This window comes from Cryptomeria japonica, chromosome 4, assembly GCF_030272615.1.
Source record: "Cryptomeria japonica chromosome 4, Sugi_1.0, whole genome shotgun sequence".
NCBI classification, from domain to species: Eukaryota; Viridiplantae; Streptophyta; class Pinopsida; order Cupressales; family Cupressaceae; genus Cryptomeria; species Cryptomeria japonica.
Genome location: NC_081408.1, coordinates 703123546 through 703189527, shown reverse-complemented (window position 1 = coordinate 703189527; position 65982 = coordinate 703123546). Strand labels below are relative to the sequence as shown.

General features: G+C 36.9%; 2 pseudogenes; one reads left to right on the top strand and one right to left on the bottom strand.

Moving 5' to 3' along the window:
* Positions 1-18238: 18238 nt before the first annotated feature.
* Positions 18239-19596, top strand: LOC131058370 (xyloglucan endotransglucosylase protein 1-like; annotated as a pseudogene).
* Positions 19597-47072: 27476 nt separating this feature from the next.
* LOC131043496 (multiple C2 domain and transmembrane region protein 5-like) lies at positions 47073-47946 on the bottom strand (annotated as a pseudogene).
* Positions 47947-65982: the final 18036 nt, after the last annotated feature.

The window sequence follows — 65982 nt, the reverse complement described above, 5'->3', positions numbered from 1 at the left end:
TCTCCATGGGCGTCCGTTGAAATTATTTTTATAAGTATTCATTTTAATATCCATTCATGATTTAGTTCTGATGTGGATGTTCTTTTCATCGATTTAGTAATTTATACTATTTTCTCCTATCATTGACAACCTCGTTACTTCACTAACATGGGATGAATTTTGTTTTTTGTTTTTAATGTTTAGGTTCTACACTAATATATGTCTCCCTTGATTGTTTCTATGTCCCTTCATGTTGATGTCATATTTTATGTTATTATCAATTACTTATTTAAATACAGTTTGTACCATATACCCTAAACCCTAAAACTTATACCCTTAACCATAATGTGACGGGGCTAGACTGACCTGCTGCCCAAACAAGCTTTTTCCTTCCAAAGGAGGTCCAACCTCATGTGGCACTGGAAAACCTTACTCATGACTTCCACTGCGGACAAGTCCTTTCTTGCTCCTAGACTATGCCATCCCTTTTCAAGTGTCCACCACCTAACCACCTTAACATGCACCCATGTGGAATAGAAGTGCATGCCAACCCTCTCACAGGTTTCCTTCATCCTAATGCTCCTAGCACTCCCTTCAAGTCCCTGACTCTACTCTAGCACTATCTTGTTGCACCATCCTTGCACCCTTGGTACAAGCTTACAGGTCTCCTCGATGCCTTCATCTTCTGAGTCCCCCATAAGACCCTGACTACTAACACTGACCCAACCAGAACTCCTTAAGTCCTTTGGCTCCAACTCTGCACACTCCCTCAGCATGCCTAGTACTCCCACAGCACTGGTGCCCCATGTTGGCCTCCCTCAGCTCCTTAGAACCCTCAAGCACCAAACATATCTCATGGGACGACTAGACTCCCTGAGCTAGCTTTATGTCCATCCATCTCCACACAATGAACACAACACTGGGGAAATAAGATAGCTTTATTGTTATGAAGAAACGGCCCCTGGCCCGGTCTACAAACAATTCCAACTCTGTTGTTGGTCACTACCTCGAATACTTCCCAAGCATCCAATTACAAGTTCCTGCCCCTAGATCTGCGACTACTCTTGAAGCATTGGTATAGATCGCGCTGCACCTCGCCCCTGGCTGTAGCTTCACACGTAGGCTCCAAATCCACAAAGACCCTGTCTCCTTTGGAACTCAACCTGGCGCACCACTGACTCTTCTCATGAGCCTGCGACGACTTACCCAGTACACGACTCAGACCCCCTTCTTGAATGGGGACTCCAAGTCACACTGCTTTGGGCCCCTGGCCTATGCCTACATGACTTCGCTAGTGAACCTGGTTCCCTATACATCCTGTGCACAATAACCAGCTCCATGCAAACACCCAGTCTAAGTCCCTTAGACTGACAAAACACCTTGCAATCCTACTTGGGCACCTTGTCTTCGCTCCATGATCCAATCCAATATCCTTGGTCGCTGAACTCTCCTTCAACTCGGCTGTGCTCCCCGAACAACTTGCCTATGGACCACGTCCTCTTTTCGGTCATGCAACTCATCCATCTTTGTCACCCTCTTGGACTCGCCTCATGGCTTGGCTCAACATGAGCACACTTTCGGAAACCGGTCCCTACTGCCACATTCAACCCCCACTCTAGGGCCTTGAGATCTTGGATCTCAATGCAAATCCCACTTCAGGTAACTTAGGTGCGTGCCCAACACATCACCCCACTTGTTCCACAAGACACATGGACTTCTGGCTTTGCAACTCAACCCACATAGCTCGCCCATCTCTCAAGATCCAACATTCCGACATCGATGGCCCACTGTGCGGCCATCCCCCTTACAAGATCTTGGGTACTCCACTTCCCCAACTGGGACAATCCATTGCACGATCGTCCTTCTTGCAAGGGCCTAGGTACTCCACTTCCCTAGTCCCCTGGTCATAGACAACTCCCCGGGAGTCATCCCCAACATTGGCTCAGCTACTCCACTTCACTAAGATAGTTACCTTGAGTATACATCCACCAGTAAACCTCACCATCTAATGATAAGGCGGGGTTACTCTACTTCACCCCTAATGTTCATGTAGGACCTCTATCTCCCTGAGACTAGAGGGCAGGGTTACTCTTCTTCACCCCTAGGAGGAGGTGTCTACCACAGACCACCTTGGTGCACTCCTGGCACTCGGCTATTCTTTCAACCGACCCCCATATATAAGTTTTTCGTCCAATTCTCACACAACTATAGCTTGGCATTAACCATTTGTCAATCACCACAACTTCCACCTGCTGAGAATAACAAGGGACTTACAACCCCAGAAGCCTACTGATCTCCCCGAGACAACAACCCCTTACATCCTCCCCCACTTAAAACAGGCGACGTCCTCGGTGCCAGACCATTCGACTCGAGTCTCGTCCTTCGCAACATTAGGACCTGTTAAAAGTGAACTTCGGATTCACTGTGCCCCGCACTTGTATCATTTTTTTCCCTGACATACTTGACACTTGCTAGCATACCCCATACTGGACTTTCACTTGCATGAATCCCATCGATGGCTAACTCGCTTTGGCAAACCTCTGAGTCCAACTCACTGCCTCCGCACTAATCTTCTGAAGATGCACTCTTGCCTCCAACTGATCTCTGCTGCTAGTCCCCGACTCAACAACATATTGCAAGAACCCAGTCCTTGACTTCCACTAAGCTAACTACCCTTGTTTGAACATCTGTGAAACAACTCTGTGATATTCGGTTGCACCATGCCCCACACCGGCTTCTACATCTCCAAGACTCCACCGTTTGCACCACAACACGACAGAACACCACAAACCATGCTCACTTCTCAACTCAGCCACTAGTGCCACCCTCGATGACACCCTTGTCTTCCAACTTCGACTGCTCCCGGATCCAATCCTAGCATCCACTGAAAGACACGCCTGCTACCAACCCTGTTGTGTAAGCCCCTGGTATCTGGCCACCTTGAAGACACATACTCCACTGACCACAACACCCAACTGACTTCCCAAGTCGCACATTCAACTTTTAGCTCTCAACTTCCTTTCTGTAGTGCCATCCTGATTGCTTGTTGACTGACCTTGGTGCGCCCTGCATCTTATCCTGTCCCCAACAACTCAACCAAAGAACAACAACCAACATACTCCTGTTGATCCACCTCTAGCTGCACATGATCCTCCTGGTACTTGTCAACCACTTCCACCTCATACTCTCGCAAACCCACACCTCATGAGTCCGCCTTGGTGCGCTTCCCTGAAGACACCCATCTTGCATTGCATCCCACACATTCAGTCTACCCACTTCAATCTACTATGTTACTTTGTTTGACTGATGCACTGTCCACGGAACTCCCTGCACCCTCGGTGCTGCATCCCAAAGAAACTACCAACATTATTCAGCCAACCAACCTCTTGTGCATAACGCCTCTATAATCCACATCCCATGTGGGCAAGGTACTCACTTTCCCTTGACTTTCTCTATGACTCAGTCCCATCTCTGGTTCCCAACCTTTAGACCTGATTCGCCACCAATTTCACACCTCAGATCATGTCCTAGACACAATCCTACATCTTAGGTGCACTTCCTTGAAGACACCCAACTCTTGCATTGCATCCTACACATTCAGTAAACTCGCTTCCATCCATTGTGCCACTTTGCCTGACTGATGCACTGTCCACGGAATGCCCTGCACCCTCGGTACTGCAACTCAAAGAAGCCACCAACATTTGTAAGCTAGCCAACCTCTTGTGCCCGATGCCTTTGCAAACCACATCCAATGTGGGCAAGGTACTGCCTTTTTCCCTTGACTTCCTTTGTGACTTGGTCCCTCACTGGCTCTCCACCATTGGGCCTACTTCGCCACCAAATTTACACCTCGGATCATGTCCTGGACACAACCCTACACCACAATAGGAACGACCTTATGCCATCCCACAGCCCAAAATTGTTACACCTCAGGTCTATCCCAGATAAGACCTTACACCACATTGTACCTTACAGCTCCATTTCGATTTCACCTCTGACCCGTCCTTGACAAGATCCTACCCCACACTGCTCCTCACAGCTCCTAATTCAATTTCACCTCAGATCCGTCCTTGACAAGACCCTACACCACACTACTCCTCACAACTCCTAATCCTTTGAGTGGTCTTATATGCCACTGCCATTGGACACTACCATATCAAATCTTGCAGCCCTATCGACTACTTCCAGCACTAAACCCAGTTCAATACTGACTCACACCTTGCCTACTTCGCTCCACCCGAACTACTAAGGCACTTCTCGTGCAAGATTTTCCCCACCAAGAGATCCTTTCCTGATCCCTTGTCACTCCACTAGCATAGTCCCTTTCTGATGGAACTCGGCCCTAGGCACAATCTCCAAACAGCTAACTATCACTCATGGAACTTGGCCATGGGCTTCACCATCCTTATCCCTACCTGGGTTGGCCTCACATTTTTAGTGACCACGCCCTGCTAGCCACCTTGGTCTACCTGTCCTCGATACTGCAAACCACAATTTGCCTTCGCAGTCTTCCTCAGACCGCTTGATAGCCCAGCTACCTCAGCTCATCTAACTAGCCCTGCCAATTTTTATGCTTTGATACCAACTGTCACGGGGCTAGACCGACCTGTTGCCCAAACAAGCTTTTTCCTTCCAAAGGAGGTCCAACCTCATGCAACACTAGCAAACCTTACTCACGACTTCCACTGCAGACAAGTCCTTTCTTGCTCCCAGACTACGCCATCCCTTTTCAAGTGTCCACCACCTGACCACCTTAACACGCACCCATGTGGAATAGAAGTGCATGCCAACCCTCTCATGGGTTTCCTTCATCCTGATGCTCCTAGCACTCTCTTCAAGTCCCTGACTCTACTCTAGCACTATCTTGTTGCACCATCCTTGCACCCTTGGTACAAGCTTATAGGTCTCCTCGATGCCTTCGTCTTATGAGTCCCCCATAAGACCCTGACTACTAACATTGACCCAATCGGAACTCCTTAAGTCCTTCGGCTCCAACTCTGCACACTCCCTCAGCATGCCCAGTACTCCCATAGCACTGGTGCCCCATGTTGGCCTCCCTCAGCTCCTTAGAACCCTCAAGCACCAAACATATCTCATGGGATGACTAGACTCCCTGAGCTAGCTTTATGTCCATCCATCTCCACACAATGAACACAACACTGGGGCAATAAGATAGCTTTATTGTTATGAAGAAACGGCCCCTGGCCCGGTCTACAAACAATTCCAACTCTGTCACTAGTCACTACCTCGAATACTTCCCAAGCATCCGATTACAAGTTCCTGCCCCTAGATCTGCGACTACTCTTGAAGCATTGGTACAAATTGCGCTGCACCTCGCCCTTGGCTGTAGCTTCATTCGTAGGCTCCAAATCCACAAAGACCCTGTCTCCTTTGGAACTCAACCTGGCGCACCACTGACTCTTCTCACGAGCCTGCGACGACTTACCCAGTACACGACTCAGACCCCCTTCCTGAACGGGGACTCCAAGTCATGCTACTTTGAGCCCTTGGCCTATGCCTACATGACTTCGCTAGTGAACCTGGTTCCCTGTACATCCTATGCACAATAACCAGCTCCATGCAAACACCCAGTCTAAGTCCCTTAGACTGACAAAACACCTTGCACTCCTACTTAGACACCAAGCTCTTCGCTCCATGGTCCAATCCAATATCCTTGGTCGTTGAACTCTCCTTCAACTCGGTTGTGCTCCCCGAACAACTCGCCTATGGACCACATCCTGTTTTCGGTCATGCAACTCATCCATCTTTGTCACCCTCTTGGACTCACCTCATGGCTTGGCTCAACATGAGCACACTTTTGAAACCCGGTCCCTACTACCACATTCAACCCCCACTCTAGGGCCTTGAGATCTCGGATCTCATTGCAAATCCCACTTCAGGTAACTTAGGTGCATGCCCAACACATCACCCCACTTGTTCCACAAGACACATGGACTTCTGGCTTTGCAACTCAACCCACATAGCTCGCCCATCTCTCAAGCTCCAACATTCCGACATCGATAGCCCACTGTGCGGCCATCCCCCTTACAAGATCTTGGGTACTTTGCTTTCCCAATCGAGACAATCCATTGCACAATCGTCCTTCTCGCAAGGGCCTAGGTACTCCGCTTCCCTAGTCCTCGGGTCATAGACAACTCCCTGGGAGTCATCCCCAACATTGGCTCAGCTACTCCACTTCATTGAGATAGGGACCTTGAGTATACATCCACTAGTAAACCTCACCATCTAATGATAAGGCGGGGTTACTCTACTTCACCCCTAATGTCCATGTAGGACCTCTATCTCCCTGAGACTAGAGGGCAGGGTTACTCTTCTTCACCCCTAGGAGGAGGTGTCTGCCACAGACCACCTTGGTGCACTCCTGGCACTCAACTATTCTTTCAACCGACCCCCATATATAATTTTTTCGTCCAATTCTCACACAACTGTAGCTTGGCATTAACCATTTGTCAATCACCACAACTTCCACCTGCTGAGAATAACAAGGGACTTACAACCCTAGAAGCCTACTGATCTCCCCGAGATAGTAGCCCCTTACACATAAACCATTCCCCTCAATCGTAGGCCCTAAAGCCTATACACTAAATCCTCAACTATGTACACTCAACCATAAACCCTATACCATCGACCATAAAGCCCTTTTCCCAAATCTATATCCTAAAGCCTATATGATAAACCATCAACCCTAAACCTTAGACCATCAACCCAAAAACCTTATGCCCTATGCTAAAATCTAAAAATTGACAATATTAATATAACACTAAAAGCTAATATTTTAATTTAATCCCTTAAATCTCAATAACCCTCAATCATCAATTGTAAGTACTAAAACCCAAGCCCTAAATCCTAAGCCCTACACCCTAAACCTATACCGTCAAATCTTAACCCTAAATCGTATCACTTCAACCCTAAACCCTAAATCCTATACCTTGAAACATATACCCTACTTCTTCAACCCTAAACCATGTAACATCAACCCTACACCACAAACCCTATATCGTGAACCCTCAACCATAAACCCTAGGGAAAAGAACAAACACATGCCAGACTTTTATAAAGGAAGTGGCCAACGTAGCTAAAACAGTTTAACTTCGACTGCATAAAAGTGACATTTCTAAATTGAATTTCAAAATGATGTAAACTAATGAAATGTAGAAATATTAATGAAGTTTATGTCTGCTATTTCTTAATTTTTTTAAAAAAATGGATTTTTTTAATATATTCAAAGACAAATTTTTTATTGTTGAAAAATGTTGAAAATCAAGGGTTCTAGTTTGGGTTAGCAAAAAACTGAAAGCAAACTTTTTTCATTTTAATTTTCGAAATAGATGACATATATATGCAATGCTTAAAAAAAGAAAAATTAAATTTTGATGTATATTTTTCTCGTAATAACATTTCAAAGTCCAACATAGCTGAATTTGATAGTTTTCATTTAGCATCATCTTTTTTCTATTAAATTTATCATAATCAAAAAACAAATTATACCATTTTAAGAAGATTCTCTCATCTAGTGAAAATATATTTTATAATTTTTTTTAATATAATATAATATATATATTTTAAATTTCAAATTAGCCTCTTCTCAAACTTAAAAAACCTAATTGCAATATTTAAAAAATAAAACATATTAAAATTAATCAAAACATTAAAAAATTATATGTCCAAAATCTTGACTTTGAGCTCTACAAAAGGGTATTTTTTGATTTTTGAAAAACAAGATTATACCTAAAGAAAAATATATCAGAAGTGGAAATTTTTAGAATTGCAAAGAAAATGGTGATTTGGCTACCACATCATATGACACATAGACAGTTTCGGTCGAACTTGGTTTGGCTGAAATAGGTTTAATCGAGCCAGGTTCAACCGAAACCATTTGAAATAAGGTATGAATACTTATACATGATTCATATCCATTTGAAATCATTTTGACCAAAACCTATATGCCACTAGGTGCCACGTGTGAGCCTTTGGGCACCACGCGACTGCCAAGTAGTTTTGGCCAAACCTGTTTCGGTCGAAATCTCTTCATCCAAAACTATTTGGTTGGCCTCAAGTGTGACACAAATTTATGCTTTTGCACCCCTATACCCTAAACCATACTCCCTAAAACCTAAACCCTCAACCCTAAACATTATACTCTTAACCTTAACCCTATATCCCAAACCCTCAGTCCTGAACCCTATACCCTCAACCTTAAAAATTATACTCTTAACCTTGAACCTTCTACCCTCAACCTTGAACATTATACTCTTAACCTCAAAACCTATTCCCTCAAACCTATATGCTAAACCCTAAAGAATGATATTAATAATATAAAAAAGAAACTTAAAATTTCTATTTGATCCCTAAAATATTTATGCTAAACCCTAAAGCCTCATATTTATGATTTTACACTAGAAAGCTAAAAAAATTGAATTTAGTTCCAAATCCCCAATTCTCAAACCCCCATCGTAAACTCGATAACGTCAAATCTAAATAATATACCCTCAAATGTCAATTCTAAATCCTATAACCTCAACTCTAAATCCTATACCATAAACCCTAAGGCCTATATCCTTAATGAGTTATACCCTCAACCTTAAACATTATACACTCAACCCTAAACCATATACCCTCAACCCTATACCTTATACTATATATCCTATGTACACTCAACCTTAACCCTATACCAAATACCCTTAATCATAAACCCTAGAGAGTGAGAGAGAAAGAGAGAGTAGTATAGAAGGAAGGTGGAAGAGAGTGAGGGGAGATAAAAGTAGAGAGGGAGGGAGGGAGAGGTCGATAGAGAGAAATGGAGAGGCCAGATAATGAGAGAGTGAGAGGGGAGATAGATGGATAGATAAAGAGAGGGAGAAGTGAGATAGATAGAAGTAGAGAGATGTGGATAGGTAGAGAGGGAGAGAGATGGAAAGAGGGAGTATGGAGAGGTTGAGAGGGAGAAATAGAGGAAAGATAGAAATAAGTGGAGAGGGTGGGAGAGATAGGTATGTAGAGAAATATAGGTAGGTAGGGAGTGAAGGGGAGAAATGTATGTAGAGAGAGATAAAGAGAGATAGGTATGTAGATAAATAGAGGTAGGGAGGGGGATTTGTGTAAATAGAGAGTGAGAGAATGCTGACAGGATCCTACTGACTACTAAAGTTTGACTGCCTAAACATTTATACGATCTTCTAAAACTTAGAATTTGAATTGTAACTCAGCGATTTGAAACCACTGTGAAACATCCTACCAATATATACATGAAATATAACTTAAAGTATAAGGAAGGAAAAATACATGGGTATGTGCATGATCATGGTGGGCCAAATAGACCCTTAAGTGGCAATGAAAATTCTAAAAAACAAAGTTAGACAACTTGATGTAAAAATTTGAATAACTTACCAACATTATTTCAAAAATATGTAAGAATAGAATATGTAGAAAATTGAATCTATTTTCTAAGCTTATAGTTGTTTATTGAAAAAAAATTAAAAAAATCTATTTGACAAAAAATTGAAATTTCAATGCAGTAGTATTAAAATTTCAGGAAAAACATAAGAAGCGGGTGTCTATCTGGCCACCATAACCAAAAACAAATCATAATATTTTTTTATAAGATTTTAGATATAAGTAGAAGACTCATGTATGGATGTGAAACATATTTTTTGGTATTTTTTTAAATAAATAATAATTATGAATTTTTTACTACAACTTTTTAAAAATATAAAATCTCATATGTCTGACCACCATAACTTGGTCAAAAATTTATGAAATTCTTTTTTTTAAAATTATGTAGTATGTGAAGCATAGAATGTGACACATGTTTTAGATTCAAAAAATGTGATACCATTTAAAAGTTATAGATGTTTTTCAATCAGCCTATCAATCAGGACTTTAGTCAAAATTCACTTAGAAAATGAATAATGATAATTTTTAAATGTCAAATAAGGAAAAATTTATATTGTTGGAAAGTTGAGAATCTCTTTAAAAATCCCTTTCCATTTCATCAATTTTGGCTAAAAAAAAAAGTGGTCAACCACCAAGGCAAAGTCTAGAAAAGAAAGGAAAACTCCTAAACATATTTTTTATGCCAACTTTTTAGGTTTGGCATGTCCTAGCCAAATCCAAAAGCAATCCCAAGGCAAATACAAAGGTTGTAGATTTTTGTCAGAGGTAACATATATTAAATAGTATTGAATATCCAATTTTTTTCTTTTTCATAGATATAATTGATTATATATAATATATCATAATATTAATATAAAAAATATAATAATATATCAATAATATATATTAATAATAAAAAGTATCAGATCATATAAGATAAGATTCGATATTCGATATGATCAGATATTAGATAATATCCGATATTCGATACTTTGTTTAGTATATATATATATATATATATAGAGAGAGAGAGAGAGAGAGAGAGAGAGAGAGAGAGAGAGAGAGAGAGAGAGAGAGAGAGAGAGAGAGAGAGAGAGAGAGAGAGAGAGAGAGAGAGAGAGTTGGAAATGGATAAGAGGAAAGTGATCTAGATAGGGTGAGGGAGATATAGGGAGAGGAGGGGAAAGGGATCTAGAGAGAGAGAGAGAGAGAGAGAGAGAGAGAGAGAGAGGTTGGAAAGGGATAAGAGGAAAGTGATCTAGATAGGGAGAGAAGGGGAAAGGGAGAGGGAGATATAGGGAGAGGTTGGTTGTTCTTACTCTCTTTCCGTTCCTCTACGTGACTTTCTTCTCCTCTCACAGAACTTCTCGCACTTGTTGTAGCCAATTGCACCGCATTTCATATGTCTTCCTTGAAATTTCTTCTTAACAGTTCTTGAAATCTCTCCAACACCTCCTCTATCCTTGACATTCCTCTTTGAGGCAACATCTTCAATATTATTTCAATCAATGGTTTCAATCTCTCTTTCCACCCACCAAATCTTGCGTAGGCTACCTCCCATTTGACACTCTACTTATGCCCTCAAAACCTTTGGCTCTGATGCCAAATGATGGTATCCCAACACCAAACTATTGCAATTGCAAATGACCCTTGTCTAAAATAGTAATAGGAGCTTGAACAAAGAAAGGATATGAATAGTCATTTGCCACAAAAATCTTCAATGGAAGGACAAATAATCATCCTAGGTGACAAGAAATTAGAAGACAAATATTTACAAACTACTAGAGACTCAACATGGCACTCAACCAATCTAACTGTCTTTACTACAATTCTAAGCTAGTCAAAATGATTATAGAACATAATAGAGAAAGAGGTATTCATTATTCCTACTAGAAAAAATTTACAAGATTTAGGGCCAACACTCTTACATCCTTGGATACATTTCCAAACCAAGGCATTGGTAATTTTAACAAACTACAAACAACTCAGACTTCTTCAAGTCCTTCCAACTCACACCCAATCTACTTCCATTTGTTTTCCATTCTCCTTGTCCTATTGATCCCTCTCCACCTTTGTCTTTTTCCATAGGCTCCCCCTCCTCCTGGGTGTTACCACAACCAAAAGGAAAACAATGAACTCCAAAAATTGAAACTGCTACTCTGTCAAACAGAAAACTGCCACTGTGTCTTATTTCTTGCCCATGTAGCAAAAGAAATAAAAACCACATAGAAAGAAACACACAGACATAAATAAATAAAGAAAAGTTTAAGGGGAAACGATGCCCTTGCATCTCGTTTCTTACTAAAAAAAGAGTCTTTAGGTTTTTTTTTTCTATTGATACAAGTTTAAAAAACTTGATGATCTTGTTTGATAAATGGTAATCGTTTCACCATTTGTGTCTAATAGGAGCCCATACCTCATTTTACATAACCACAACTCAACATTTAGACAATATCCAAATCCTAATTTTCTCCATATGAAAGAATAAGAGGAAAAATTATGTCTTGAAGCATACCAACCTTTGCTACAATCTACTTGCCATCATTTTGAAAATAGTAGAAAATCCCTTTTCGACAAGTTGTCCCATGTTTAATAGATTATGAAGTATCCTTGGCACATATAAATAAGATGATTGTATTAATTGTAAAATATGTGGATTTGACAACAAACATTCATGTTTTCATAACCTCAACTTATATATCATCTCAGAGTTGTACTTACATTCTAAGAAATCCATCGATCTTTACAACATATTTGTTTTATTACCTTTCATATGAGTACTTCGATTGCTAACCAAAATATCAACATTTTTTTAGAGATTTCTTTTGTAACATCACATGAAAAATATCTTATTTTCCCTCCTATTTATTAAATGAATCACCACATGTTGCTTATGTTTTTTTTTCAAAAATCATGTTCACAATGACCAAATTATTTTACAATAGCAACACTACATACTTGCGATTTTCAATGTTTTTTTATTACCTCTTTTATTATTATTGTAAATTCTTCCTTTGTTATTGTAGCATTTACCTTGTCCATTGCCCCTTTCTCTACTTTCATGTTATCTTCCTCTAAATTTTCTTGTTCCCTTATAATATGATTCATCAAATCCTTTCCCCAAGGTTATTATTTGAAATACTAGAAGCTTTGATCAAATATTGTTGAATAGACTTTTTGGTAGACCAATTCATCCTTTTCTTGAATGAGTTTGAAGAGATAATATAAGCTTATTTATTGATAACAAAGATAGATCCTTACTTTATTCAATAGATACTATGTAATGGGATCAAAATGTGAGGGTACACACCTCAATAAAAATTTTGATTTGTTAAATTATCACTATAATATCAAATTTTTATTTACTAGTCCCATCACTTGAGTATAAAATATTGCATATATTCAAACTCTAATTGAATAATTTCTTAGGCGTTGATGACAAAGAGGGATTTCAAATCATTTCCTGTACTCTTCTTAAGCCATTCGTGTTTTGCTTGAGTCCAAGTGGCAAAAACTAGATTGCATCTACAAGTTCCTAGTTACCACTTTATAATCTAAAAATGAGTCTCTAATGAGGAATTCAAGATTGGGCAAGGTGGCAAAAATTAATGTGATGCAATAAATCATAAAATCTATAGATGTATTGATCAATTTTTAAAATAAGAACACAACCCATAAGAAGATGTAAAACTGATACAATAATAAGAAAGCATAAACATGAAATCCTAAAAAATAATGGCTCGCGTATAACTCTAAGACTAAACCTTGTGGAGGTAATATAAGACATATTCATCAAAATTAATTTTAAGGGCGTAACCAATTAAATATGCTAGAAGAAGATTAGTATAAGATCATGCTTAAAATTGAATGGGGTCCTAAATTATGTACACATTAATGCAATTTGGCCTAATGAACACACCTAGGCGACAAGAAATTAAAAGACAAATATTTACAAATTACTAGAGACTCAACATGGCACTCAACCAATCTAACTGTATTTACTACAATTCTGAGCTAGTCAAAATGATTATAGAACATAATAGAGAAAGAGATATTCATTATTCCTACTAGAAAAACTTTACAAGATTTACGGCCAACACTCTTACATCCTTGGATACATTTCCAAACCAAGGCATTGGTCATTTTAACAAACTACAAACAACTCAGACTTCTTCAAGTCCTTCCAACTCACACCCACTCTACTTCCATTCATTTTTCCGTTCTCCTTGTCCTATTGATCCCTCTCCACCTTTGTCTTTTTTCATAGGCTCCCCCTCCTCCTGGGTGTTACCACAACCAAAAGGAAAACAATGAACTCCAAAAATTGAAACTACAACTGTATCTTATTTCTTGCCCATGTAGTGAAAGAAATAAAAACCACGTAGAAAGAAACACAAAGACATAAATAAATAAAGAAAATTTTAAGGGGAAATGATGCCCTTGCATCTCGTTTCTTACTAAAAAAAGAGTCTTTAGGTTTTTTTCCATTGATATGACTTTAAAAAACTTGATGATCTTGTTTGATAAATGGTAATCGTTTCACCATTTGTGTCTAATAGGAGTCCATACCTCATTTTACATAACCCCAATTCATCATTTAGACAATATCCAAATCCTAATTTTCTCCATATGAAAGAATAAGAGGAAAAATTATGTCTTGAAGCATACCAACTTTTTCTACAATCTACTTGCCATCATTTTTACCATAGAAATTTTTTTTATCATTTTGAAAAATAGTAGAAAATCCCTTTTCGACAAGTTGTCCCATGTTCAATAGATTATTAAGTATCCTTGTCACATATAAATAAGATGATTGTATTAATTATAAAATATGTGGATTTGACAATAAACATTAATGTTTTCATATTCTCAACTTATATATCATCTCAGAGTTGTACTTATATTCTAATAAATCCATCGATCTTTACAGCATATATGTTTTATTACCTTTCATATGAGTACTTCGATTGTTAACCAAGATATAAACATTTTTTTAGAGATTTCTTTTGTAACATCACATGAAATATCTTATTTTCCCTCCTCTTTATTAAAAGAATCACCACATGTTGCTTATTTTTTTTTTTTCAAAACTCATGTTCACAATGACCAAATTATTTTACAATAGCAACACTACATACTTACGATTTTCAAGGTTTTTTAATTACCTCTTTTATTATTATTATAAATTCTTCCTTTGTTATTGTAGCATTTACCTCGTCCATTGCCACTTTCTCTACTTTCATGTTATCTTCCGCTAAATTTTCTTGTTCCCTTATAATATGATTCATTAAATCCTTTCCCCAAGGTTATTATTTGAAATACTAAAAGCTTTGATCAAAGATTGTTCAATAGACTTTTTGGTAGACCAATTCATCCTTTTCTTGAATGAGTTTGAAGAGATAATATAAGCTTATTTACTGATAAAAAAGATAGATCCTTACTTTATTCAATAGATACTATGGAATGGGATCAGAATGTGAGGGTACACACCTCAATAAATATTTTGATTTGTTAAATTATCACTATAATACCAAATTTTTATTTACTAGTCCCATCACTTGAGTACATAAAATATTGCATAGATTCAAACTCTATCACAAAATTCATTGAATAATTTCTTAGGTGTTGATGACAAAGAAGGATTTCAAATCATTTCCTGTACTCTTCTTAAGCCATTGTTGTTTTTCTTGAGTCCAAGTGGAAAAAACTAGATTGCATCTACAAGTTCCTAGTTACCACTTTAAAATCTAAAAATGAGTCTCTAATGAGGAATTCAAGATTGGGCAAGGTGGTAAAATTAATGTGATGCAATAAATCATAAAATCTATAGATGTATTGATCAATTTTTAAAATAAGAACACAACTCGTAAGAAGATGTAAAACTGATACAATAATAAGAAAGCATAAACATGAAATCCTAAAAATTAATGGCTCGTGCATAACTCTAAGACTAAACCTTGTAGAGGTAATATAAGACATATTCAGCAAAATTAATTTTTAAGGCATAACCAATTAAATATACTAGAAGAAGATTAGTATAAGATCATGTTTGAAATTGAATGGGGTCCTAAATTATGTACACATTAATGCAATTTGGCCTAATGAACACACTTCAATTTTATATTAGGATTATTATAAATTTATTCAAGGAAATTACACAAGACTCCATGAATTATGTTTAGACGATTTGATAGTTCATGAGATGTTGAAAGATCATGTCCCAATATTAGGATGTCGTAGTCTCATGATTATACTCAACATAAAGATATGTACATTTTCCATCCTTTTGACACTCTACTAGGACACATTATCGATAGGTAATGATGGAAAACTATCTCAAAATAGTCATATTTTTAAATTTGCCTCCTCTCAAGAATGTAATAGAAATAAAAAAATTATTCTTAGGATACACCAACTATCACCACAAGTTCATTATGAAACATGCAACTATCTTTGGACCCATTGAAGAACTTCTAAAAGAGAACAAAAATAAGAAGTTTGAATAGATAGGCAAGTGTCAAAAATTATGGTATATACTATAGAATAAGATTGTAAAAGTTGTTATTTTGATACTTGTAGATTGGACACAACTATTTCATGTTCATTTGGATGCATCCAACATTCCAATATTGTAGTGTTAGCTCGACTAATAGGAAAAAATGGGCACCTAGTTGCATTTTATGGTCTAAAGCTTCAAGTAGATAAAAAGAACTGTATTGGAAGAGGTCATACAAAAACCTTACCAATTTCAAGTATGTAGTGTCATTGCAAAGTGGTTGGTTATTCCTTTAAGACTTTATGTAAAGATAAGGGGAGAGAATTTACTTCAAATGAATTTTAACATTTTTGCAAAAAATAATTCTCTTCAAAGGAAATTGATCATAAGTTATATCCCTCAACAAGCTGGAGTAGTTGAATATAAGGATCATACAATTCTAGAGATTATTAGAACCACACTCAAGGCCAATGGTCTTCTATGTAATTTCTCGGTTGAAATAATGACTACATTTATTCAGTTGATAAATAGACATTGAAAAAAAAAAGTGTAAACAATATGACTCCTCGAGAGCTATGGAGTGGAAGAAAACTTATTGTGGCTCATCATAAGGTATTTGGTTGCATTGATAATGCTCATATATTTCCAAGGACATTAAAGAAAATAAAATGGCAATGATGGTAAGAAATGCATTTTTATTGGCTACAATGAAGATATGATTAGTTGTAACATACAAAATCTACTAAAAAATACACACAATTTATTAAGAAATGATTTAATTTTTCGAAAAAAATGTGTGGAAATTGAGTAAAAAAGTATATCTAGAAAATCCATGAATTATGGAAACATATTAATATGTTTCATCTTATTCTACTAGCCCAAGCAACATCTTATGTTCTTCTCAAACACCTTAACCATCAATTCTTCCTTCAAGTTCACTTTCTCCTCCAATGAGGGTAAAATATCTCAAAGAAATTTATGAAAGAACTACTAATTTTGATTTCTTTACAAAGTTTTCTTTACTATTTGATTTTCAAGTAGGACCAATACAATTTAAGATGCAATAAGCCATGAAGTCTATATTAAGGCCATGGATGAGGATATCGCTTGTATTAAAATGAATGGAACAAAGGAGTTAGTAGACCCTCTAGTAAAAAAGGATCAAATTGGACAAAATGGGTTCAAAAATTAAAATATAATGCTAATGGATCCATCAAAAGACACAAAGAAAAATTGGTAGCAAAAGGCTTCTCACAAAAATGATTATAATGAAATCTATGCTCCTATGATGAGATTGGATATTTTAAGAACAAAATTTTTCGCATTGACAACACAATCTAAGTGGTTAGTACATCAATATGATGTTAGATAAGTTGTTTAAAATAGTTTCTTAAATGAAAAAATGCTTATAGAACAAATGCTATAATAGGAGGTTATAGGAAAAGGAACAAAAAAATAGGCTATTTATCTATTCAAGCAAGCACCATGAGCTTGGCTAGCAGAATGTATGAGTAGCTTTTAAAAAATTGCTTCAACAGGATCAAAAGTGAGGCTAAACTTTACATCAAATGCAAACATATTGAAAACTAGTTATGGTCTATTTATATGTTGATGATATGATTTAAATTGGCAATTCGAGAATGCTATGAAACTCATGCATTTGAAATGATATATTTGAATTCAATGTGTTATTTTCTTAGAATAAAAATAAGATGATTAAATGATAGAATTTTTATCTCACAAATAAATATGTAATTGATATACATGATAAATTTAAAATAGAAAATTACATATCCATAATCACATAATCACATTGTTGAATGCAAATTAGTTGTTGGTCAGATATGATGATAATGAAAAAAGAGATGCAACACTACATAGAAGTTTAGTTGATATTCTTATGTATCTTTCTAAGTTACTAGAGTTAAAATCATAATAAATAGACCTGTCGAGATTTATAAGTTGACGGTCTGTGACGTGTTTTTCCTGAATAAATATATTACATTATTGCGCGGTTGCTTTGAAGATCCACGCGTGGACCCGCGGCCCGCCCACAATGTTTCCCTCCAAAGCGTTTGGTTACCTGCTAAAATCCAGCTCCTGTGATTAGAAATGATGTCAACATCTGAGACAATCATTTTGAATAGCCTCCCAAATTATGAAATACAGTTGTTTTAATATGCACACAGCTAAGGCGGCCGTATGTAACAATACGCTCACACTCTTCTTCTCGCTGGAATTCCGCGTGCAATAAACCCCAACAACTAAAATATCTATCTAAATCCAAAGCGCGCTCCAACTCATCCACTCAACAACTCTGTGTGAAATTTCTTGCTACTTTCCATTCCATTCCTTACCTGTATAAAAATCCCATTGCTATTCTTCAACCATCACCATTCACCACTTCCATACTCCTACTTGTACATTTTCTACTCTTGTCCTGTGTTCCCAATGGATCTGTTATCATGTTTCCTCCTCCTAAGCCTTGTACTCTCTTCCTCCCACCTTGTTTCTGCAAATTTTTATAACGACTTTGACATCACATGGGGAAATGATCGTGCTAAGATACTGGACAATGGCCAACGCCTGCAGCTCTCTCGATCAGTCCTCAGGTGCCTGATCTCATTTGCTTGCTACACATATAATACATATATGACTTTTTTAACAGTATGCTAATTCCTCTGCCTCTTCCTGTGCTTTATTAAACCAGGTTCTGGGTTCCAATCTAAGAATGAATATCTCTTTGGCAAGATCGATATGCAAATCAAGTTGGTGGCTGGTAACTCGGCCGGCACTGTCACTGCTTACTATGTAAGTTTCTCTCTTGGTCTTCCAAACAGTCTATAGTCCCCAGATTAGTAGTGGGCTGTAGCAGGGACTTGAGTATTTATTGTCTAATAAAATGTTGATGGTTTCCAATTGCAATTGGCGCAGCTATCATCACAAGGGGATAAGCACGACGAAATAGACTTCGAGTTCCTGGGAAATCTGTCCGGAGATCCCTATATTATGCACACCAATGTTTTCTCTCAAGGCAAAGGCAATCGCGAGCAGCAATTCTACCTCTGGTTCGACCCCACAGCAGACTTCCACATTTACTCTCTGCTCTGGAATCCACAGCAAATTATGTAAGCCATGTTAATATTATCCTAGCATCATCAAGTCAATTAGTTAACATTAGCACTATAGCTATAATATATTTTCATGTTGCAGGTTTTCTGTGGATGGAACGCCGGTGAGAGTGTTCAAGAACAGCGAGGATTTGGGAGTGGCATATCCCAAGAACCAAGCGATGAGAATATACTCGAGCCTGTGGAACGCAGACGAATGGGCAACCAGAGGCGGTGCAGTGAAGATCGACTGGACCAAATCCCCCTTTGTGGCGTCTTATGGAAATTTCAAAGCAGAGACATGCTCTGCCTCTTCTGATTGCTCTGTGAATTCATGGTACGCTGCAGAGGCGTTGGAGTCGAGTGAGCAGAAGAAACATGAATGGGTGCGCAAAAACTACATGATTTATGATTACTGTTCCGACAGTAAAAGGTTTCCACAGGGCTTTCCTACTGAATGCACTCGCCAGGCGTAGGCATCAACCGTTCTCTTCAAAGGATCATCACATTATTTCATTCTTTTATTTTCAAGCTCAAAGAATCTATACTTGTAACAATTGCGATCCCACCCAAATAAAAATATATATTTTAAAAAGAGCTGTTATTCATTTCTTACCATTGAACGAGCTTCAATTTCTTTTTACTGTGGACACATATTAACAAATAGTGCAATCTTTTGTACAGCTGGGTTTATTTTTCTAGTATTCACCTATCCTATCCACACCTTATCCATGTTGTACATAGTAATAGACTCTGGTCATAGAGAATCATTTTTAGTCCATGACACAAGAAGCATCCTACTGCCTAGTAGGCAAGGTGGAATACTATCACTTTGTATACAGGTGGAGTTTGTCTATCCCTAGAAAACTTAAGTAAAAGATGATAAACAATAGAGTTTAAATAACCATGCTGATTTGCACTAGAACTAGAATCATTTAGGTACTTTGATCAAAATATTCCTAACATGATCCTTTCAAAAATGTTAATGATATTTAATGCTATCTTATGATCATCAAAGGAGTGAAACTAAATGCATTTCGATATAAATTCATTTCAATAAATTGTATACATCTTTATTAAATAAACTTATGGCAGTAAAAGAACAGAGAACCTTCAACCAATTTCTAGACTAAGGGATCGATTTTCACATTTTTCGAAATGTATTGAGACATAGTGATGGAAACAATCTTGCATACTCGTGATTTGATACCAAATGATGGAAACAATCACCAATACTCATATTCTAATACCAAATGATGACACTCTTTCACATACATACACACATAGCCACACAATCATGCTCTGATAGACTTCTTCAGCTTACTGTCAGAATAGAGAAATGGACTACAAAGGGTAACCATCTATTTCAAAACAAAGCGATAACCATTTTGAAATGCATTTCAAAACAAGGCAATCCTTTGAATATTTATTCCTACCATAAATCATTACAAGTCTCAGTCAATTAGTAGAATAGAAATGAAACTATCAAACGATATAATCTTATTTCTGCAATACATGAAAAGATGATTCCCAAAACAATTGCTTGTATTATTTACTCAAACATTCTAAAACCAAACTAAACAAGATCAATACCTTCCTTTCTCTACAACTTAGCCTTCTCTTTGTCTTTCTACAGGCCAATTCTACCTCACAATCAATGTGATTATTCCACGATCAATATGACATTTTATTTTTGATTTTTAGAGGACAAAATTTCTCCCAAGCTATCACCTCTCTGTCAGAACTCTTCCCAACCATTTTCTCTCTTTCCTCTACTTCACTCATCTTTTATTTCCCTCAAACAATTTCCATATATTGTTTCCTCATTTGATTCCTCTTAGATAGGCATAAATACTAATCTAGCACCAACGTACTTTCTTTCCACCAAACTCTTTACCCCAAACTGGCCTGCCATGCCAGATGACATTCTTCCTACTCAAACCTCCTCTTTGTCTGGTGTCTTTCACCTTCCTGTGTTGTCTGGTCTGTGTGACCTCTCCTCTCTACCCATCAGTCTCCTTTCCTGCATGTCCATGTAACTATTTCATCTTTCCATCTCCATTGATGGATCAACCCCTCTTTGCCTCTAATGTTCATAACCAATTCTTTCTATCCCTTCCTTTACCTCCAAACTATTCCACTTTATCTACTCTAACCATTAATCTTCCAGCTATCCTCATTCGTTCACTTCCTCCTATCGAAGGCAACTATATTGACTACCCAATTTCTTGCCCATGTGGTGATAGGATTTGCCTTTACCTAAATTGATTCTTGCTAATAAGATTGAAATAAAAAAAATTAAAAAAAATTAAAAATTAAAGAGAATAACCCGATGCCCCTACATCACATAGATATGGTGAAACCTGATGGATAATTGAATGTATAGGGATAGGTGCATGTATGGTGCAGCCATGGATTGGAGGATCCCCAAAGAGGAAGTCTGGTCCATGTAGCAAGATCAAAACAACACAATACAACACGAGAGAGAGAGAGAGAGAGAGAGAGAGAGAGAGAATGCCAGATCAGGTGTTGATCAATTCATTGATTCAAATGCAATTGTCGGTAACATTCGGCTTACATGCAGGAAACTGCCTTATTACAGAAATACATCCATATGCATCAATGCGGAAGAAAACATCATATTCAAATTACAATTTAATTTTCTATATCCTCCATCCTCTATCTTCTACGATCAAACACATCATTATATAACATTCGAGAACGTCTGGGTCAGCCAAGAAAGATCACATTCCCCAAAGAAAGGAAAATGAAACATGTAGATAGGTCGGCCCAAAGATGAGATGAAAATCCTCCGAAAAAGAATCACCATAAAGTGCGGACCAACAAGAGGGTTAGTTGGGCATCGAAGATAATCCCACACATGATAAGTTAGCTCCACAAATCAAGGAATGGCTCTGCAAGATCCAGGAACACCAACTAGTTATTAAGCTCAAGCATCCGGGGGAAACAAAAAATTGCCAGCCAATCCACAAGCGATAACTTGCTGGAAAGAGAGCCAAATGAAACACGTATCCAGAACAAGAAAGATGAACAAGAATGAAGTTGAAATCTAGCTCCACAAGAGAAATGATCAATGCCAAGGTATCCAGTAACTCTCAGAAACAAAACTGCTGAAAAGAACAAAGAAACTAAAAGGAAATATTTTTGGGTGATGCAAGATTGCCAAGAACCAGGGATGCTCCTGCATCAAACATCTAGGGTTAACGAAAAGTGAGTCCCTCACTTTATAGGGGCTAGAGGAAAACCAAGACGATCTACCTCAGCCTGAGAAATCCAAGAAGAATCCTCAACTGGTCTACCTTTCCACATCACAAGATACTCTCTGTACTGATTACTGCATGTGCTCTTACTGACTCTTCTATCCAAAACTTCTTCAATCTCATCTGGTTTCTTCTCAGGAAACCGCTTCAATTCCGGTTAACTGTCACTGAGTTCTGCTTCATGATATTGATAAAGATGCAATATTGAAAATAGGTGATATGTCCAGGGTGTTCGATAGATCCACTTCGCATGCATTACCCAAATCAAATTTCCTCAAGAACTTACACGGTCCAAACTTCTTCATCCTCAACTTATTATATGTTCCAACAAGAAATCTTACCTTTCTCCGATATACCATCACTTCATCTCCAACTTCAAATTCATTATGTCTTATTCTCTCATCTTCCTTCTCCTTATATTTCTGGTTCATATCTTCCAAATACCGCTTTACCTCTGAATGTAATGCCTCAATATGATCTGCAAATGTTTCTTCTTCTGCACTTCTCTTAGCTTCATGATTGATATCTTTCAATTCTTAAACTCCCTTAGGATTCTAATGCAAGAGCACCGGTCTAGTTCTAAACGGTTGAGCAATTTTTAGTGGAATTGCTTTAGATTGTGACATTTCTTCTTGTTTGAGTGTTTAGCGTTGTGGTTTTGGGTTTATTCCCTTGTGTTCGTAGTCTTTGTCATGTTCGAGTTTCATGGCATTTGGATTTAATCTCGGTTGATGTGTTCTTACAGGTTAGTTTGGCAGTGTGTTGAGCGAAGTTGGATCGGGTTGCGGTTGATCTCCATGAATTGCGGATCATTGATTTATGTTTCTTGTGCCGTGTCCGATGTTCCCAGAGGGCCACACATTGTTTTATGCATTTTGGAAGTTGCTCTTAGTGATTTGAGCCGACATGTTATATTTGCACGTTTCATGAACCGGTTGGTCTTTGGGCCGACTTTATTAAGTTGTAATTATTTGCGGGCGATATAAATGGAGGTGTGCAAATCATTTGAGAGGACATAAGTTAGAAGATTGAAGACAGAGTTTAGAGATCAAGCAAATATGTAGATCCGACAAGATTCTGATCCGGTGGACTGAGGCTGGAAGGCTGAGGTCTGGATTAGGGTAGAACCAGCAGACTGTTTCCGAAGGCTAATCTGACATGTGGATGATCTGCAGATCTTCTAATTGTGTTGTAAGCATTATTTGTATCCTAGACTGCGATCCGACATGTGGCATTTATAATTCTTTAGAGTGTAATAAGATTTATTCATATTAATTACAGGTTATGTATTATGTGTTGTTACCAGTTGTTCTTTCTGTAATTTTTGGCATTGTGTTGTCAGTTACTAGTATATCTTGAATGGTATTTTGTGTTAGGCTACAAGGATGGGTTGTCCTTCATTGGATCTCCGTACGTTGACTGCATCAGATTCACTCCGGTAACTATCTCAAATGGTGTCTTTCTTGTACTCCGGTTTACTTAATTATTATATGCAAACTCTACCTGTGCCAATAGCAAATCCCAACTTCCGAGTTTATCTCCACTCAAACATCTCAACAAATTCCCCAAATTCCATTTCGCAACCTCTGTCTATCCATCTGTTTGTGGGTGAAACGTAGAACTAAACTTCAAATATGTCTTCATCTTCTTCCAAAATGTCCTCCAAAAGTAACCAACAAACTTAGTATCTCTGTTTGAAACAATGCTCTTTGGTAACCCATGCAATCTCACAACTTCTTTGAAAAATAGATCTGCTACATGAACTCCATTTGTTGTCTTCTTACAAGGTATAAATATGCCATTTTTGAAAATCTATCCACCACCACAAATATAGAATCATTTCCTCTTTGAATCTTTGGTAATCCCAATATGAAATCCATGCTTATATCTTCCCAAGGTCTCCCCGGTACTGACAAAGGTTTATATAATCTGGTATTCTGACTACTTCCTTTTGCAACTTGACAAATTCTGCAAATCTGAACAAATTTCCTGACATCCTTACGAATCTGAGGCCAAAGTAATTCTCACTCACCAAAGAGACTGTCTTATCAATCCCGAAATGTACTGCCAATCCTCCACTATGTTTCTCCTTGATCAAATTGTCTCTCATAGAACTAAGGGGTATACACAACTGATTTCTCCTAAACAACATATCATCCTGAATGAAATAATCCAACCACTTACTCCAGTTTGCAACAACGGGTTTAGCACAAGCTCTCCAAGGTTCTACAAAATCAGGGTCTTTCGCATACAGGGTCTTCAATTCATCAAATCCCAATATTGCAACTCTCATATCTGTTATCAAATTTCATCTTCTACTCAAGAAATCAATGACCTTATTTGACTTTCCACTTCGGTGTTTTAAAACAAAGTATAACTCTGCATAAACTCAACCCATCTCATATGTCTCTGATTCAACTTACTCTGAATGATCAAATACTGCAAAGCTTGATGATCCATGTACAACACAAACTCCTTAGGCAATAAATAGTGTCTCCACTTCTTCAAGGCTTGAATTATGGCATAACACTCTTGATCATACACTAAATATCTTCTTCTTGCATCATTCAAATTCTCACTGAAATATGCTACAGGTCTTCCTTCCTGGGTTAACACAACTCCAATTGCACTTCCACTAGCATCACAATCCACCTGAAAGAGTTTACTGAAATCCGGCAAGGCTAACATAGGTTGCTCAGTCACCTTTTGCTTCAACAATTCAAACCTCTAGTTTGCTCCAGCTGTCCACTTGAAATCCTTCTGGTCTCCCCTCATTGTCTCAGTCATAGGGCTACAAATTGCACTGAAATTTCTGATTAACTTCTGGTAGAACCTAGCCATTCCATGAAGTGGTCTTACCTAGGTTAGTGCAGGATCAAGGGGGCCCAAAAAGTGGCGATGTGAAAAAAATAGCCTTCCTCACTCGCCTAAAAACGCGAAAATCCATGTTGACTTTTTGCTTGGCCTAGGTGTCAGTACACCTTGGCTTGGTAATTACCTATGCAAATTGGATATCAGATAAAATCGGATATCCGATTTTTATTTGTAATTTTAATTTAAAATATATATTATATGTTACGTATTATATAATACGTATTATATTATATATAATATAATATTATATTATATTATATATTATAAAATATTGTATAATATTATATATTATAATATAATATAATATAATATAATATTATATTATATTATATTATATTATATTATATAATATAATATTGTAATATATTATATATTATATAATATTGTATTATATTATATATAATATAATATAATATAATATAATATAATATAATATAATATAATATATAATATAATATAATATAATATAATATAATATAATATAATATAATATAATATTATATTATATTATAATATATATAATATAATACAATACGTATTATATAATATAATAATATATTATTATATTATATATGTTATTTAAAAATAATTTAAGTGTTGAAATCGGATATCCGATTTTATCAGATATCCAATTTTCTGAGACTTTTATATTTAGACAGCGACAGTCCCGTGAGTCATTTTTAACTCACGAGTCACGCGAATTTGTCAAAATCCGATATCCGCTCCATCCGATATCCGGTTTTTTGACAAAAAATTGCTAAAAAATTGATTTAGAGGTAAGAATTTTGTCGTTTTGAATTATTTTCATTCATTTTTTGTATTTTTTGTGAATGTTTATTTGATTTTTCATTGAAAATATGGGTTTTTTCATGAAAACTAGGTTTTTTTTAAATCAAATACCTAATTGTTTAAATTTGTTAACTAAATTTAATTGTTTACATTCAATAAGGTTAAAAATGGGAGATAACAATGAAAACACTGACCAACCACAACTGCAACAACCAAACCCTCATTTGCCAAACCCCCCTTCAATTCAAGATTTGATTGCACAAAATTTGAATGAATTGAGGGGGATTGCAGGAGTATATCATAGGATCCCTCATCTAAACCCATTGTTTGATCCTCTCACATCGATCGTAAAAAGTATGGAAACCATGACTGAGGAGCACGATGCCGCCCTTTTGTGGTGAGATTCTATGAAGGAAAAATAAGCAGATGGCTTGTCGTATAAGGATATCAAGGATCTTGAGATATCCAAAGCCGAAATCGCCTCATTGTTTGTCAATCCCCGTACTGGTCAGTCTGTAGATCCCAAAAAAACAAAACTTTCTATCAAATGGTGCACAAATGATGGGATTGTGAAAAACTTTTGGGATCGTTGGTGGATGGTTTTCGACAAACCACCCAACAACAATCTTGATATCCCCTTCTATTTCATAAAAAAATTGTATGCTGAGTTTGTTTTACAGAAACATGTGAACTACTTTGACATCCAACCTTTCCAGGGTGTAGGTTTAGGTATGCCCCAAAATAGACCTGGGGCAGTCAGAGTAGTCCAGGGCCCATATGTCCCCCCTCCTCCTGTTGATCCCCCACCTGCAATTCAGCATCCTGATATCATTTGTGAGGTGGCTTCACGGACCATATCGGCTATTCACTCTTTGAGTAGCCTTTTGGTTTCTCAGGCTACGTCAATAGCTCAGCCTACTTTTGATGGTAGCGGTGCATCGGGTGGTGCTGACACGTCATCCTCAGCTCCACACATATGCGTGCCACATAGTTGTGTCATGTGTGGGCACATATGCTTGGGTCCAGTTGGACAACCCTTTGATCCTGTTGTCGATAGTGCAGATTACGAGGTGCATGAGATGCATGATGCACCAGAGGTTATTACACAGACTGGAGGATACCCTGGGGAGTCCTCACATGCTAGAGGCGAGGAGGCACCGTCATCATACATTGATGATGTATTGGTAAGATTTGTGTTTTCACAGTTCATGTTATATTTTAATTAAATATTTATAAATTAGATAATATTAAGTACTAATTTTTATTTACATGGTCTATTTAATAGTTGATGACCGAGGATGAGTTGAGACAGATTCAGGAGGGCACCTTGTCAGCCATTTCATTTGGCCTTGATAGCTTGACAGTACATATATTATTGCACCAAGTCATTTGTATTTTATTGTACATACATGCTCATCATTTATATTTGTATTAATTAGATTATGCAGTAACTTGCATGTATATCTTATTTTACTCTTGTAGGGCACAAGCAACACGAGTGCGGTGCAGTGTGATCTAGGATCTAGTAGTGCAATTGGAGACAAGGGAAAGGTAATTGAATGCAAATATGATTGAATGAATAGTTTAAATAACTTATATTGATTATACATGTCTAGACATAGATTGATAGTTTCATATACTTGTTGTGTATATATACAGAGAATCCTTGGCTTCACATCCTTGATGACTACACCCAGTATACCTGAAGAAGAAGAAGAGATGCCTCGAGTAGATGTGTGTTTATTTTATTTTTTGATTAGTAGATATAATTTGTTATTATCAGTGACAATTATATGCTAACTTGTATCAATGTCATGTTTCTAAACATATGTAGGTTGTTTATGAAAATATTCAAAACATACCTCCTCTATCGAAGACATACATCAAGAGTCCTGCAAAGTTGAAGAGAAAACGTGGAGATGAGGTAAACATGAATAGTTCAATTAAATAGTTCATTTTTATGTTAACTTTTCGAATGTGAATTATATAATATAACTAATATTAATCGTGGTTTGTTTTTCTTGTGTAGGATCCTTCAGAGCCGAGCAGTGCGGCGAAGAGGATCGATTTTGATGATCCATCAACAACTTAGGATGTTATAGATAGTTTTGGGATGCTTACATGTCTAGTTGGCATGTATATTTTGTATATGGACATACATTCACATATTTAGACATACATTTTGTTTCAGTTGGTGTTTATGCCATATTTGTGTATGGACATACATTTGTAATCATTCGACATTTTTATATATACAAAAGTTGATATTCTATCACATAAATTGTTGCTCATCTGTGTGTGGTGTTATCATGGAAATCTTTAATCTTCATTCCAATAATTAACAATGGTTAATAATGGTTATTTAATGAACAATACAATTCATTTCATTTCATCGTAAGTGTTGTTTTTATAATGAACAATATAATTCATTTAATGAACAATACAATACAATTTATTTAATGAACAATACAATTCATTTAATCAACAATACAATAAAATTCATTCAATGAACAATACAATTCATAAACAATACAATTCATTTAATGAACAATACCCTATGCATGCTCCTGTTTTGCCCCCCCACTCGATCAAACGCTCGAGGTCATACCCTACCGACATCGTCCCTTGAGCGCCCTAAGTGCTCAAAATTGTCAAACTTTCACGGGCCCTAACTTGGAATCTGTGGCACCTGCAAATGATCCATTTGAACCTACGGGGCCACAAGAGGTGTCCCTACAAAAGCCTATCTCGGTTTTTCAAGTTTCCCTACGGTTTTATTAGGGCAGCAATTTTTTGGTTGGCAAAAAATCGTCAGTCTCACTCAATGGAATGTATTCGCGTGGCTAATTTCTCGTTCAGCTCATCACGATGATGAACCGTCAGCTCTGACATGTCCAGTTAGGCATAATTACCCTACGCATGCTCCTATTTTGCCCCCCCACTCGATCGAACGCTCAGGGTCATACCCTACCGGTGTCATCCCTTGAGCACCCTAAGTGCTCAAAATTGTCAAACTTTGACGGGCCCTAACTCGGAATCTGTGGCACCTGCAAACAATCCGTTTGAACCTACGGGGCCACGAGAGGGGTCCCTACAAAAGCCTATCTCGGTATTTCAAGTTGCCCTACGGTTTTATTAGGGCAGCAATTTTTTGGTTGGCGAAAAAATCGTCAGTCTCACTCAATGGAATGTTGTTGCCTGGTCAATTTCTCGTTCAGCTTGTTGCGATGATGAACCGTTGGCTCTGACATGTCCAGTTAGGCATAATTACCCTATGCATGCTCCTATTTTTCCCCCCCACTCGATCAAACGCTCGAGGTCATGCCCTACTGGCATCGTCCCTTGAGCGCCCTAAGTGCTCAAAATTGTCAAACTTTGACGGGCCTTAACTCAGAATCTGTGGCACCTGCGAACGATCCGTTTGAACCTATGGGGCCACGAGAGGGGTCCCTACAAAAGCCTATCTCGGTATTTCAAGTTACCCTATGGTTTTATTAGGGCAGCAATTTTTTGGTTGGCAAAAAAATCGTCAATCTCACTCAATGGAATGTTGTCGCCTGGTCAATTTCTCGTTCAGCTCGTCACGATGATGAACCGTCGGCTCTGACATGTCCAGTTAGGCATAATTACCATACACATGCTCCTATTTTTCCCCCCTACTCGATCGAACGCTCAGGGTCATACCCTACCGACGTCGTCCCTTGAGCGCCCTAAGTGCTCAAAATTGTCAAACTTTGACGGGCCCTAACTTGGAATCTGTGGCACCTGCGAACGATCTATTTGAACCTACGGGGCCATGAGAGGGGTCCCTACAAAAGCCTATCTCGGTATTTCAATTTGCCCTACTATTTTATTAGGGCAGCAATTTTTCGGTTGGCAAAAAAATCGTCAGTCTCACTCAATGGAATGTTGTCACCTGGTCGATTTCTCGTTCAACTTGTCACGATGATGAACCGTCAGCTCTGAAATGTCCAGTTAGGCATAATTACCATACGCATGCTCCTTTTTTGCCCCCCCACTCGATCGAACGCTTGGGGTCATACCCTACCGGCGTCGTCCCTTGAGCGCCCTAAGTGCTCAAAATTGTCAAACTTTGACGGACCCTAACTTGGAATCTGTGGCACCTGTGAACGATCCGTTTGAACCTACGGGGCCATGAGAGGGGTCCCTACAAAATCCTATCTCGGTATTTCAAGTTGCCCTATTGTTTTATTAGGGTAGCAATTTTTCGGTTGGCGAAAAAATCGTCAGTCTCACTCAATGGAATGTTGTCGCCTAGTCGATTTCTCATTCAGCTCGTTGCGATGATGAACTGTCGGCTCCGACATGTCCAGTTAGGCATAATTACCCTACGCATGCTCCTATTTTTTCCCCCCACTCGATCGAACGCTCGAGGTCATACCCTACCGATGTCGTCCCTTGAGCGCCCTAAGTGCTCAAAATTGTCAAACTTTGACGGGCCCTAACTTGGAATCTGTGGCACCCGCGAATGATCCGTTTCAACCTACAAGGCCACGAGAGGGGTCCCTACAAAATCCTATCTCGGTATTTCAAGTTTCCCTACGGTTTTATTAGGGCAGCAATTTTTCGGTTGGCGAAAAAATCGTCAGTCTCACTCAATGGAATGTTGTCGCCTGGTCGATTTCTCGTTCATCTCATCGCGATGACGAACCGTTGGCTCCAACATGTCCAATTAGGCATAATTACCCTACGCATGCTCCTGCTTTGCCCCCCCCCCACTCGATCCGACACTCGGGGTCATACCCTACGCATGTGACATCCATGAAGGGATATGAAGGGATATTTTGTAAACAATCAGAAACCTTTAATGATAATCAAGTTGAAGCTTTGAGATTTATGCAATATGGTTCAAGTCCAAAACTGTACCCTGAGAGCATTTTGATTTTACTTATGTCTTGTGTATTATAATAAAGACCAATTTGCCAATGTGACATCTTCATATAAGAGAAAAACTTCATTTTATCTCAATACAGTTGTACCTGTTTCATTATTAGAAAAAATAAATATACAAAGATCTGTTATTAGTATCCTCTAGATTATGGATTTGAATTGATGTTCTCAATTAGTTATTATCTGTTCAACTTTTCTTCATAAGGCACAACCATCTAGTGGTTATCATATGAGGACAACCATCCATGACTTTCAAAGTAATTGATATTTATTCCTACACCTCACACTCACAAGATTAATAATAAAATGACATTTATGATTCATCAAATGCTGACAAAGTCTAATCAAAGTTCAACTTCAAGATGTATACAACATATCATATTCAACTTCAAGATGCATACAACTTACCATATTCAAGCTCATGCCAACCACCACTTGGATATTGTTATATGTCGATTAAAGTACAATATATGTAATAAAACCATATAGTCTTACAAAAAAGCCATCATAGACCATCTATGTCGATTAAAGTACAATTCATTTGTAACAGGGGCATACTCACAATCTGAAGTTGCAAAGCCCTGTGGGAAGCATCAAACTAGAAATTTATTAATCTGACTCATACTACTGTCGAAAGCATTAAAGATGCTACTGCTAGAGAACACCATGCTGCATTGTGGAGAGAATATTAGGTGCATCTGATGTCAGCATCTGAAAATGAAACAATGTTATTCAATTGCCAAAATCTAACTGACTTTATTTTATAAACCATTAATGAATAAAAATAGACAAGGTTACCTGAGTGAAAGTTTGATGACCACTTTGACTAGTAGGTGTTGATGTTGAAGGCCCAACATTAACCTATTTACCTGACTATCAATGTCAAATGTTTGATTCAATAGATCATCTGTCATGACAATTTGATCCACTGCAGATGTGTCCTGGCCACATGCATTTGAATCATCTTCATGATAATAAATACAACAAGACCCACAATTTAATCTCATTAATGCACAAAGGAATATGTACCATCACCAAGAGAGGGTCTCGTCAACAACGAATGATCTAGCATGAACCTGTATTTTTAAGAATTGTTAGTCTACACATAAAATGCATGGATGAACATAACGGATTTATGATAATCACTTCAATTGGAATGCATGATAATAAATGAAAAGGTGGGATCATATACCATAAAAATACATCCCTTCAAATTATATCAACAAAACCCACTATGTTGACGCAAAAATCGTAATGTGATACTGTTGTATATCATCAAAAAATACCTTCATGAGCATAAAGGTTATGCGATAATTATATCATAAAAAATTATCAAATAGTGTTCTCTAATAACAAAAATTGTAAAGCTCATAAAATGCATGACAATAAGTCGTGTTGCAAAAATACGTCCCTTCCAATTATATCGAGTGTACTCGCTATGCGCATGCAAAAACCGTGTTGCCTAAAAAAAACGTTCATCAATAGACCTGCATTTTGAACACATCCTTAATATACACATAACAAACTTGAACATTAAGGTTTAATGATCATTTTTTGAAATGAAATGCATGATAAAAAAATAAGGCACCATTAAAGACCTACTACTCAAGTGTGCCTGAAGGGTCATCTCTTTGTTTAAGAGTATCCAGTATTGCTTCATGATCAGTAGTAGTCACTGTCCATAGCTCTTTGGTCTTCGGTTTTGCTTGATGCTTCAACAACTTGACATTTGTAGCTATAATAAGGTGTGAATACATTATAATGGTTTTGTGTCTCTCATAGTCTTCAAATCCAGGTATGCCATTCTTTCTAATCATGTATGTTCGCAACCAAGTTCCCACAACAACAACTGAACCTATAGGATATGTGAACCCATCATCATCTGTCACTGGTTGTGTTAGCTTTTCTTTTCCCTGTACACATCGTGCCAACCAATATTCTAATCTCTCTTCATTCTCTTGCGGTGCAACAACTGCAAAAACATGTCCTGGTTGTACAAGATCTGATAGATGATCATACTCAAGTGAACTTTCCATGTCATCGTTTGACAAGGATATTGTTTGAGATAAACGAGTTAGATAGTGGGGAACCCACGTATCAACCCACTCACTTGACTCGCACTGATCCCAATCACACCGAAGACAACTCTGACAAAAACAAGCCAACGCTCGTGTCCAAATGGTCCATGTACTTGCATCCGAGCTGAGAAATGAATGCATCTTTGAATAATCTTTAATTGTTTGACAATCCAATCTATCTCCCACTGTTCCCTCCTCAACCAACCAAAAGAATCTGCTCACTACTGAATCAAGAGTACCTCCATGTGACAATGCTGAACTACACCAATCAACAATAGAACGTGCATCAAAGAAATTTGCACCTGAAATCCTCAATTGCTCCTTAACTAGAGCTCTCTTCAAACATGCACCTGCTCCATCATGCTCTCCCTTCCCATGCCCCGCCTCAAAAAAACACCAACTATGAGGTATATGCCTCTCCACATGCATTCTACTCAACCAATAAAACATGCGTGCATTCTTGAATTGACCCGTACAGTTATCTGACCATATTATATGTCGGTCAATTGCAATATCTTTCTCATGCAAGAACTCAAAAAAATTCTCGAAAGAATGTTGCACATACTCGGAGGAGTGTGATCTATCGTCGCTCATATAAAAATGATACTCCCTGATTATCTTCCTGTCCTCTTCTGTACTATCAGGAGCATGTCTATATGTAATGTGAACAAAAATAGCAATCTGGACTGAATTGTAGTACTGAGACTGTACCTCATTCTGTGGTTGCAATGTATAGTTCTCTGCAAAATCAACCACCGATACAATAGTGCCAATCAGGAAAGAGTTCTTACACATCCTGAACTGTTGATCCAACCACTGAGACCTATGGGTGTGCCTTGCATACTTGTAGAAAAGATTTTCCTTAAAATCCAAAATAAAATCAGCAATACTCACTTCTCTTGAGACTAATTCGCATCTAGAACCTTCACCTCCACTCTTCACAGTATATTTCACTGTCTCGTATCTTTTTTTCTCAACATAATTATTCCAAACTCATGTTCGTTGCCCTCATGAAAACATGAAACAAACTTTGACAACCCACCGCATTCTGAGCACTTCTCATTCAAACAATAATTTCTATAGAAATAGCAGCCATCATCTCTAGGGCATAAAAATAGATCTTGCAAGTCTCTTGATGATCTCAGAAATAAAATTGCACCACACTCTTGCAACATCTCATTAGTATGCATCGTAGAACGAATATGACATAAAAGTTCATGGTACATTGAAAACTCCACATGGTACTTGCAACAACAGGTATTGGGAATCTTAAGAGGAACACAATAAAATGGTTTCAAAGATTCAAAGGCCCTTTCTGATATTTGCAAAGTTGGATGTAATTCACAAAAAATTTTGTACAACATTGTTTGGCTTGATTCCAAGAAATGTTTGGGATGCGGTGTGCGGTCTCGGTTGCCAATTCTTAATTTCAAAACGTCCTTTACATTGGGTGACACTCTAGAATTAGAGTGCCAAAATTGTTGAATCTCTTCCTTCACATTGTCAGTCAACTTTCTATCAACACGTGGAAGCCTCCCACCAAATGCGCATGTATCTTGTTGAAGTGGATTGTCAAGTCTTTGTCTTCGTGCAAGTGCTCTATCCAAAGTTTTATGGTTTATGTTAAAATCAACACAAGTTTGTCTCATTTGACGAGCCTTCCTCAATTGATGGCTTACTAAGGAGGTTGTAATCACTCTTTGAGCGGCTCTCTTATCTCTTTCTTTGGTATTCTTTCCAATAGAATTGAGAGCGTCAAATAGATTTTTTGCAATAATAGAATTTCTCTCTGTTTTCTTGTTGATACGAATCTTCAATTTGTTTAGCAATGGTCTCATCTTTATCATCTTTAGCAATTGAACAAAGAGTTGGCATTGCTCGGTCAATGTCTTATTGCTAAAATTTTGGTTGAAAAGTTTTGTAGCCCACAACCAAACGGTTCTTGTTGACCTCTTGCCTTCAAGACTCGCAATAATGTTCTCATCGATTTCAAATAACCATTTTGGGGTTCTTGAAGGTCTTGGATTTGGAATTTTTCTTTCATCCATGAGAGGCTCTTCATTTCTAAAGTAATTAGGTGTTACATATGGTTCACTTGGTGAGGCAATTCCACCTTCAATGTTAAAGTTTTCCACATTTTCACCTCCTATGTCAAAATTTTCCACATGTTGAGCATTTTCATTATCACTTTCAACATTTTCAAAATTTTCAATATTTTCACTTTCAAAATCTACATTTTCATTTTCAATAACTTGTGGCACATTTTCCACATGTTGAGCATTTTCATTATCACTTTCAACATTTTCAAAATTTTCAATATTTTCACTTTCAAAATCTACATTTTCATTTTCAATAACTTGTGGCACATTTTCCACATGTTGAGCATTTTCATTATCACTTTCAACATTTTCAACATTTTCACTTTCAAAATCTACATTTTCATTTTCATTAACTTGTGGCACATTTTCAATTTCAATTTCCTCTTCAGTTGAAGTAACATTAGCAATATTTAACATACCTTGTCTTCTCCTCCTATGACATTCTCTATCTCTTTCTCTATACACTTCAACTTGGTCATTTGAAAGTTTTCTTTTTCGTTTAGACTTTCGACGACCACTACTCCCCATTTCCCTCCACACATACGCTCCTTCGTGATTGACAATGTAAGTTTTCACTTTAAGAATCTCCCAAAAGCACTAATTTGTCTCTAGCTATCTGCAACCCCGTGATCGTCGATAGAAAACATAGGACCCAGACTGTCGGCCCTTGGAATCAACAGAATGGCCCACAAACCCTTTTTTTTTTTGGTTTTTAGTACCAAAATCGGATATCCGATTTTAGAAAAAAAATATGTGGTCCCCAAAAAAAATTCCCGTTGCCACCATTTACGAACTAAACTGCCACATGGCAGAAATCTGATATCCGATTAAATCGGATATCGGATTTTATTGGTCATATTTTAGAGAGAGAGAGGAGGAGGAGAGGAAGAGAGGGAGAGAGAGAGAGAGAGAGGAGGAGAGGGGAGAGAGAGAGAGAGAGAGAGAGAGAGAGAGAGAGAGAGAGAGAGAGAGAGGAGAGGAGAGGGAGAGAGGGAGAGAGAGAGAGAGGAGATAAGGGTATAGGACACAATATGACCCCTAACGACATGATTTGGTGTCTTAAGGGGTCCTATGGTGTCATTAGGGGTCATATGGTGTCCATAGGGGTCATATGGTGTCTTGGGACACCATAGGACCCCTTAAGACACAATATGACCCCTTAGGACACAATATGACCCAAAGTGACCCAATATGGTGTCATTAGGGGTCATATGGTGTCTTAAGGGGTCCTATGGTGTCCCAAGACACCATATGACCCCTATGGACACCATATGACCCCTAACAATGCCATAGGACCCCTTAAGACACCAAATCATATCGTTAGGGATCATATTGTGTCATACGGGGTCGTAGGACACAATATGACCCCTAACGACATGATTTGGTGTCTTAAGGGGTCCTATGGTATCATTAGGGGTCATATGGTGTCTTGGGACACCATAGGACCCCTCAAGACACAATATGACCCCTAACGACACAATATGACCCAAAGCGACCCAATATGGTGTCATTAGGGGTCATATGGTGTCTTAAGGGGTCCTATTGTGTCCCAAGACACCATATGACCCCTATGGACACCATATGACCCCTAACGACACCATAGGACCCCTTAAGACACCAAATCATATCGTTAGGGATCATATTGTGTCGTACGGGGTTGTAGGACACAATATGACCCCTAATGACATGATTTGGTGTCTTAAGGGGTCCTATGGTGTCGTTAGGGGTCATATGGTGTCCATAGGGGTCATATAGTGTCTTGGGACACCATAGGACCCCTTAAGACACCATATGACCCCTAATGGCACCATATTCGGTCGTATGACACAATATGATCCCTAATGATATTATTTGGTGTCTTAAGGGGTCCTATGGTGTCGTTAGGGGTCATATGGTGTCTTGGGACACCATAGGACCCCTTAAGGCACAATATGACCCCTAACGACACAATATGACCCAAAGCAACCCAATATGGTGTCATTAGGGGTCATATGGTGTCCTAAGAGGTCAGAAGGGTTCATGGGACACCATATGACCCCTTTGGACACCATATGACCCCTAACGACACCATCGGACCCCTTAAGACACCAAATCATGTTGTTAGGGGTCATATTGTGTCCTACGACCCCGTAAGACATAATATGACCCCTAATGTTATGATTTGGTGTCTTAAGGGGTCCTATTGTGTCGTTAGGGATCATATGGTGTCTTGTGACACCATAAGACCCCTTAAGACACCAAATTGTGTCGTTAGGAGTCATATTGTGTCCTATGACCCCGTAAGACACAATATGACCCCTAACAACATGATTTGGTGTCTTAAGGGGTCCTATGGTGTTGTTAGGGGTCATATGGTGTCCATAGGGGTCATATGGTGTCTTGGGACACCATAGGACCCCTTAGGACACAATATGACCCCTAACGACATGCTTTGGTGTCTTAAGGGGTCCGATGGTGTCGTTAGGGGTCATATGGTGTCCATAGGGGTCATATGGTGTCCCATGAACCCTTATGACCTCTTAGGACACCATATGACCCCTAATGACACCATATTGGGTCGCTTTGGGTCATATTGTGGCCTAAGGGGTCATATTGTGTCTTAAGGGGTCCTATGGTGTCCCAAGACACCATATGACCCCTATGGACACCATATTACCCCTAATGAAACCATAGGACCCCTTAAGACACCAAATCATGTCGTTAGGGGTCATATTGTGTCCTACAACCCCGTACGACACAATATGATCCCTAACGACATGATTTGGTGTCTTAAGGGGTCCTATGGTGTTGTTAGGGGTCATATGGTGTCCATAGGGGTCATATAGTGTCTTGGGACACCATAGGACCCCTTAAGACACAATATGGCCCCTAATGACACAATATGACCCAAAGCAACCCAATATGGTGTCATTAGGGGTCATATGGTGTCTTAAGGGGTCATATGGTGTCTTGGGACACCATATGACCCCTATGGACACCATATGACCCCTAACAACACCATAGGACCCCTTAAGACACCAAATCATATCGTTAGGGATCATATTGTGTTGTACGGGGTCGTAGGACACAATATGTCCCCTAACGACATGATTTGATGTCTTAAGGGGTCCTGTGGTGTTGTTAGGGGTCATATGGTGTCTTGGGACACCATAGGACCCCTCAAGACACAATATGACCCCTAACGACACAATATGACCCAAAGTGACCCAATATGGTGTCATTAGGGTTCATATGGTGTCTTAAGGGGTCCTATGGTGTCCCAAGACACCATATGACCCCTATGGACACCATATGACCCCTAACAACACCATAGGTCCCCTTAAGACACCAAATTGTGTCGTTAGGGGTCGTATGGTCTCTCTCTCTCTCTCTCTCCCCCCTCTCTTTCTCTCCCTCTCCCTCTCTCTCCCCCCTTCTCTCTCTCTCTCTCCCCCTCTCCTTCTCTCTCTCTCTCTCTCTCTCTCTCTCTCTTTCTCTCTCTCTCTCTGCCCTCTCTCTCTCCCTCTCCCTCTCTGCCCCTCTCTCTCTCTCTCTCCCTCTCCTTCTCTCTCTCTCTCTCTCTCTCTCTCTCCCTCTCTCTCTCTCTCTCATCTCTCTCTCTCTCTCTCTCTCTCTCCTCTCTCCTCTCTCTCTCCCTCTCCCTCTCCCTCTCTCTCTCTCTCTCTCTCTCTCTCTCTCTCTCTCTCTCCTCTCTCTCTCTCCTCTCCCCCCTCCTCTCCTTCTCTCCTCTCCTCTCTCTCTCTCTCTCTCTCTCTCTCTCTCCTCTCTCTCTCTCTCTCTCTCTCTCTCTCTCTCTCTCTCTCTCTCTCTCTCTAAAATATGACTAATAAAATCCGATATCTGATTTAATCGGATATCGGATTTCTGCCATGTGGCAGTTTACTTCATAAATGGCGGCAAAGGGAAATTCATCGGGGACCGCAAATTTTTGTACAAAAATCGGATATCAAATAAAATCCGATATCCGATTTTATCTGATATCCGATTTTTGTACTCAAATTTTCAAATTTCAAATTTTGGCTTGGGAATGCTTTGGTATTAGGCTTGGAAGTTACAAGCCCAGAAAGTCAACTGAAAAAATGTGTTTTTCAGTATTCCCTAGTTTTCCAGACTTTACACTGGTGGCTGATGACATTTTTTTGTAGCCAAAATTGATAAAACGAAAAGGGTTTTTTAAGGACGTTCCCAGCTTTCCAACAATATAAGGCTTGTCTTATTTTGACTTTAGTAAATAATTATTATTTATTTTCTAATTGAATTCTAACAATAGTCCTGATTGATATATTGATTGAAAAACACTCATAACTTTCAAACGGTATAACATTTTTTGAAACCAAAACATGCATCACATCCTATGCTTCATCTACTATAGGGAAAAATTAAAAAAAATTAAATTTCATAAGGTTTTGACCAAGTTAAGGTGGTCAGACGTAGGAGTTTCTGAATTTCTGAAAAGTTGTAGTAAAAAAATCATAACTAATTATTTAATTCATAAAAAATTTAAAAAAAAATATGTGTCACATCCGGACATGAGTCTTATACTTATATTATAAATATTATTAAAAAATATTAAGATTTGATTTTGATTAGAGTGGTCAGACATATGTCTACTTCTTATTTTTTTCCTAAAATTTTAGTACCACTGCATTGAAATTTGAAATTTTCATCAAATAGGATTTTTTTTTTCCAAAAAACAACTAGTAGCTTAGAAACTACATTCAATTTTCTATATATTCTCTTCTTACATATTTTAAAAATAATGTTCACAACTTATTCAAATTTTCATGTCAAGTTGCATAACTCTGATTTTTTTGAAATTTCATTGCCACTTAAGGGCCTGTTTTGGCACACCATGATCTTGCACATACCCACCACTCCAATACTCTCTAGTGTAGTCCATTCAACAATTGCTTTCACCTTCTTAGGGTCCATTCTCAGTCCATCCGTAGATACCACAAAAACCAAATATACAAGCTCTTCCTTCAAGAAACTACACTTTTTTAGATTAATCAACAACTTCTCTTCTCTCAGCCTCTACAAAACTTGTCTCACATGCAACAAATGTTCCTCTTTTGTCTTACTGAAAATCAGAATGTCATCTAAATTTACAATCACAAACTTACCCAAGAATTTCTTCAATACCTCATTCATCACTCATAAAAGTACTTGGTGCATTAGTCAATCCAAAGGGCATTACCAACCACTCATACAATCCTTCGTTTGTCTTAAATGTTGTCATCCATTCATCACCTTCTCTGATTCTAATATGATGTTATCCACTCTTCAAATCAATCTTTGTGAAATATCTAGCTCCACTTAAACAATCCATTATGTTATCCATCCTCGGCAAAGGAAATTTGTACTTTACTATAATCTGGTTTATTGCTCTTGAATTGCTACACATCCTCCATTCTCCATTCATCTTCGGTGCCAACATAGAAGGTACTACACAAGGGCTCAAACTTTCTCTGATCATACCTTTCCTCAATAACTCCCACACTTGCCTATTCAACTCTTCATTCTTTACTGGTGTCATCCGGTGAGCTGCCTTATTAAGTAGACTAGTTTCGGGAATCAAATCCATACGATGACTTATGCTTCTCACAGGGGGTAATCCATCAAGTACATTATCTAAAATGATGTCTTAATACTCCATCAACAACTCTTTTATCTCCTTCGGTTATTCTTCCTCTGGTTTCAAATCAGGTTTCTTAGGTATCAATGCATCACACACATTTTCACTCTTCAACCCATCCAGAAAATTTCTCCCATTGACCAAACAGATTTTGACACTCATGCATATCTTACTTCTCAGGGGTTCCTCTAGAGGCAACAAAGTTTGCTTCCTCCCATTTTCAACAATAGTGTAGATATTCCTTCTCCCATCATGCATAGCCTGCCTATCATACTGCCAGGGCCTTCCCAACAAAACATGGCAAACATCCATAAGCATAATATCACATAGAATTTCATCATAGTATTCTCCTATCTTCAACTTAACCAAACATTTCTCACTTACAAAGATCTTATGATCATCCTGAATCCATGTTATTTGGTAGGGTTTAGGGAGTTTCAACCTTTGCAACTTTAGCTTATTCACCATCTCCTCTGAGGCCAAATTATCTGAACTGCCACTATCAATAATAATGTTACAACACTTACCTTCCACCTTACATCTTGTCCGGAACAAATTCTTCCTCTGCAACGGTTCCTCATCTGTCTCATTCTGGCGTAGGGCTCTTCTTATCATCAAAGCTTCACCATCCTCTGGTTTGTTCAACAATTTGGTAGGTTCTTTTTATGCAAAAGCAGTTCTTCCACCATTCTCAGTCCTCTTATTCCCTTGTCTACATTCAAAATCTTGGCATCCTTCTTCACCACACTTGAAACAGGTTCCAGTAAACTTTCTCTTATCATCTCTCTTAAAACCCTCATTCCGGTAACCACCTTGTCCAACATTCCGGTAGTAATTTCCTTCATTCCTTCAGTTTGAATTTTCATCACTCTTATCTTCTGCCTTGCCTTTATTTTATTCTAAAAAGGATCTTCCACCTTCGGTAAAGGATTGACCTCTTTGAAATCTTCCTCCTCTTCCTCTTTGTCTCTTCTCATGCCTCTTATTCAATCTTTCTTTAGCTTTTAGGGCATACTAATAAGCTTCTTCTACACTCTGCAATTTTACCATACTAATCTCATCTTGTACAAACATTCTTAAACCATTAACATACCTCATAATCTACTCAACTTCATCTTCAACATGTCCGAATTAGATATTCAACTTGTAGAACTCCTCGGCGTACTCCTTCACACTAGATTCTTCCCGCTTTAGATTCTGCAATCTCCGAGACAAATTGACTTGGTAATCTGTTGGCAAAAATTTTGCCTTCAACTTACTCACCATCCGATCCCAAGATTTAATTTTGTCCTTTCCTTTCCTCTATCTCTCAATCTACAAATATTCACACCATAAGAAAGCATGTCCCTTCAACTTTGTGCAAGCAAATTTCACTTTCTTCTCTTCACCGGTACCCTTGAAATCAAAGTATTTCTCCACCTCAGTAATCCAATCTATCAACTTATCCGAATCCAACTTACCACTATACTCTGGTGGGTTAAAGTGTGGTTTATTGTTCACATTTGTCAAAGCTCTAATCAATATTTCATCATCTTGTGCCAACTCCAGTTGACCTCCATTTTCCGGTTCAACATTATGTTCTTCTTCTTCATCACTTACATCCTCAATATGTCGACCTCTTCTCTGCGCGGTCTCAGCAACATCCAAATGAGACACAATTTGTTTCAACATGTCCATCATCACCAGATCAACATCTCTCTGGTTTCCACCTCTCACATTTCCGTTGGAATGATAAATCCGCCACCCTACAATAAAATTTAATAGGACGAATCTTCGCTCTGATACCAACTGGTGCAGCCACGGATAGGAGGATCCCCAAAGAGGAAGTCCGACCTGTGCAACAAGATCAAAACAACACAATAGAACACAAGAGAGAGAGAGAATCCCGATCGAGCATGGATCAATTCATTGATTTAAATGCAATTGTCGGTAACATTCGACTTACATGCATGCAACTGCCTTATTACAGAAATACATCCATATGCATCAATCTAGAAGAAAACATCGAATTCAAATTACAATTTACTATTCTATATCCTCCATCATCTATCTGTTACGATCAAATACATCATTATATAGCATCTGGGAACATCCAAGTCAGTCAGGAAAGATCACATTCCCCAAAGAAAGGAAAATGAAATATGTAGATAGGTCGGCCCAAAGATGAGATGAAAATCCTCTGTAAAAGAATCACCACGAGGCGCAGACCAACAAGAGGGTTAGTCGGGCATCGAAGATCATCCCACATATGACAAGTCATCTCCACAAATCAAGGAATCGCTTTGCAAGATCCGAGAACACCATCTAGTCGTTAAGCTCAAGTATCCGAGGGAAAAAGAAAATTGTCTGCCAATCCGGAAGCGATAACTTTCCGGAAAGAGATCCAAATGAAACGCGGATCCAAAACAAGAAAGATGAATAAGAATGAAGTTCAAATCTAGCTCCGCAAGAGAAATGATCAATGCCAAGGTATCTGATAACTCTCACAAACAAAACTATTGAAAAGAACAAAGAAAATGAAAGGAAATATTTTTGGGTGATGCAAGATTTCCAAGAATCAGGGATGCTCCTGCATGAATGTATAAGAAAAATAAACACATAATCTAGATGAATATTTTAGGATTTTTTTATTTGGATGAGGTGGGAGATAGGTCCATAACAATGTGTGTAAATACATGGGTAAAATTATAAGGTAAGAGACCCAACTTCACACAAGATTACACCAACCATCAATATGTAAAATTTGTTAAGACATTCTCTCAAAATGGACACTGAAAGTAGATGGAAATTGGGGAGGTATACAAATTTAACCCTTAAATTTATTCCCACTTAGAGGCGCGTGTGAATCTTAGAATGATCACATATATATAAAAAAAATTACAATACAAACATGCATGTAAATTACTCCTTTTAGACATAAAAGGATATCATAAGGAACCATATGGACCTTGTCAAATTTCATCACATAGGCTAATCCTTTGGTTTGTACTCTCTTTAGAAACCTACAAAATAAATGAAAAACATACAAGTAGCTTCAACTATCGAAGTAAGAGTTACTAAAATTTGAATGTCACAAACAATGATCATATACAAAGATAGGAAAACAATTTGTAATAGGTTTTATAAAAGAATGCAAGTGTTTAGAAAGTTGTAATAGGATGATAGGGTGCTTAGGATGTTGTGTTGTCATGTGTCCATGAGGACTCCATATAGGGACCTATAACTACCTAAAAACTTGGTATGAAAGTGTAAGGATCTCTAGTTTTGTTGATGTTGAGGAACCATTTATTCCGTATTTCTCTTATGAGTGTTGTGGCAGATTTATTTTTCACCTTCTTAGGATCATCCTATCTATCACATAATCATATCACTATTTGATTCATTGTTTAGTGATAAGGAAGAGATTATCTAAGTATATCAATCCTCTATGCATGCAACTTAACACCAACTAGATCTTTTTGTAGTCATTATTGAAATTTGGTAGATTTCCCAAATATCATGTTTTAAATTCCCAATATTTGTGGTTGGTTCAAGGAATTCACCTATCATTAAATTTCTAAGAGTTTCAGTTTCTTTTCTATATTTTATATGATCCAAGTTCCAATAGGTCTTACATGAATATATTTTTAGGCATCTTGTGTATAAATGACTCCAAGAAGAATAATTGAGAAATGTACCTTTCAATTTATTCTCCATGGGCGTCCATTGATATTATTTTTATATTTTTTAAATTTTAATATCTATGATGATTTAGTTATGGCGTGGATGTGTTTTTCATAGATTTAGTCATTTACTCTATTTTCACGTCTATCATTGACAACCTCAATACTTCACTATCATGGGATGAAACATGTTTTTTGTTTTTAATGTTTAGATTCTACTCTAACCTTTGTTTCCTTTGTTTGTTTCTATGTCCCTCATGTTGATGTCATGTTTTATGTCATTATCAATTGATTATTTGAACACTTGTATTTTATTTTTAAGAGGTAAAATATTCTATACAGTAAGTAATGGATCTAATGTACTAAACTTATACAATGATATTGATAGATTCAAATTTTAATTTTCATCATATTTAAGCTTTAATTGAGCTCCACTAACATATCCTTATAGTAGCTGATTTGTAAAATTATGTAACTTTATGTTATATAAGTTGATTGTATTTGATTCATGCAGTCAGATCCTTAGTGTCATGATTTTAGTTTATCCATTTTCTTAAACTGGTTGCCATATAGTAATATTGTATCTCCCAGTTATAATTACTTAGACTTGTTTGATCATGTCATGTATTTGGTTTTAAATTTTCTTAGGTTTGGTTGTGTGTCACAAGTTATTGGTTTTCTTACTACCTAAAAATTTTTGTGCGCAGTCCTCAAATATTTTTTACCTAGAGGGATTTTGATTTATACCAATAAGAACATAAAAATGGTGTTTGTCAAAATATTAAACATGCTTAAAGGCCCAACAAAAAAGAGTAGACATGCTCTCTTTCACTCTAGGCTTGACTAGGCCTGAGGTTGTTCCTAGAGGGTATTTAATAAGATTCAACTACAATTAAAGATATTACATAATAAGTAAACTAGAGTAGTACCTAGATCTGTACACTTTGACTCCAAATCCTTTAACTAGATAAAGGACTAACTTACTACTATGACCTTTGTATATAGCTGATAAAATAGATGCAAAACATGACACTTTTAGAATAAAATATTTAAGGTTCATTATACATATTCCTTGAATGTAATAGTTAGTCATGAACTTGTAGAAAGCCACATCTTACTCCTAAATTGTTGGTGAATGATTTTGAATGATTTTGTTCCTTTTAAGCATGTGGAAAGTCATGTTTTCAAGATCAAAGCCTAATGAGGGTTGCAAACTTGCATTCAACCACATCAACATAACACCTAAAATATTCTCCCCTAAATCTTATCTTTCTTCTGCATCCCTCACCCTACTATTCATGTTTGGCAACTCTCTTGAAGGAGTCCAACATTTCTTAATGGCTAGGGATTGAGGCACTTGTGCTTTTTTCCTAGGAAATCTAGTCATAAGATATGTCGCATAAAAAAATCCCGAGTTTCATATTAGATAGATTTTTCGTCATAAGAAATTTTATAACCAAACCAATTACTACATACCACCTAAATGACCTACCAAATGAGCTCATTTAGCTAGTACACATCACAATATAATAGAATTTGATAATATTCATATTCCAAAACCACTATGTTAAAGTCACCCTTAGCTCCCTAATATTTAATTCTTTCATGACACATTTCTTCTAGTCACTATAGTGGAAACCAGTCAGTACTCACCAGTTTTGGTGAGTTTCTTAAAAATAAAAGATCAAAATCATGAGATTGTTTAGGTATGGAAAAAGAAAAGCTACTTTCTAGCATTTGAATATTTGTGTGAGAATTGTAGCAAAAATATATAGTTTTTAATGTTTTTGAACATTATAAGGACCATTGTTATTAAGGTATGGGTGGTTTCAAAGGTTTTTATTTAAATTTAGTGTTCTCAGATGCTCCACTTTTTGGTCTTATTAGAGACACTACTCTAAAACCTCTATTGAATTTATTTAGTACATTTTATAATTATATTTTTTCAAAAATTTATATTTGTTTCAGATTTTTTTTAAAATTGTAAAAAACTCAAATATATTTCCAATCAATATTTTTTGATTTACCAAGTTTGAATCAAAATCCATATTTGCAAACTATAACCTAGATGCTCAACAAAAATAAAAAGAATTCTCTAATAAAAGAAGAGAAAGAAAAAAAAAAAAAAGACTCATTCTTGAGAAATGACCCCCTTCTTGATTAATTTGAAAGGAATCCTCCTCTCAATCCTAAGGTCTTCACTATTGTGATAAAGTACTACTCTTAGAATATTTGAACCCTGTCAAAAGCCAATCTAAAAAATAAGACATGACTCATAAAAATAAGAATACTTCACAAAACTCATCAAAAATATTTGTGAATTCTATTAATGTATTAGTTTATTTGACTTCTATGTGATCACCTATGCTTCACCTTCAATGATCTTTGAACCAAAAATATCCATAACAACGAAATTCAATAATTAGTTTCCATTATAAACCAAATAAAAGATCCTTTTGAGAAGAATTGGTACCTCAATAAACCCCCAAGCAACATGAAATACTAGATGTACTTTTAAAGCAAGAGACCATATACATTTATATAAAGTAGTACATATTATATTATTTTATTTATGGATTTCAAGTTTACATCAATCTAACAAAAGGCAACCCCTCAAAACTTTGTACAGAAATTTCAGTGTGACCAACCAAGTCAAATGCTATTTAAAAACTCTCAAATCCCCTATTCCCAGACATTCACAGAGATAATGCACAAAATCACTGCTTTGACATATCAGCCTCCTAATATTTCAGGGGATCAACTGCTCAAAACATACTATCAGTTCGTGCAGGTAATCTCGTGAAGTGATTCATGGGAACAGAAGGAACATTGTGCCTGAACATTGGATGGCGAAATACATACAGACCTGTAAATAGTGCTACCACTCGGAAAGGAGTGATATAGAAAACTATTGCAGCAAACAAGCAAAAAATGAGAAATATAATAGTAGCGTGTGGGTCTATCCAACTCAAGAGAGACAGAAATCTCTCTCCTTGGGTAGCTATGTCTTCAACTGTAGTTTGTATCTGGCCTGCGACACTTCTTAACCTCTCATATCTCATCCTAACAAGTTGAGGATTAAATTCTTCATCAAGCTCATGAGGATTCACTTCTTCAGCACGAGAGAGGCGAATGCCCATATTAGATGGATGTTGGGGCCGGAAGCGGAAATTCCATATGCCAATCAAGGAAATAAACAAGAAAACGGAGGGAAGTATCAACTTTGGATAACAGATTGAAAGAAGTAACAACAGATGCACCAGGACGGTTGTGACAGGATTCTTCCAATGACATATTTCATTGAACCACTTGCCAACTGCTATCATTGGAGAGAGTACAAACATTATGTGGAAAAAGTTGGCGTTGCTCCACATGTTCGAATCCACATCTATCACGTATTCTTCATTTTGATTTCTTAGAGGGGTCTCTTCCCTGCTGGGCCTCATCGCCACAATGTTCATGGGTTGGTATCTTAGGGTTTCAACCGGAGTTACAGAAAAAGGAGTATAAGTAGGGCAAATGTTGCAGCAATGAATAGGTGTACAGGTTCATCATGTTAGCCAAAGATGAACAGATGAAACGAACAGGCAACTTACGCTCTCACATCTTTTTAACTCCAGAGGAATGTGAAAGAATGAATATTGGTATTCACTGTAGTTAATAATAGTTAGTTAATATTGATCATTTTTTGTGAATATGTACTTTAATATTATTATCTAATAGAGGTGGTCTATTCATCAAAAATAGTAGTTAGTTATCAAAAGACGTACAGATAAAAAGAAAATTAATATTTTTAATTTTTTTTTAAAATGTATCTTTCCTTCACCAATAGATCGAATGAGGATTTGGAGAGCCCTTCATAATGCATGCATTGCACACTTATTGTTAAATGGTATGAAAATTATGATAATTGTATTTATTTTTTCTTTTAGAAAACCATTATTTGGTATTAGAGTTCACTTAGTTGAGCGAAACTTGGGTTAGAAGTTTCAAGCATCTCTTAAGTGTTACAAGGGGGTTTTGGAAAATGAGCCATATTCGAACAGAAGATGGATATCTCACAAAAGAGATGGTTACTTAAGTCATAAAATGCCCCAATAGAAAATGAATGATTTTATGTTTGCCTCTTTATTGATCCATGAAAATGTAAAGTAATCTCTAGAACATATGATTAGAGCAAAGGAGAAGGATTATAAAAAAGAAAGCTATCATGAAGGATAGTATTAGAGAAAAGGAGAAGGGTTATAAAATAGATAGCAATAAGAAGATTATTGAGTGGGTGTAACCCATGTTCATTCAAACACAATGTGATAGCACAAAGAACAAGGCTCAAATCGTCAAAGATTCCACGTCAAGTAGTATTTATTTATTTTGTAGGTGATATTAGGTGCCCATCCTAGTTGTGTGAGACATCACTATAGAAATGTGCCCCTACTTTTTTCAAATTTGCAGTAAGGTTATTTGTTTTTTATTAGGATAAAATGGGTTTTGAAGGGGCCCCAAAACCCTTACAAATAGAGAACTGCCATCGAAGGATGAACTAGACAACTTGGCAGCGAACCACGAGTTTTAGCATGAACCTAAAACCTTCTGGACTTACGGGCGTCCAGATCCCAAAAATCAAAGGTTGCAAAAAACATAAACAAAGAAGCAACACAACCACAACTAGCCAAACACCAGCCAATCCTCAAGTGAAAAAGATTACTAACCAAGTTGGCCAAAACCAACGGTCTAAATTAGGAAACAATAGACCACAAAAAATAATGAATGAGGGTTAATAAGAACACTCGACCAACAAGAAGGGTTTTCCAGGCTCCCATAACATGTAACAAAATCTCCAGGCCACAAAAAGAAGTTCCTAGACCTAACCAAAAACATAAACTGGTCAAACTGGGCCTTTAAAAACTACCAACATCCATCTTATCCTTACGAGGAACAAAAAACATAGGGTTTTTCCAGGCTCCCTCAACCTTGAGAGTGGGTTTTACAAGGCTCTCACAACCTAAGAGAGTGGGATTTATAAGGCTCCCACAACCAGTCATAGCCCAGACAACAACAACTCAATCTAAAGGCACATTCTAGGACATAAGGTTTGGACAAGGCTCTCAAAACCTCCTGCAAAGAAAACCATAAGGGTTTTGACTGGCTCCCTCAACTAGCAACACAAACAATAGCCATCTAAAAAGACCCTCAACCCAAAACCCATGCAGCCACTCCACCTCCATAGGAGAGCAAAATATATCGAAAAGAGATTCATGAGAATTGGGAAGAGGAGCATAACAAACCCTTAAGGATTTTGCATAGGCACCATAACCTCAAACTTGGAAAAGACCAGAAATGAGATCAAAAGACCATCCAATAAAACCACCTCAATAGGAGCTAAAGGAGAGAAAACAACCAAAAAACCATACTCAGTACTAGGTCAACCACCATGCAAAGCATTGACAACCTCCCACCAATACCTCCCAACATCATTTGCAACATCAGGTTCCACCTCAATAGGAGAAAGGTTGTCTCCAATACCAGCCATCTCCACCTCAAAAGAAGAAAGGGCCACCTCAATAGGAAGAACTAGATATAACCAAGGATACTAAAGAAGAAGCAAAAGGGAAAGCATCCACAAGGAAAACAAGGGAAAATCCACAACAAGGTAGCCGAAGATGTCTATAGATAACAAAGCCCTCTAAAATAGTACAATGAACAACTCAAAAAAGGCATGAGAGAACATGTGCACACTCTGAGAAGACTTGGGATCACCAAAACAAATTCTCCTTCCCCTCATCAAAACCCTCAGAGAAATAACATGAAAATGCCCAAAGATGAGTAAAAGGATGAAACCGCCCCAGCCCAGAAGACGAGGCACAGAAACAAGAAGTCTGTAGCCACCCACATCCCTGAGGAGAGCCCCAAGGCATTTAACCATTGACCGCTCCCCAACACTGCTACCAAAACAATCCTCCACACCACGCCAAAGGCTACATCCCAGAGACGAATCCGAGTAGCTACCCACAAAGAAATACCCACCAGACAGTCGTGCAGGAAAAACCCTGCACACCTCCCAAACACCCTACTTGTGCCAAGAACAGGAAGAAAAGGCAACAGGCCACCCAAAAAGCCTTGAACTCCATGCTTCCCCAGGCCAAACACACCATACAGAGCACATGCATTGGTAGGGAAAAGCGGCCCCAACCTCATCATCATCATCTCCTTTGGCCTCCCCTGCGTCCATCTCTCCCACCCTCGTTCCCGTAGACTCTCCCACTTAGCTCATTTCAAAATTTATGTTCCGAAGTAAGGTTATTAGAAATGCCTATTTTAAAAGTATAATTTATATAACATATTACTTTGAAATAAGATTCTTGAATAAGGTTAGATTTTTTGTAGTGTGTATGGTTTGAATGGGCCATATGAGTTGTGTTTCTTGAAGTTTTCTTTTAACAACAACAAACAAGTGCATTGACACATTTAAAAAAGGAAAGATTATTTGTAAATATAAAGGAGCAAGGAAAGTATCTATTTTTGGAATATTGTTGTGAACTTGTCATAGAAATTTCTAATAAGGTAATTTGTAATATCTACAAAGCATTTTTAGTGTATCATATAGAGGAAGCTTCACTATTATTGATTCCAAATAGCCCTACTTGAACCTCAAAGAACTTGAGATTAGTGGGGAAGATTTAAATTACTTATAGTAAAGACTCTCATTCCATATGTAATTCATTATTTTTTAAATGCATAACATCATTCACTAAATGATTATGAAAATTATTTATTTCCTTTTCAAGTTTGTATTTGGTATATCCCTCATAAAGCCACCATTGGACTCATCTTGTAGATGTTGAGGGTTACTTGAATATCCTTGTTTTTTATGTGAATATATGAATATTTTTGTGAATTTTTCTCTCTTGAGGCAATTTATTCCATCATGAATATCAATGAGTTTCATAAAACATGTGTGGTATAAACATATTAGAAAAGTAGTTTCTACTACTCACCTTGTTGGTAAAGTAGGCACACAAAAGCTATCATTCACATAATTGAAAAGTGAATTATTTGTTTATTCGAGGAGGTAGATACTATTGAAGTGGTGGAATGTTCAAATGAACTAGTTGCCTAATACAATCTTTTTGTATATTTCATGAAGTGATTATATGTTCCTCCAACTCAAAGTTATGTTCTAAAGAGTATTTTATTTTTGTAGAATTACTTATCTTGAGAAAGATAAAACCACTATGCAACAACCTAAAATAATCTTAAAATAAGGATTTGGAGTGACTATGTAATCATAGCAACTAGACAATTGAATCTCGTAATCAACTTTAAATCATTTATTCATTTTCATCTTTCTTGATATTTGAGAGTTTTGTAAATAAGATATAATTAGCTTAAATTGTTAGCTTGAGGTGTGTAGAAAAAATCCATTGAGTTCCACATCAAGATTGAACTATCAATAAGATGTTAAAACTAATTAACTATTATGTCTTGCAATATTTTTATAAACAAGTGAACTACATGCAACACTTTTTAACCTGCCATATCTCATCCTTACAACTTCAGGATTTCTCACAGTAGGGAACGTGTCAAATTCTTCATCAACCTCATCAGGATGCACACTGCTTCAGCATGATAAATGTGAGTGTCCATATTAGATAAATGTCGGGTCCGGAAGCAGAAATTCCATATACAAGAAAATGGAGGGAAGTATAAACTTTGGGTAACAGATTAAAATAAGGAACAACAGATGCACCAAGACTGCAGTGACATGATTCTTCCAATGGCATATTTCATTGAACCATTTGCCAACTGCTATCAGTGGGGAGAATACAAACATTATGTGCAAAAAGTTGGCGTTGCTCCACATGTTCGAATCCACATCTATCATGTATTCTTCTCTGCTCATCCTCATTGCCACAATGTTCATGGGTTGGTATTTTAGGGTTTCAAGCGGAGTTACAGAAAAAGGGGTATAAGTAGGGCAAATGTTGCAGCAATGAATAGGCGTAGAGGTGCATCATGTTAGCCAAAGATGAACAGCTAAAACGAACAGGCAACTTAAGCTCTCACATCTTTTTAAGTTCCCAGGAATGTGAAAGAATAATGTAGATTGGTATTCACTCTATAGTTAACAAGTAGTTAGTTATCAGCAGGTGTACAGTTAAAAAGAAAATTGTTTTTGAATTTCATTTTTTTTTAAATGTATCTTTCCTCCACCAATAGATTGAATGAGAATTTGGAGAGCCCTTCATAATGCGTACATTGCACAGTTTTTGTTAAATGATTTGAAAATTATTATAATTGTATTTATTTTTTCTTTTAGAAAACCATTTTTGGGTATTAGAGTTCACTTAGTTGAACGAAACTTACAAGTTTCAGGAATCTCTTAGGTGTTTGTTACAAAGAGGTTTTGGAAAATGAGCTACACTCAAATCGAAGATGGATCTTTCACAAAAGACATGGTTACTCAAGTCATAAATTATCATAATAGAAAACGATTTTATGTTTTATTAATCCATGAAAATGTAAAGTACTCTCTAGAACATATGATTAGAGCAAAGGAGAAGGATAATAAAAAAGAAAGCTATCATGAAAAAGAAGGATTATAAAATAGATAGCAATAAGAAGATTATTGAGTGGGTGTAACCCATGTTCATTCAAACACAAGTGATAGTCACAAAGAACAAGGAAGGCTCAATTTGTCAAAGATTATAGGAAAAGTAGTATTCATTAATTGAGGTTGTCCTTATTTAGTTCAAATTTGGAGTAAGGTTTGTTTGTTTGTTTGTTTGTTTGTTTGTTTTTTGCCTATTTTTAAAGTACAATTTGTATAACATGTTGCTTTGATATAAGATTCTTGAATAAGGGCAGATTTTTTATAGTGTATGGTTTGAATGGGCCATATGAGTTGTGTTTCTTGAAGTTTTCTTTTAACAACACAAACAAGTGCATTGACGCATTTAAAAAAGAAAAGATTATTTGTAAATAAAAAGGAGCAAGAAAAGTATCAATTTTTGAATTATTGTTGTGAATTTGTCATAGAAATTTCTAAGAAGGTAATTTGTAATGCCTACTAAGCATTTTTTAGTGTACATATAGAAGGAGCTTCACTATTATTGATTCCCAATAGCCCTTCTTGAACCTCAAAGAACTCGAGATTAGTGGGGAAGATTTAAATTACTTATAGTAAAGACTCATTCTATATGTAATTTATTATTTTTTAAATGCATGACATCATTCACTAAATGACTATGAAAATTATTTATTTCCTTTTCAAGTTTGTAGTCGGTACATCCCTCATAAAGCTACCATTGGATTCATCTTGTAGATGTTGAGGGATACTTGATTATCCTTGATTTTTATGTGAATATATGAATATTTTTGTGAATCTTTGCATCTTGAGGCAATTTATTCCATCATGAATATCAATGAGTTTCATAAAACATGCAGTATGAACATATTACAAAAGTAGTTTCTACTACTCACCTTGTTGGTAAAGTAAGGACACGGAAGCTATCATTCACATAATTGAAGAGTGAATTATTGTTTATTCGAGGAGGTAGATACTATTGAAGTGGGGGGATATTCAAATGAACTAGTAGCCTAATTCAATCTTTTTGTATATTTCTTGAAGTGATCATATGTTCCTCCTGCTCAAAGTTATGTTCTAGAGAGTATTTTATTTTTGTAGAATTACTTATCTTGAGAAAGATAAAACCTCTATGCAACAACTTAAAAGGATCTTATAATAAGGATTTGGAGTGACTATGTAATCATAGCAACTAGACAATTGAATCTCTTAATAAACTTTCAATCATTCATTCATTTTCATCTTTCTTGATATTTGAGAGTTTTGAAAATAGGATATGACTAGCTTAAATTGTTGGTTTGAGGTCTGTAAAAAAATTCATTGAGTTCCACATCAAGATTGAACTATGAATAAGATGTTAAAACTATTTAACTATTATGTCTTGCAATATGTTTATAAACAAGTGAACTACAACACCTTCACATGCAATGCTCAAAATTATATATGTAGTGGTGTAAAATATTTTATATGCTTGTCTAACTACTACTTGCGATCACCATGGAATTTTAAGAATTTGTTCCTTCAGCCTCAAGGAAGCTTATGATTTTTTGTCCAAAATAAGAGTTCGGTGTGATCTCTCCATTGTGGCAATGGAGTCATTTGATCACCTTCTTGATGAACCATTGCTTGTATATATTCTACTATGGATGCTTAAAAAATTATAGAAATTCTCTACCAAACTTAGAATATTTTTTAATTCACAGATTTTAATGTGAAAAAAATGGAATAGATGTTCAATATAAACACTCCTTCAATTAGAAGAGGATTATCTTTAGAAAAAATGTTAACCTAGTTTGCACAACATGTACTTCTTATTCATAATCTTTATAATTTATTTGGGGTGATTCAGTATGAGATACAAACAAATAGAATAAAACCTATCTTTTTGTTAAATCTGAGTTTAAAGCATGGGGAAATTTAGCACATCAACACTAGATAGCATATTTTTGAGCTTTGGATTGAAAAATTCCTACAACTAAATGTGTGTATTGTTAAACTAAATGTAGAGACTAAAAATATAAGTGCACGTATACAAATTGAATAGGATAAAATATATATAAACATGAATGTTGTGGTAAATTATAAGGAAACAATACAAAGTTACAATCTACACTTTGAGGTAACCTATATTAAAATCTTGTAAATTCACTAAAGCAATCTAACCCTCAACACACATAAACAAAAAAAATTGGCAAACATTTAAAAGTAAGATTTGCATAATAAATTATATTGAATTAGTAAAAACTTTATAGATAGTAATAACGCTTAATACTTTGTCTCGGCGTTTTGATACTAAAGGAGTCTACTCTAGTTCTAGTGGTTATCAATTGTTAAATGCAAAAAAGAATAGGTTGGAGATTCTTCCCTAGTGGAAAAAGATTTGGAATAAGTTTTGTGGGTCCAAATTTAATTTATTTGTTTGGATCCTTAATCAAAATAAACATCTTTCTTGAGAAAATCTCAAAAAGTGGGGATTCCAAGGAGCTTCTAAGTGTGTTCTTAGTGGGTTTCATAAGTAAGATACTTCTAACCTTTTCTTTCAATGTCCCTTCTATATGGGTCTTTAATAAAATTGGTGAAGGTGTTGGAATCATCCTTTTTCTCATCCTACTTCTTTATTTGACTTTTGGGCTTATTTGGGTTTCCCTCATACTACTACTTCTTTTCTTGTGGTGTCTATAAGAGTTGAGAAAATACAACACCACAGGAGCCTGAAGATCTTCTGCAAGCCGAATAACCTGTTACAAGGAGAAGCAATGAAGCAAAATCTGAAGAACATACAAAACACAGAGAATATGCTCAAAAAGAGAGAGCTCAATATTCACAAAAATATGTAATGTGATTCTTACAATGAAAAGAAAGAACTCAACCTTTAATAGGTCAAGAAACCCTAAAAAGGGAAAACCTAGGTTTGCACATAATAATTAATTAAAATAATTAATTATATGCACCTAAAGTTAGCTTAAGTGTAAAAGAAATAAAGGGAACTTAAATAATTAAACAAAGAATGTTTAATTAATCAAGTAAATACCCGAATACTCTAACACCCCCCCTTAAGCTAGACTTAGGGAGAAGCTAAAACCTAGAACAACTAATAAAGATGGGTCTCGGCAACAAGGCCTGATCAGGTACCCAAATACAATGAAATCTCTATGAAACGGAGACAAAGGAGAAAACCCAGTGGGAAAAAACTCCTCTCCAAAAAGAGATGGAAAAAAATATCACTGAAGCATGAAGACCCTGCAAACTCTGTCGAAGAATAACTGCTGATCTGAAGAACATCCACTGAACTAGAACATGACCAGGTAGAGAAGACTGTAATCTGCATGAGTGCCCTCAAATGACACTACTCGAATCAGAAGGCAAACAAGGCAAAACAACTGAAATCGAAGATACAGATGGCATGAGAAACCAAAGCCTGAAGAGCTGATCAATCGAACCACGGAAGCATTAGAACCAACAGGATAAACCTCCCCATAATGCGGAAGTGGGAGAGGGACAGGAACACTGAAAAGGACAGCCAAAAACAACTGCATGACGAAGAACCAAGAACATCAAAGGTGCTGAGACACATCATCATGAGGCGAATGTCGTGGAAGGAACACTCACTTGACAAAGGAAGATGGCAAACAAAGGCAAACATCAACCCCCTCATGGCACTTGATCAACAGTGCATGTACAACAAGACACAAGATATGCAAGATTCCAAGTAAACAATGCATGATGGCACTTTATCTCAGTGCGTTTTCATGATTACAAGCTACAATGATAAGTAGACTGGAAATAGAAATGAGAATCAAAATAGAGACACCCTACTCAGAAAAGAGATCCCAGGACCTGAAACAACCACGATATCCACCAGAGTGCTGAAAAGCAAAAAACTGAATAAAATATGCATGGAGTAGAATCTGGAAAAAAAAACTCATATTTCTGGAAAGTACACAGAACACGCTTTCTGAAAATATAAAGTTTTCGAAAAACGGAGGTCGGATGCTCATTCTACGTCTCCCGGAGTGCAAAAAAGAGACCTCACTTTGACTATAAAAAAACATAGGCAAACAGCAAAATTGGAAAAAATTACCAACACCATGAGGTCGGCCTCGGAACCAGCTTTCTGATGCCTATTCGTTCTCAAAAAAATGACTCCGTATGCCCAAGATAGGGCCAAAAAACCAAACCCCCCTTGAAAAAGCCAAAAAAGGGGGTCTGGTGGCCTGTTGGTGGTCTGGTGGCCAGTGGGTGGCGCACCGGTGGCGGCTGGGCGTCGGCCGGGTGGTGGAGCGGTGGCTGGTCGGAAAAAAAGCCAAGGAGCCGGAGCGGCGGCCGGGAACTGAGCGGCGAGCTGGGGCCGCAGGCAGGTGGGGGCCGAAGGCGGCGGCGGAAGGAGAGGTGGCAGCCGGGGACAGGAGCTGCGGGCGGCGGCCGGTGGGGAGAAGCGGTGGCCGTCGAGCGGAGGAGCATGCAGTGGCCGACGAGGAGATGCAGGGAGGGTTCCGGCGGCGGGGGCCGCAGGGAGGCCGGCGGTGAGAGTAGGGTCGGCGGAGCGGAGAGGCACGCAGCCGGAAGGCCAGGTTCCCGGAAAGAGCATGGCCGACGGGGGCTAGAGACTGGGCCGGCGGGGGCCGTTTAGGCCAGGCTGTTGGAAAGAGCATGGCCGGCGGGGGCTAGAGACCGGGTCGGCGGGGGCCGAAGAAACGGCAGCGACGGTCGGAGAAGGACGGAGGGGCCGCCGACGGGGGCCGCAGGGGCCAGACTGACAGGTCTGATAGGCCTGTCAATCCGATACCCTACAGTAGCCACAAAAAAAAATGTGCCCTAAAAAATTTTTTTTTTTCTTAAAAAGAAACAAACCTCCCTTTTTTTTTTTCACTTTTTTGAAAGAATTTTTTTTAAAAGCAAATTTCGGCCTGCATGCCGTAAAAAGGCAAATTTTTAATTTTTTTGAATTTTTTTCTCGATCTACGTGCCAAGGTCGTACGGCCTGGATCTGAGAAAAAAAATGCTCCCAGAGGCTCAGGAATCAAAATAGGTCAAATTTTATATGACCATAGGGGTTTTCGGGCCTTCTGAGCACGATGGTGAGGCTCGTTTAGGCCCAAAGTGCTCAGAAAAAAAAGCTCAAACCCTAGGTACATAAAAAATTCCTGATACCCCAGATCTGCTTCCAAAGCCAAAAATCTCAAAACAAGAATAGGTAGCTGCAGATCTGAAGCTCTGATACCATATAGGAGTTGAGAAAATACAACACCACAGGAGCCTGAAGATCTTCTGCAAGCCGAATAACCTGTTACAAGGAGAAGCAATGAAGCAAAATCTGAAGAACATACAAAACACAGAGAATATGCTCAAAAAGAGAGAGCTCAATATTCACAAAAATATGTAATGTGATTCTTACAATGAAAAGAAAGAACTCAACCTTTAATAGGTCAAGAAACCCTAAAAAGGGAAAACCTAGGTTTGCACATAATAATTAATTAAAATGATTAATTATATGCACCTAAAGTTAGCTTAAGTGTAAAAGAGATAAAGGGAACTTAAATAATTAAACAAAAAATGTTTAATTAATCAAGTAAATACCCAAATACTCTAACAGTGTCTTGGGGTATTCATCTTTTTATTCTTCTATGGAAAATTTGGTTAAAGAGAGAAATTATCATATATTTTCTTGTTAAGCATCAGCACCTCATTGAGCACATTTGGCATAAGAATTGAAATTTAATTCAAGATATTCATGTTACTAAATTCTCTTTTGATGAGATCCTTTCTCTTGCTAATCTTGTGTTTGTTAAGAATTTAGATGTTGGAAACTTGCTTGTTTTTAATTCTTGTGAGTCTCATACTCTTCTCTAAAAAATAATAGATTTGGTTACTGGGCACCTCCCCCTACTGCTATTTTTAAAATAACACTAATGGTTCTTCTAGAAGCTCTTGTTGGGATTGGAGGCATTGGCCATGACAGTTATGGATTTGCTTAGTTGTTTTTTTTGTTGCTAAATTTGGTGCCAATAATCAAATGGAAGCTCATGCCCTTCTTGTTACTTAGCATATATCTTAGGAATCCATGTTATTTGTGAGATGAATTCTATGATTTCATCTTCCTCTAGCATTGTAAATTGTGACCTTGTACAATTTACACCACTTTTTGTGCCCCTGCCTTAATGTGACCCATTTTAACTCTCATCCAAGCCTATTTTAATCCTTTTACCTCGAAACTGATGTCATCTATTCACATGGTGGTCTGAACCTCTATCTTGGGATATGTGCATCCTATCTCTATCCCATCCACCTTGATTTGGGTTGATAATGGTTTCTGGAGTTCCCTTGTCTTAGGTCAATGGCCCTTGGGGCACCCTTGTCCTCCGAAACCGAGCCCAAATTAGAATATCCTGATGTACATTTCCCACTCATTGGTTTTGAATCATAATCTCTTAATTCAAATATTGCAGGTCAACCTAATCGTAGAAATACATTGAGATCCCTATGTAAGAGCATCTAATTCATTTCATCGTCACAAGCATTTATTATCAAGTACTCCATTCATTGAGCATCACGGTGAAATTTTATCCCACCATATTCTTCAAGATATATACACCATAGATCATCAAATTAAATCAATCATCATGCAAGTAATGTGTTTATGATTAGGTCTCTAACATCCTAAATTGTACTTGCCTATAATTGTGTCCTCACCTAGGCCTCACTTTGGCGTTCTGATTTCCGAGGTATGATTACAATGTTGATTCTACTCACCACTCATCTAATCTGCATTTTCATCAACTTCCCAGTTCTACCCCCAATTTAGAGTTCTGATTTCTAGGACTAGGGCATACCATGAACTAGGCCTCTTAATTGGACCCCAAATTGAACCCCCATATTGGTCATTATTAATGAGCAGAAATTTGGATCTCGTGTTGGCTTGTTGCAGAAATTTCATTTGATTTTTGACGGCCAAGGATAAAAGGAGGTCTACCCCTCTCATTTGAAACCTAATCAATTCTAACCAAAATCAATATCTCGATTACACTATAGAAAATTCAAGTGAGCAAGCAATCAGTCATTCATCAAGCATTGGAGTAGAAGTAAAGTCAATTTCAAGCATTGAAGATGGCATTCATGATTAATATTTTATGAAGAAATCCTACATGAAACTCTAAAAGCTTTGTGTGAAGACAAATAATATTGCAAATATGATGTTGATAGTTGTCATTAATGATTCTCATAGATGTCAACATATTGTTTTGGGATTGATTCCTTAAGGTTAGTGATTCGGAAGATGTGTTCTTGAAATCTTTGGTGCTCTAAAAGATGTGCTATAGTTGATATTCGGTGTTTTTTTTTTCATGTTGGTGGTAATCTGGATTTCTCTATTTACTGGATATAGTATTGATCAATTGTACTCATGAGTATCTTGGTTCAATTCTTATTTTTTGCTAAGTTGGGTAGTGTTATTTTGGGTCCGATTCGATCTGAAATTCGAGAATGAGTAATGACATAAATGTGTAGCATATAATTCAAGATTTGGGTCCAATATTTGTGATGGATGTAACGTGTTGATTTGACCGATGAAGTGCATTGTGGTATGGTCTACCTCTCATTCCTTTCCACCACCAGAATGTTTACTAGTGAACCTTTCTGAGCAGTGAGCCCTCCTATAGTGAGCATTCTAGCAGTGATCCACCCTTTTGTAAAAATCACCTTAACTTGTGTTATATATTGAGAACTAACATTCTTCATGGTTTTTCCCTTCTTAGGTTTTCCACGTCATATATGGTGTTCATTGTGTGATTTGTTTTGTGTATGTGTTTTCATGTTATATATGCTTTAATTAATTCTATTGGTTATTTCGGATTTGTGAAAGAATTAATGGAAAGATTTAAGTTGTCAACTGATTCACCCTCCTCTCAGTTGTTCAAATATTTAACAATTGGTATCAAATATTTGGTTCCTTGGAAAAGAGCTTAACTGCTTGAGTTAGATCTTACACACAAATTAACCATTCCTATCTTTGAAGGATCTGACTATGGCTTTTGGAAAGTGAAGATGAGAGGTTACCTAATCTCCTTGGGCTACAACACATGGAAAGCAATGGAAACTAAGTATGTACAACTGGGAAATGGTCTTACCACTTTGGATGAAATTCAAGCCTATGAAGAAAATAAAAAGGCAATGTATGATATCTTTAGTGCTCTATCAAAGACTGGATTAACAAAGGTTATTTCATTGAATACTTCTCATGAGGTTTGGAAAAAGTTAAGGGATATCTATGAAGGAAATGATAGAGTTAAATTATCAAATAAGCTGACAGCTAAGTGCAGATATGAGAACTTGAAAATGGAAGAAGGAGAAGCTATAACAAGCTATTTTCAGAAGGTTGACAGTGCAGTAAATGAAATCAGAGACTTTGGTGGTACTTTGATAAATGAAGACATAATTGAAAAGATTCTAATGTCTCTACTAGAAAGCTACAATGATAAGATCTTTTCTACTGAAGAAACCTATGATCCAAAGAAGTTTATTGTGGAACAACTATATGACACTCTATCTACATTTGAGATAAGAAAGCCTATTATGTTAGAGATAATGCTAGTATTTCAGATGATGAATCAGACTATGAAGATGGTGATTGTTTGTTTTTGGTAGAAAAAGATGTACCTAAGATTGATTTTTCTAAACTATTTCTACTACATTACATGCTAGAAGAGATAGAAATGAATGGTTGATGGATAGTGTATTCTCAAATCATGTGACTATGATAAGAGTAAGTTCATACGTAGTGCCCCTCCCTAATTCATCTTGTCTTTATGTACATCAGAGGATTATTTTGATCTAGCTTAGTCTACTTTATGTTGATTTGTTGGTATCATGCTATATACTAACCCTATTTCATGATTGAATTGGATATGAAGATGGATCTATATTTGATGATTTATATGTGTTCATTATTTATGATGGATCACATTGCTTACGAGACTTTGATGACATTATAATTATGCTAACCCTACTCTATGATTGTGATGCTTGAATTGATGCTATGATGTTTGTGATTGTCTTCTAGTTTCCTCATCATTAGAGACTATGTCATACCATCCATTGCGAGCACGATATGACATTGTGATTCTATCAAGTTTGCCTGATCATAATTTATGATGCATATATGTTGTATATATGTTGTATCATTTATAGTGGTGGTTACAGGTTTGTAGGTACTAGAGATTGACTCCACCTGGTCTCACATATCTGAGCTTGTCATATCCCAATGGCAAGTTGTCAGAGATAGCATGTATTTCCCTCGCATACTTTAGGCTTATGTGTTCACCTTGTGAGTTGTGTTGTGGCTCAAGTTGGTGGTTAGGGTCTTCTGTAGGTGTTTGAGTCTTTTTTTGGGTCGCTTGAGGTGATGTGGTTATTATTTAACTAATAATTGGATTAATATAATTTATTAATGGTTGGATTAGTTTATCATATAGCATGGCTATTTATTTATTTGGTTTATTTATATTGTTTAATTGCTTGTTGATATTTATTTATTGTTGAGATTTTCTATTTATTTAATTGAGTTTGATTTATTGATTTAATGCTTTATTAATAATTTATTGTTTATTTAATTATTTATTGTTTAATGGTTATTTATTTATTTTTTGTTTAAAGATTTAATTATCGATTAATGCTTTATTGTCGATTTGATTTTATATTTAATATTGAGTTTTTTATTTATATAAGCTTTTGCTTATTTAATTATTATTGGGTTTGATTTATTATTTGTTGTACTAATGTTTATGATATAATATTATATTATTATTATTGCATAACTGGTTATATTATATAGTTACCTACCCCTTATTTCTATTGGTTGATTTTGAGTGGGGTAAGTAAATAATATTGTTAAATAATACTTACCTCATTTTCATGCATGGTAGGCATAATATATGGTTTATTGGAATATTTTGATTGGCCAAAATTATTCTATAGTTTTGATTGTAAATTTATTTATGGAGTTTTCTGAGAGTGTTGTTGAGTTACCATCTGGGAGAAAATTGCTTTCTTTTGGAAGTTTGATTTTTGTTGGAGCTTGGATGATTCAATATTTCGTGTTGGAATTAAAGATTGATTGATTGGATTTGCTAGAAATTGGAGTGCTCTACTTCGAATTTCCTTTGCCTTTATTTTGATTTTTCCAGGTTGGAGCTTCAACTCTTGTTCTGCATTTCAATTTGAAAATATTGTCTTCATTGTGCTTGTTTAAATATTGTTTGTATGGGATATTTTAGTGTTAAAAGAATGTAATTTTGGTTTGGGGAGTTGATTTATATATATAAGTGAGATATTGGCAAAATATGGAAATGGAGTATTGTCGGAAATGTATACTTTGCATATTTCCTATATGAATTTGTGTTTCCAATTTTTTTTATCTTGGTGGGATTTTAAATGTCTTTGTATTCATATTTAGTATCTCCTTATGATTTACTGCATCTTCATGTGTCACTATATGAGTATGGTGTGTTTTTGTGCAAGTCTGAGAGAAGGAGGTGTTGGGATTTGTTAATGAATCTTGTTTGTGTGAGTTGGTGGTTTAATTTCATGGTTATATTGGCTCTAGATATTTTCCTCTCGCACCTTTTGGGAGTGTCCTTGGTCAAATTAAGAGTCTTTTTGCAATTCTAGTAAGTTTCATTATCATTTTTGTTCATTTTTTATGTTTTTGCATTCTGGACTGAAAACGCTAATGTTTGGCCCCAAAAAACCAAAAGAAGACCCCAAAATGCCAAAATATGGCTTGGGAGATCTAAACTATCTCCCAATAATGCTAGTCTGGGTTTTTGGTGCACTATTCTACTCGGAGTTGCTAGTTTTGATGGTTTCGCCCAGTTTAGTCTCCTTTCTGATTTTTCGTGCATTTACTAGAGGCATTTTGTGATTGCATTGAGTTACTCAAAGGTTTTTATGATGTCATATTGATCTATTTATTTTGGTTTTATGCTTTGGTGAGAGGATTTGTGTCTCACCATTGAGGATATTGTTCTTATGTTGATTTGTTCCAGCTGGAGGAAGAATGCCTCACTTTTGAGGAATGTTTATGTGAGCTCTAGTGGGATGTTTTTTCCTCACTGTAGAGGATTGGAAATTGTTTTTTATTAGCTTTTGAACTCATTTCTATGCTTTGTATCATTGATATGTGTATATGGTTAAAAGTGATGATAAACTAACGTAAAACCATAAAGATCCAACCAAAAATAATTTAGGTCCTACAATGAAACATTCACCAATGCCAATAGAGATACCTAAGATCATACAAATCAACAAAATAAAACAATATTACCATTCACATTTCAAGTAAGGTTTCAATCTCCATTGTCTCCTATCTTCATTGATCTTGTTTGATATATTTGCTCTCATATTTTATGTGTGCACAAGAGCTCAACAAAGAAGGAAATGTGGTTGATAGCTTGATCGCAAGAAGGCTTAGTTCTATCATTAGGGTTGATAATGAAGGAGAGTATCCTCTTATATAGAAGACACTATAAGAAATGGAAGGATAAGATTAAAAGGTGTAAAGGATAAATGGTTGGCTAGGATTAAAGGGTAGGTAGAGGAAATAATTAAATGATAAAAGGGGTAGGTAAGAGAAGTATTAAGAGATGAATGGCGTGTCATGGATAGAAAAGGGTAATGAATTAAGTAAATAAATAAAGATTTATTTAATTAATAGAGAAAGTGGGATCAATTAAATAAATAAAATATTTATTTAATTGAAGAAAAGGATAATTTAAACAAATAAAAATATTTATTTAAATGAGGAAAGGCTTAGAAGAGGATTACTGAATTAGATAAATAAATAAGAATTTATTTAATTAATAGAAGACTTAGGATAAAAAAATTAAATAAATAAAATATTTATTTAATTAGACAGGACAATTTTAGGTGTCTACATTTTGTCCCTCTTTGAGACAATGTAGTTTGTCATGTTGGCTCAAAGAAGATAAGATAAACTGATACAAAGTTGCCCCATGATGGGAATGATATGCCCCCTCGAGAGATTGGATAAAAATATGTGTAAAGATCGCAAACAATCTCTCGATAAGAAAGAAAGGCTAGAAAGGACTGACAAGATAGGGTCACAAGGTCATGCAGGAAAAAGACTAACTCAAGAGGAATCAATAAAATTGTGTCTATATCTTAAAAGGCCAAAATTGATAGTTCTGTGATCGAACATACGCTATCAATTGAATAAGCTGCTGAGAGGATTCACTCAAATAGGCTTCCTAGGGAAGACAAACTGAAAACAAGGGTAGAATTGACAATTCTATGATAAACATATGTTGCCAATTGGATAAGGTGCTGAGAGGATTCACTCAAGAAGGACCTCTAAATAGGATCAAGTGCAATGTGATGAACATATACACTAGGATGCAGTGCCATGTGATAGGCATAAGCACTAGGATAAAGCCTGATGAGCAACACCATGTGATGGACATAGGTTTCACTAGGCTAGGATGGGATAAGATAAGAAGCACTATGTGATGAACATGAGTACCACTAGAATTGACATGATTGCTTTTATTGGATGCAGGAGTACTTACCTAGATTGAGTCTAGAGAGTGATTCCCTATGACACATCGGTTACGAATAGATTTGACTGTTGAGGACCACACCACGATCAAGGTGATGGGATTGAGACACATTATGTATATGCTTGAGATTTGGGCAAAAACAATTGTTAACTACTTTGGTGAAAAGATGGTCTCGCAGGGTCTGCAAGAGGGAACAAATGATGTGATCCAGAGGTTGGTCCTTCGGGAGCTCAAATTCCTTCGAGGCCAGTTGGCTTCGAGGGAGGGTCTTTATCATAGCTCTCTTGGATCCATTTTGTATCAGTTTTTGCATGATGATGTAGACACCTTTGGGTGATTTTGTAGCCATATGAGATTTTGAAATCATTGTGTCATGACACTATTATTTTTTTGATAGATATATGAGATGACTCAATCCTTGCGGAAACTATATGCATGTGTTCCTATGTGATGTTATATGATAATACAATTTATTTATGCATGTGTTCCTATGTGATGTTATATGATAATACAATTTATTTA